Source organism: Sceloporus occidentalis, unplaced genomic scaffold (genome assembly GCF_023333645.1).
Source record: "Sceloporus occidentalis isolate IW3139 unplaced genomic scaffold, rSceOcc1.0.p SCAF_29, whole genome shotgun sequence".
In the NCBI taxonomy this organism is placed as follows: Eukaryota; Metazoa; Chordata; class Lepidosauria; order Squamata; family Phrynosomatidae; genus Sceloporus; species Sceloporus occidentalis.
Window position 1 is genome coordinate 8,220,018 of NW_028317009.1, and position 72,089 is coordinate 8,292,106.

The following is a 72,089-nucleotide window of genomic DNA, read 5'->3' on the forward strand; positions in this document are numbered from 1 at the left end:
TGTTCCCCATTTCCACTCCTCCACCAGATAACAATGGAAACTCTGGCTTCATAGCTCACTGATTAAAGTGTCTGGCTTTCTTGATAATACACAGATAAATTATGTTTTTGAAAGAGAGGTAGGGGAAAGGGAGTGAAATAAAATAAAGGGATTTTTTTTTTATCATTCTGTAATTTCCATATATACCCTCCTCACACGGCTGGCTTGTGAAACCGGCGCTGGAACAATTGCATCGTATCAAATGCGTGGGTTTTTTTTGCGCTGCAATTTTTTTAATTATAAGACCCATAGGCGTAATAAATACAGATCTTTCCAATAACGATTTTCATTAACATATCCACTGGATCCCCAAATGGCGTGAACTTGGTGGGAAACCCATGTCCCGCGCGAACTTCATCGGCTCTACAATTCTATTAATTTGTTAAATGCACACAGAAGGAGAGGGCTGTGAAACACGGTGCAATCATTTTTACTAATGTTCTTTTGGTAAAATGCATGCAAACAGCCCGATTTCCTTGTGGGTTTCCGTGGGATAAAAAGAAAGTCCATGCATTAGTAGCAATGTCGCCGGTCAGAGCTGTTAGGGTCTTCCGGGCTTCCATGCCATGTATTTGTATCGTGGGCTCCAGCGGCTCCCTGGGAGCGAATGTTCTGTCCCAAACGTGTGTCTTTTGCCATCATTCTGGGCAGCCTCGGCCGGCTAACACGTCTGCCTTTGACGTTGGTCGCAGCTCGTACTTTTCGCGCATGCTGTTCGGGTAGAGGCTTCTCTCCCGGTAGATGTGAGTCTCGTCACCTGTGAACGCTGTCTTTGTCTCGGTCACACCTCATTTGGCCTCCATGTATTTCCAGCAGAGAATGAAGTTATTTAGGGACTTGCTGTAATGTAGTGCTTGCAGGTCACAGATTGCTTTACGGGGTGGAAGGTGAGGAGGGGGGATTTTTGGTCAGCAGGAGCGGTGAGCGAGGCTTTGGTTCATGCGCAGAGGGTTAGTGCTCGGTGTATAAAGGCTCTTGTTGTGTTTGTGGTGGCTGCGGGTCATGGTAACCTCTGCCTGGCATCACAATGCATCTCCTGTTGTCGGTATCAGACATTGCGGTGGTCAGTGCTTTCCTGTTGAATCACTGAGGGTTGCAACATCTCCAGGCAGTGATTTCAAAACCTCGGCAGAAGATGCATGAAGTTCCATCAAAGCGCTTGGCTCCTGCAGCTTTGTCCCAGTGTTCTCAGGCTCGCCGGTCTCCGGGGCCATTACTGCTGTTGTGTAACGTGGAACTTGCTTGTTTCCTCTCTTTGCACGGGGCTGATTTGCTACCTTTGGGGTTGTTCAGACTAATCATGGCTTTACAGAGTAGTAGGAACCGTGCCTGACTGCTGAGCAGTAATGTCTACACAAGAACACAGTGTCTGCTGAGACTGGTATTTGTCGCTGGCCTATATAGAAATTCTTGCCGTCTGTGCAGACAGATTAAATACATTTTACCTTTGTTTTCTCTGAATTTGGTCACCTTAACTCAGTATCGGACTACTACTCCCATCTGAAACCACAGCATGCGTAAGGATGATGGAAGCTAAAACCCTCCCAGCTTGGTTAGGTTACCCGACTAATTTGTAGATCCAGTGACATGCGAAATATGAATATTAGATACAATTGAATGTTTTGTGTAAGCGTACGAATTGCTTTAGATTTTTCTAGGATGATAGGTCCATTATACGAAAACGTTTGGGTTTGATCCCCCCTGTAAAATGCGAACGGTTAATATAGTCAGTCGCTCCCATTGACATAAGCAGAATGCATGGAGGTAAATTCATCATCTGTCGCCTGCGTGATAAGAGTATTATTTAATACTGTGTTATTCCATCAGTGTCTCCATTATCTTCCAGTTTAATGAATCGGCGCCATGAGATAAAATGGCGTGACACCATATTGTCTCGCGTTCAGCTTCTTCGTTGCGTGACATCACACATTAGCGCTTCGTTCTTAACAACCCATGTGTCGTCTTCTTGTTGGTAAAGTAAATCGGGAGATTTCTGAAACTTGGTTCACGCTAAGTGGTTTATTCACCGGTTTACTCTCCAGTCCGTTCTGTTCTTTAAAAAACAATAACTGTTGAGGCCAAACAGCCTGACGTGTCCTGAGTTCAGTCGCCGCTAATTTCACCGATGACTCGTATTAAGTCGACACCACAGTCACGGGACTGAAATGACAGATGCCTTCAGCACCAACAGCCCCCTTTGGCCTTATTATTTATGTCCTTGCTTGTGCATAGTTGTTGGCTAGTGGCCCCTGTCATGATTAACTCATATGATGCACTGTTCTGGCTGGAGGTGTCATCTTCTCAGAGGACCCCTGTGGAGATTCATGGCCCAACTGATAAGGACCCTGAGTTATAGGAATTCCATTCCTAGCTTAAGTGGAGGGGTTTCCATCACCTTTACCCCACCATAACTTATTGGCACATCAAAGATGGGACCCGATTCTTGGAAAAGGTGTCATATAATCAGTCATGTGATCAGAGAGGCGTTTTCTTGCAGAAGTCAGATTTAGGGGCAATGCAGCGACCTCAAAGCAGAACTCCACGATATACTCTGATCGGAACAACATCGTAAGAAACCATCTGGACTTAAGGAGTTCCCACAGGCCTACTTATTGGAGAAACTCGTGAGTGAGGGTCCTGTGTTTAAGTCCCATTGCTTTTAAGAACTGTTTGCCATTTTGTTTTTCTTTTGTACGTCTTGTTTTTTGTAATTCTGGCACTGTGATCTTTGTGTTTTTGTTATTAAAATATTCGTAATCCAAATCTGTCTTTGGGCTCTAGTATTGATATCCACAAACCCTAAGAGAGGATAACACGTTACCAAATTGTTATTTACTAATTTCTAGAGTATATATATATATCTGTTGTTTGCCCGGGGTGGGTTGATATATATATATAGAGAGAGAGATATTTTATTTCGGATATCTCACGAATCTGGTATCAAAATCGTGAGTGGTGGCAGACTACCTGGGGGGATACAGGCAGGATTTGGGGGTTAATTTGGTGTAATTTATGCTTCGTTAAGGGGTGAAATTAGTAAATCCAGAGGCCTGGTGCTATTACCCCCTTTATGTGCACGCCCTCCACATAGTCACGGCTTGGCAAGTAGTCCTGACCGTGACAGCCCCAGACCCTAAGACAATGTACAGGACTTAGTGTCACCTATCGGTCACTGTCAGGGGTTTGGTGTCACCTGGTGGTCCCTGTCAGGGGTTTGGTGTCACCTGGTGGTCCCTGTCAGGGGTTTGGTTTCACCTATGGGTCACTGTCAGGGGTTTGGTGTCACCTATGGGTCACTGTCATCTGGCGGCCCCTGTGCAGGCTTGTTTAGGGTCGGAATTTGTCCCCACGGCAGGAATGGGCCTAATTTGTTGCTCCAGTACGTTTCCAGTATCATCTCCCATGAAACTTATGAGATCAACCACACTGGCCAATGTTGAATAGGTTCCAGAATGTGGTGTTTCTCAGGCTACGGCCCATGTCGGGTTAGTCCTCTACAGTGATATCTGTCCGTTCCCAACATGAATGCGTTTGTAATCTATGATTTTTAACACTATCCATGCCGGTTGGAGTGCACGCTTCTGTCTTGGCCAACAGACCAAAGCACATTACAGAGAAGTCCTTCTCGGGTTATCTTGGCCCATTACAATTAATCTCGCACTTATCACAGGGCAATCGGGGCTTGTTATTTACACCTCGGTTCTACAAACAGAGTAAAGTTCAGTTTCTAAGCGCTGGTCCATTCCTGGTGGGGCGTTGAGGGGGGAAAGGAGAGGAGGAAAAGGGAAGGGAGCGATAAAAAGCCCTGATAAGCATTGGGGCTGTTTGGAGTAGGACTTCTATCAATGTTATCTATCTGCCGGCTCTCACTCTCCCAGTACACGCTGTTGTTTTTACCCTTATCTCGCTTCACCAAAATGCCAGGAACAGAGAATAGCGCTACTTTGATAATTCATGGACCCAGCGATAAAATGTTAACAATAAATTAAGAAAAGCACTGCTGTTTTTGCAGTATTTTCTTCTTTGTTCGCAAACAAATTCACATTCAGAAGACTGAGGCTTTTAAAGTTATATAAACACAAACGCCCATACATTGTAACTATGGCAGGGTTCTGTATGCCGTTACTGTGTATATGACGCTTGTGTGTGATACGTATACAATTCATATGTCATATACGTTCGGACAGACAGACTGCCCTCTGTGTTATATGTGACTGACTTCGTTACATGATGTTCCGCAGAGCTGTTTGTTTTGGTTTTCAGTCCATGTCTCTCTGTCTCAGCGGGGGTAAATACCCACCTTGTGTGTCCACAGGCATAGCGTGCCCTCCCATTATGGGGCTCCGCTTGCGCCTCTCCCCGCCACGCATGTCTCTTGATCTGTAAGATGTAGACGTGACCTCCTGTGATTAAGTAGCCACTGGTTATATGCAAGACCGTTTGTAGGACACTGAAGTACTGCCACCTGATTGTAACCCATCGAGGACACGGCCGAGGGTCGGAGGGTTAGACATTGTTGCTGTGCAGTTATGTTCGATGTATGAATGAGCTGGTAGATACACAGAGCAGCTTCCCTGCAGAAGTGGCTGGGCATCATACGGTAAATGACGGCCTTCAGGATTCAGAACGTGTTGTAATAGGTCTGTTTAGTAACTGGCTTTTTAAAAATGGAATCATTACGATTATCTCCGATCCCACGTATCTCTAAGGCATACCAGGAAGGTAGATCATCCTGACTAAGCACAGGTGGTTGGGTCAAAGTGACTCAGGCTGAGCGATCCACCCCGAAGCAGCTCACCCCGAAAGAACATCTACTTAACACATTTAGGGCAATCTTATATAAAAGAAAGCCCTCTTTCCCAAAATTCGGACTATACCCCTAACTTTTTTTGGTCCCCTCCACTTCTTTTGCTTTCCACGGCGGCTCACATTCACTCATTCCTATCTCTTCCTTCCGCCCCCGCCTCCTCCTGCTCCCTATTAGTATTAGTAATTGTGTCCCGTGAAGTGTAGCAATCTGCTGTAATCTATCAGAGCTTTATCTGCTTTATCAGAGAGCCGAGAATGGTCAGGCCTAGTGATGGCGCCATGCTCCAGAGCTGATAAAGTTACAGAGTTCAGCCAGTGATGAATGTTAAGTGACTACACCAGTTACATGGAGATAGACTTGGCAGAAGGAGCGTTTTCGTCTGTAACCAATCTCCCAGATATCATTGGAGCTGTTTTTTCTCAGGCTCCCTCTCTGTCGTCCTACCTCTGTCTCTCTATCTTGCCTTTCTGCGTCTCCCTTCTTTTCAGTAGCGTTTTTTTTCCTGTTATCTCTTCCTTGCCCTATCTCCCTGCTCCGTCAGTGCGTCTCTTTCCCCATTGTTTAGTGTCGTCTCCTCTGTCTTCGCTCGCAGTCTCTTTCTGCGCTCGGTTTTCGTCTGTCTGTACACTCTTTCTCCTTCGGCTTTCTCTGTATGTTTAGCGTGAACGTTCCTTTCAGGGAACGGAACATTCTTTTTGGAATTAAAGTGATTCTGAATACATGCGCAGAATTTCAGGCAGAGTCTGGCTTTTAAAGCTGTTTGAAAGTTATTCACGGTGGAGAAACTGGCTCTGGATCATAGTGGTTCAAGTTCAAGGTGGGAAGGTAATGATGTAGGGCCAGCAAAGAAGGATTAGTTTCAATAGGATCCAGGTCAAGGGGGTCGATCTACTGCCGTCCACAATAGACAAAGGGTGCGCAGTCCTTGTAAATTTGGATACTCACAAATGAGATGGATGGATAGGGCCAAGTCAACTCCTGATAGGTAATATTTTACCAGTAACACCATTAGACTGTCTACTTGGGTTACAAAAATAAACCGGTTCCAGTGTGGCCTGAGGGCAACGCAGACTTAAATCAGCAAGTTCTAAAGCAAATAGGGCCCCACGAGGCGGCAGAATTCAATGGAAAGCCATCGTGTGGTGAGATGATGAGTCTGGAATAACGTCTGACTCGGTCGTATTGAGTTTTGGAGGGTTCAGCTGGATATTTGTCACCTTAACTTGGTATCCGGGGCCCTAACACTAGAACATGAGAGATGAAACATTCTAAAGAGCACGACCCATACCTTTTAGTGACCGGTGATGTGTAGAGATCTAGAACATAGTTCGTCCATGTGCGTCCGCATCTTGGTGACTTTTGGGACCCCAGAAAGTCTCACCCCCACCGAGCCTTCATGTTTCTTTGCACCCACATTTAGTAGCATCATCACGTGTGAAAGACAGCACCTGCCTGGTGTCTTACGTGTTCCCCAATCACGTGTTCTTTCTAGGGTACAGAGAAGGGAAGTGCGCGGTTCTCCCCCCTCACCTTCTCCGCCGTCCCTCCTTCCCCTTTCCCCTCCACCGCTTACTGTTTTAATCTCTAAAATTATTAATGACAAGAGGGTAATGGTGTCCCTATGGCAACCAAAAGGAAAGGTCAGCTGGAGTTTATCTTATCTGGATAGAAAAGGGTTACTAATTAGAGATAGGTACTGTTCCCAGTTAGGCAGCTCGGCCAGTCCTCCATTATCAGCCTGCCACAGCAGATGCGTAATGCGGGGGGAGGGGAGGCATCACGAGTGGAGAGCCCCCGACCAATTAATATTTGGCACCCGGATAATCATTTCATGATTATTACATCTGATAAAGGAATATATGTTTTTAATGACATGTTTTGGATAATATTTAGGTTTGTTTTGAAATGTTTTAGGGTTTTTAAAATGTTGTTTAAAACATTATTTGTTCTGCAAATATTTCATTTCTCAGAATGTAAACATCATCTACCACTCGCTCTGGAAGACAATCCTAAACCCTAGTTATAGACTGAGAAGCGATTGGTCGATATGTGAAAAAAGTAATTGTGGGAATAAGGCAACATGATGTCATAAGGCAACATGATGATGTGACGTCACATGACAAAAAGACTCCAACTGACTTTTTTAAATTATTATGATTATTTTGGGAGCTTCCGTGGGCAGAAAGCATTGATGACATTTTGATGACCTCCCCCCAACGCAACTAATACCCCTCCTAATACCGCCTGGCAGCCTTGATGCGCATGTATCTCACCCTCGCGCAGTACGTAACTCCAGACCGTCTCCGGCGAATGGGAATTCTACCGTTTAAAAGAAAGCGTAAGAAATAGCATTTTTCCCCTTCTTTTCCATTCCTAGATGCGTTGATTTGGCGTCATGTTAACAGCCTCTCTCGGGTGAATATGGGCTGCCCTTATCCCTTGCGCTATATTGTCAGCGCTCCCTCCGAGGCGCCAGGCGTGCAAACAGTTACACGATGCATGTTGAGTGCCGGTGCGCTCGCCTCAGAGGGAGCACTGAGCGGTATTCGGCATTGACCCGCGCACTCTGCTAAGCATTCTGCTACAGCGTGTCCCGACACATGTACGGCTAATTGTTATGGATCTGTAGACGGTGCCGCAGGGTAAGGCCGGGATTAGCTCGGTCGTTCTGCTTGTAATACCATTAATTGTCCTCTCGGAGAGGCAGCTCCTGTAGGAACGTGAAGTAAAGTGTGTTTGTTTTAAGCTGTTTAGGTGGAAGTGATCGTTTATAGCCTTAGTAATGGAGTGTTTATTCTGCTGGTGAGGAAAGCCTTGTAACTCTCGCACTTGTGCCAGGCGCTCTGTGTCTGGGAGAGATTAGGTCTGAGCTGTGGTCTTTCTTAGATAACTAAACCGGCTCTCTGCTTTATGAGGCCGTAACCAGATCTCTTGGCAGATAACTCTAGGCAGCAGAAGGGACACGGTTATTACCCAGTTAGTGTCCCGGCAATCATGGGATCTCAGAATATCTAAATAAATTGTCTGCCGCCACACGCTGCTGGAAAACGCGTTAACTCTTTGTGCTTCTGAAACACTAAATCCAACATTGTAGACGCTGCAACATAAAGCCACAGGAGCAAAAACGAAATGCTCAATCAGGAGATGACTTATGAAGGTAAAAGTGGGGCCATTGGATGCGAAGCGCTCGCCGTGAAGCCTGCGTATCTGTCACCTTCCTCGTTAACAAATCTCAAAGAATACCTAGACCATAAGGATAGAAAATATTGGGAGAAAATGTGCCTAAACATAATGACACCTGCCCACCTTTCTCCACCGGCCAACGGTCTGCAACGACCACTCAATAAACTTTATGGAGCCTTTAATACAGAGTTAAAGCTCTCGAGGCTGTCCGGGTCTCTTTTTCATGTGTATAATATGCCTGAAGAAAAGACCTAGATAGTCTTAAAAGCTTGTTATACTTCAGTTAGCCAACAAAGGTATCATCTTCAACACATGTGCTCTTTTTCTTCGTACAGTTCAAGTCTATCACAGAAAGATACAATGCCTGGTCCCCCTTTAACGTCGGACCATGATCACTATAACCTCTCCAAACCTTCAGGTTTTTGGTGGAATAAGTCTCGGGCCGGCCGGCCGGAGGAGGTGCCCTTTAATCATCTTTTTGTTAAGAAGACTCCTGAGCTTTTCAAAAGCTTTCCTTAGTACTTGGATTGGGAAGAGTGGTTTGAGAAGGCAGATAATACGCTCTCCCCCAGCGTTTAATTGCAAAGTGATTGATAAACATCAGACCCTTGTTTTACAAGCAGCAAACTCCTATTTAAGCTCCCAAGGGTTTGATGGGAAGCATCTGCCCGCTGAATCTCCGCACTCCCTGACTTAATACACTGAAGATGAATTCAGGGTCTTGGCCCAAAGAAAGAACTGAAGGTTTCCTAAGAGAAAGGGCCGTTATCTGTTTTCTATCAAGTGACAGGGGATGTGAGGAAGCATGAAGGGGGAGGAGGTATTTTCATTTTTTTAGACATCATTTTAAGAAGGTCTGTCCTCCTGCTGCTTCAGGGTCAACCTCCGAGAACTAATATGGGATTTTTTGGATTTCTTTACTGATGAGTGAAAGTTCTACGGAATGTTCCGTTCCGTCCTTATTAATAGAGCAGAAGTGAAGAGGCAGCGTACGGAGAACCATTTGATCTACGTATTCTTCCAGCCAAACTACATCCATAGCTCAAAATGTCCTCATAGAGGGGCGTTTATAACCTGCATCCCAGGGGTAGATGGCAACATTCTTTGTAAAGGACATTTGCCTTAATGCCCCATAAACAATAAAGACTTTCACAAGCCTTGTCACAGGCACCGGTGTGCGGGTAAGGGCACTCTGCCCATCTCTATAGCATTGCCGTGGTAGTCTGTACTATACTGTTACCTGTAAAAAGTCTAACGTACACGCATGACGCAGCGCGTGTTCTCCGGGCATTGCGGGGTACCTTCATGCTTACACGCCAGACTTGTCAGGCAGTATACATAATGTAAACCTATATATTGTTTCATTTTATACAGTTCCTGGATATTTGTCGTTCAGTTTTGTGTTTGGCTCACGTTTTCTTCCTCTGTTCCGTCTGACTCTTCATTTATTCTGAATTATTCGTATGCAACATTGTTTCGTATTTTGATATTTCCTTTAAATTGCTCGGGTTGCTTATCACAAGAGAGATGGACTGAATATGGTTAAAAACTGACTTTTCGTGGCTTAAAAATAATTGAAAGCCGTAATTACTTATTTATTTCAATAAAAGATGTGCTCATCTTCATTGAAATCAGTAAACCAATCTCTACGTCGTGTTCCTGTCTGCGCCTTAAAAAAATAAAATAGAAAATCACAGCGATGGCATTTTGGTGATATTAGAGATGATTTTAGTTATCTTTCTTAAGTAAAGCTTTTTTTTATCAGTTCCCAAATGTTTTTACACGCAAATATAAATAAATTACAATTAGATTCTAAACCATTTTCAAAGTGTATTTCCTTAGTGGGTAATAAAGGCTCTTATACCCACCCAGAGGGGCAGAGGGGTAAGACATCAAAGTCCCTTCCAGGAGAGCCATTTGGCAGCCTCCTTTGCCCGACATGTTTTCTTGGTGATGCTGATCGCCTGTTGGAATCTCGGGGTTATATGGGGTCGTCAAACCAAAAAGCCATTAAGCTGTAATTGTTTTCATCCTCTTAGAATGGTTTTGGGGAAGCTGACTGCCATATTGTTTATGGCCATTGATTATTCTCTGTGCTGGAAATTCATGACTTTATAATTTGATCTGAAAGCCCAGACGTGTTGCTGTTGCGCTGGACTTAGAGAAAGCACTTCTTGGAAACTGGGGTGGCTCCTGACTGTTTGTGTCTGGCTTCTAAGACTTCTATCAACTTCAGTTTTCGTTTCATCTCTTCCCTTTACTTTGAGCACAAAGGGACACTGCTGCTGAATATAAGTGTCTTTGAAAGCGTGTAAACAATTAACAATTGCACATCTTGATTGAGTTCAAGATGTCTGATATTCCATTGCTTAACTTCAGGAGAGGTAAGGTCACCTTGGACCTACCCACTCGACCCAAAAGCTGCTGTTAGACACAGCAAAGAGCTCTAAGGAAAAACATAGGTATGGTAATTTCTGTAGAGGGATTGAAACTGACCACGGCCACGTGAAGCATGCGCGGGAGGTAAAGGTGCAGGGGAGCCGCAGGGATGAACTTGAGAAGATAGACGTGGACACAAGGTGGTGGGAGCGGGTGGAGGTTATTGCTATCGGTCCCTCTGTTCCATCCTCCCATGATCTGAAAGCTGGTGGGAAAGTTTTCATGTGTTACTATTTTCTATCTGTTATCGGCCTCCCTTATCGGCCTGCTCTTGTCTGCATGCCTGGGCTCTGATACTCCAGGGTCTTTCACTTGGCAGCCTGGAATTCTTTCTTTCTCTCCTTTAACCAACAACTTTTTTTTTTTTTTTTTTAATTTAGTGGATAAACGAGGAGCATTTCAGAAACGGTTTATTATTTCAGTGTTGAAAGAAGTTAATGTGACTTTAATTTGAGTGAAGCGCTCAGACAATCGCTTGGAATCCCTTTGTCCTCTGAACCGTGGCTGCCCCCATTTTCTTCTTGCTATCTTTCCTGTCCCCTTAACTCGCTGTACACCAGGAGCAAACAGGCCTGGGCTTTTAAAGTGACCGCTGCAGCAAATACAATGTAGAAACCCTATGCGCTGATCCACGGCCTGGGACCCATCTCCTATTGGAGTTTTAATAGAACGGTTAGCAGCTATATCCGTCTGTTAGCACCGACTTCCGTATAATTATGTGGCTGAGCCAGTAAACCCTCCGTGCCTCTTCTGTGTATCAGACGCACAGCCTAAGCCCATCGATCCACTTTAAGACCCACAGGCCATTTAACCTCCCTACATAATCCTCTTTGCCTGGAACTGAGTGCACGTTCCGGTATATCGGTGGGCACTCGCTCAGTATATAGTATGTATTGTAACATATGACAACATACAAAGCCACTTAAGGACTATGAGTCAGGAAGGCATGTTAGTGGGAAAGACGTCTTCTGTGCCACAGAGCTTGCGCTTTAATTTTCCCGGATGCTGTTCTAGGGATTAATGACGCTTCATCTCCTTTTATTAAATCCCTGGGTGCTGTCACTATGCACAGGGGAGGATGGGAAGATTTTGCTATTATAAAATAATAATGGTTTGAATATACCCAGTTTAATGGTTTGAGCTCTGCTGTAAAGCCCCCCCCCCACCCCCACATTTCAGTGACCAGCCGAGTCATTTAGATTTTTAAAGCATGAAAAAACGGAGCTGATGAAATTCCGCTATCAGCGACAAACCAATATGCAAAATATCTCCCTGCAAATCAAATAGCTATTATGTTTTCATTTCCATTTCAGCGTATTTGCTTAATGAAGAATAGACAGATCAGTGTGTCTGAGGATGCCTGGGCGAGGTGATAAGTGTGCCTGTCTCCCAGCTACCCGGCAGACTCACAGCCCTCTCCTCGTCACCCCGCCAACAGCCCCGGCTTCTTATTCGCCCCAAACACCCGCAGATGGGCTGCTTTAAACATCACAGCTGCCCTTGGCATGGGGTAGGTTTCCATGCCTGTGGTGTGAGGGCGACCATCAGTACTGTGACTACTCCACTTAGCACAAGACTAGATTTTTGCAGCACAGCCATACAGGCATAAAGGGGCCTAGAGGGCCACACATAGAAAAAGCAGGGTCTGGGAGCTAATGCCAAGTGTTGTCTATCTTGTATTAATTTAGTTGGTAGGGCATTGCCCTCAACTCTCTATCACGGGCCATCAGTAAATGGGGCCGATTATTTTCCCATTGGTCCAGTGATGGCCCACGGTCACCTCTGTATCTGTAAATCTGACTGCAGCCAAGACTCAGACAAGCCTCCTGTGTTTAGTAAATGTGGAGCGATTGTCACTCAGTGTCCTCTGACTGTGGTCATCACAATCCCCAGACATCGAGTGACAGAAGTTATCATCCACGAGGTGCGAGGGTAAAGCTAGCGACTTTGTAGGATGGTCTTTGAATCCAGAAATATATATATATATATACTATATTTTATAGGGACACCTTCACGGTGCGTAATGATAACCTCCAGGGACCCAAAACCTTGCGAAGGGCTCTTGGAGCTGGCATAGTTCTTTGTTTTTGATATTGGGAAGGGAATCCTATAGCTTCAGCAAGTTAAGAAAGCCAGGGAAGCAAAAGTGGATGAAATTTGGGTCAGATATCACAATTTTCTCTTTTTTTTAATCTTTTTTTTTTGCGTCTGCCAGAAGACTAAATTCATTGCATTGATCTGGGGCCTGAACGCCAGCCGTTTGATCTCAGATCTTAATCAGGAGTGAATTTAAAGTCCACTGAAAAGGTCCTTTGTTCCCCTAGTCGGGATCCCACATTAAATCTCCCCAGCGGTTTTCTTACAGCCTGCTTACTGAGCAAGAATTCCAAAGGGGCGACAAAATATTGCTTTTTTAAAATGGTACTTAACCTCCTCCGCGGCTAGAGTTCTACCAGGCAGTACAAAGGGTTAATATTGCTTTTGTCTTTGATTTCTGCATTTTTTGATTATTAGAACAATCTTTTTTTTTTTAATCTGATGCATTTTGTTATCTTGTATATCCTGTAAAACGGTGAAACAAAAGGGGTTTATTCCCTAAGGTGTGAGTTTTGGGTGAGGTGAAACACGTGTTGATTCTGTATAATGCATGATTAAAAGGTATTGTCTTTTGTGAATAATCCCCAATGCGCCCATATAGCTAGAAAAATGAATTCATTGGGAAGCGGATGTCTAGAAAAAACAAAAAAATTCACTTCCTTTGACATCACGGTGTCGCCACTTGACATCATCAAGTCATTATCTGTTGATGGCATCATTGTGATGTCAAAAAGTGATGTTAAAATCAGTTTTCTTTGGCTTGCCTTATTATTATCATTATTACTAGTAGTAGTATTATTACTAGTAGTAGTATTGGTAGTAATAGTATTATAGCTGATGCTTTTAGTATGAGGTGATGCTATAGGCAGTGACACATGCGGCCAGTGTTTTAGCATACAGTACGGTTCTCGCCCTAGGAGAAGAAGTCTTGAGATCATGTGATCAGGAAGCCAAGGGTTAATTTTATCAGACACCCAGGAGCCGTGCAGCCGTGAACATAGAAATTAGCTTAACGACATTACATTTACAAGAAGAGAGAAGTGATTTGTTGGCTGCTGATTGTTTCGGAGTATTATCAGCGATGGCTTTAATTGTGCTGGAACTGAAATTAGCAGAATTAGAGAAATTGCCTGCGCCGGGTCTGGCGGTGCCTTTCTCCACGCTTATTGTTGTGTGCTATGTATAGATTAAGCAGCCTTTGTTCTGTGCCAGTAAATATATATGCCTGCAGTGTTACAATCTCTGAGGTCTGACTGCTGCCTCCGCAGAGAGCCGTAATTCCCCAAAACGTCCCCATAAAACAGGGTAGCGGAGGGGCAGCCAGGCGCCCGATAACCCCGAGCCCCTTATACGTTGGATGCTGCCCCGACAGCGTCTTCTGTTGGATAGACTGTCCGCTTCTTGTTCGGGTTGGACTCCGGGTGAGGATATTGGGACCTGCAGTCGCGCCACAAAGAGAAGGGAGTGCAGCTCGATGACCACTTTGAAAAACTGCCCCCTCTCTTTAAATCAAGAGCTTAAAATGCCCCTCCACGAGCCGTATGCTCGGAACGCGTGAGATTCCTTTCTTTGGAGAGATGACTCCGTCGTATTTCTTCTCGCCCTTATGTCAGGGCCGTGTTTGTTAAAGAATCAAATGTTCATTTTGCGTAAAGAAATATTACCGGTTGCGGGGTAAATGCCGGCCCGTCCCTCGGCACAAACGGCACAACCACCACCACCTGGTCCTCTCCATAGACGCGCGTCTCGGCTCCCTTAGCGCGGGTGAAGACGTGGCGGGACATGCATTGTGATGGCAGAGCCCCCGTGATTCTGCCAAATGAACCGATTCGATAGCGTCGTGATGATGAGATTAGGAGCTTCTAGATTCTCACAGACGTCAGGGAGGGTTTTGTTTACAAAATAAAAATAAAGACGAGTGAAACAGCATGATAATAATATTTCTTTCCTTGTTTATTAACCTGTTTGCATACGAATGCGCAGCACCGATGAGTGAGAACTCCCGCTGAGCCTTTCCTTTCACCGGGTGCTAATTGGCTTTCCGCGGCTGAAAGCTCCTTTGTCTCCCGTTGGGACCGACCACCTCTGCTTTTCCGATGTGCCGGGTCAGACTTCCAGTAAGCAGCTCTGTATTTCCAGGTTCCCTCGGCGACATGGAAGACACAGAAGGTAACTTCACAGAGGAGACCAGCCTTTCCGAAAAAGACGGGGCCACCTCTGACCAGGAGATGTCAGCTGATGGCGGATCGTCCAGCCCATCCTACAGCGACAGTCATGAAGGTAATCCGATAACCTCCTTATAACAATGAAATATTCATTTAGAGACACAGAACCTGCCGGCACATCGGCCCCAGCTAGACTTCAACGAGTCGTTAACCTCGTCTTCAGGAGCCGTACGCCTATCCCATGCATGTTTAAATCCCCTCACTGTATTACCCTTTACCACTTCTGCCAGGAGGCTGTTCCACTTATCTGCTGCCCTCTCGGTAAAGTAAAGTTTAAACGATTCTGTTGGTATTATTGAGCCACGATCCGTGCGCTGGCGGCTGATATACATTCACAACGTGTTAACGTGTATCATGCATTACATTTGTATTTGCATGCAATAATTTTTAATATCTTTCACATTGCCATGACGATTCATTGTGCAAAAATCATTTAAAACACCCATCCCCATTCATTACGGAGTCCGGCACCGGTTATGGAACATAGTTACATAGTCATATAGTCACATAGTCTAAAAAAGTACAAAGCGGTTCGGGAGAACTTAACGCTCTGGATGCAGCGCAAGAGAAAGGCGCTGCAAGCGCAGAACGGTGGGCGATACCCTCGCCCCGCGTAAAGAAAACACAATAAATCGTCAACGTGTTAACTCGTCTGTTTAGAGGCTAGTGATTTATGAGTGGATACAGTCCCAGAACCTGCGTATAATAAGAATAATAATATCGTAAAATTACCCGTTGTTCCTGCCTTTTAGACCCTGGGTTTTCCGGGCGCCTGGGAATTTTTTGTGCGGATCACATACTCATCGTGTGTTTATTTCACTGATTTGACGGCACGATATCATCGCATCGACACCGCGTCAGCTTTATTGCTCATGACTTTTTTTATTGCTTTAAGGAGACAGAAGCAGCTCAGTGACACAACTTGTGGACGAAGAGTCCGGAGATGCTGCCCCAGGACCATCGGGATGTGAACTTGTTGAAGCCTCTTCATCCCCTCGTATTTCAGGTACCTACACTAGATTGCAAGCTCTGGGGGTTGGGGGGAGTCTGAAAGTAATCTCATGTTTTTACTGTAAACGCTGTAAAATTATAATATTTTCCATTCTGCCTAAGTAGTTGGTATATAACTGGTGCAGGAATCAGGTTAGGTTAAGAAGTGCCAGGGAGGATGAAATGTCTTATTAAAATATATTTCCTCCCCAGCCATCCCCCGGTAGTTGTCCCAGTGTGTTCTTCACGTGCTGGTTGCCCACCCCGCTGACGTAGATTGATTGCCTGATCTCATGTGATACGGAGCCGGCCTTTGCCGGGGCTCCTAACAATCAGGCAGTGGCCTGGCAGGTGTCTGATAACTCACCGGAGGGGCTGGAGAGCCCCGTCCCCCCCCCCGTATCCTCGAAATCCATAGAATAACCGCATCTCGCCAGCTCATCCCCACAACTCTCCAAGTGTATGACCGGTGCGAATACATCCCCTAATGCGTGGCTGCTCTATTCTCTGTGAATACCTCCTTGTTCTTGAGTCCTGCACTAGTTATAAAACAACTAGCGAGCAACCAATCACGAATGAGGTCGGAAAGTGTATTGTAATACAGTTTCCACTCACCGGCCATGAAGAATTATTATAATACGGGGGTCACATGGGGTCTTTATGCTGGGAAACTCAGTATCAGATCAATGCAAACGGCCGTAACGGTCAGGATTTCAGGAGAAACTCTGGAAACGGCCTTTTCTGATCCCGATGCCGCGAGTGAAATTCTTTGCCGCTGTTTTCGTCGTCGGAAACGTTTTTGGGTGGGGAGTTTTAATTCGTATCGATCCGATGTTAATCACGCTGCCGCGGCTGCTATTAATAATTCTGACGTCGGCCTTTATGGGCCGTATCGATCTGGGCTGGTTTGGTTATCGTTGCCGGCTGGTATGCAAACATGCCCTTTGTGCACTAATCAGCAGTGCTGTCATATGCAGATAACTTAATCGCTCCATCTTTAAACGCAGCTAATGGGGAAAATTATCATCAGCCCGTTGCTAGGAATGGGCCCAGGAGGGAATCGGAGGCAAAAACACCTTGTTAACCCGTGGGCTGCCGTCCCGCTAATAGTCATTTGGCCTCCGGATGCCGGAGATACAGAGAGACTGAAGACCTCCTGTCTGGAAATGTGGGGCAAAACATCGATACGTGCGGAGCAGACGTTGCGCTGATCATTCATTCAATGGCTACTTTGGGCAGGAAACCTTCATTCTTTCCGTCTGCTTTCTGTAGAAAAATGGTGATTCTGGCTGATATTTGAAAGAAAGCGGTAGGTAGGAACCGATGTCCCAAAGAGTCGCCCAGGGGTCCCAGTAGGTCCCAGTAACACGCGAAGCTGAGATGAGGAACACAAACTGGGTGCGCTAAGCGTATGATTTCAGTTTATTTGTTGTTATTTATCGTTCTGTGTGTGAGGAGGAAGGGCTGATGATGATCGCTCGGTTTAATGTTCTCTCCGCTCCTGTAGAGGCCGAGTCTCTGGTGGAAGAGGAGGATCTGAAAGCTCCTGGGAGCCCATTCAGTAACGAGGATGCCGGGGAGCCGCAGAGATGGAATGGACCAGGTAGGGTCATATTCTGTTAAACCGTTCTCTGTTACTGGTTCCCAGTACATGAAAGGGGGGGGGGGGGATTCACAGCCGAACACTATGGGTGAGGCATGGCCAGGTAGGGATCTATTCTTGCACACAATGTCAACTACAGGGAGTGATCTAAAAACACACGTGATGTTAAATTATAATTGTAACATGGAATGTCATCAACGCACAACAACAAGGTGCTGTTTGGGGCAACACCGCTTCCCCAGGTCCCCGTGCATGGACATTTATTAGCGTATTTATGTGTTGAAGAGAAAAACAAGGTTCCTCACCCGAGGGCTTCGTACACATGACAGACGTCCGCACAGCGTACACAACGGGAAACAGAATCATGTCATGCGATGTAATTGGAAATTATTCTAGCCTTGGTGCACGAATAATTATAATAAAGACAGGAGGCGAGTATTTTGCATATCTTCCTTTACTCTCACAGTAGCAGCAAAGAAAGTTAACAACATATGTGTAAACAACCAATAGAAAAACACTACATAGGAGGTATATAAACTCCTAAGCCATCCTCCTCTTCCCTCGCTGTGAACCGGACTTAAGAAACGTCCTCCAAATCGGTTGATAGCCCATAAACTGACGCGAACACCGAACTGAACTGGAAACCGGAACCAGAATCCTCCGGGAACAGGTGGCGTCACACCGAATGTAGCCAACAGAGCTCAAACCCGGGTAGCCGAATCGCTAACACACAGCGGCGAGTTCACGCTGAAATAAAGAGAAAAAACATAACAGGACCAGATTCCTCTAATACACAGGAGAATGTCACATAAATATCGATAAGAATAAACATATCCGCAAAAGAGCAACAAAATGAGCATACAAAATCATAGAAAACATGCAAAAGAAACCCAATCAACGTACCCAAATACCGGAGGGATGGGAGGGAAAATACTCGCCTCCTGTCTTTATTAAAATTATAATTATTCGTGCACCAAGGCTAGAATAATTTCCAATTTTAAGGCAAGACAGGAGGCTTCCTATTTTGCATTTTTAACACTAGCACTGGGGTCGAGGACCGGGAGGTCGGTAGATGTGGAAGCTGAATGGGATTCTTGGGATCAGCAAGGTGGGGCTCATCCACCAAATACTCACGGACGAACCCGGAGTCAATATCTCTGGTCGAGGCCAGATTAACTGAAATTTCAGATCCGTTGGAGGAATCTGCCCGCCATTCATCCACTATGGATAGTGGATCATTAGTAGGAGTGCCGGAGGTTTTAGGGCGTTTAGCGGGTGCCTTGCTTTTGCCAGCAGAGATACCGCTGCCCTTCCAGGGGCATTTAGAGCCGGAAGCCTCCCCTTCCGATTTATCAGATTCTGATGGAACATTAGTAGGGCTGGACGGGACAGGAGGTTGCCCTTGGTTAGGTAGATTCGTGGACATTTTAGAGAAGAAGGACTCCACCGAAGTAGAGAACTTTGCTGCCAACCAGGCCATAAAGGCATCTTGGGAGGGCATGTTTTCCTGAGATATTGTCTGTAGAGAGAGAGAGAGGGGGGGGGGGGGGAGTGTAAAGGGCAGGTATATGGAATCAATAAGGCACACACATATATACATATATATTATCCACAGGGGCTCAGCCTGGGATCTGTATAGCCAATAAAATCCCCAAACAGCAGTGAGAAATACAAAGCAGGGGCTTAATCTGCTAATATGTAAACAGGGGTTAAAAGGAATGAAAAAACCTGAAAATAAAGGAATAAAATTAGTGCACCTGATGTGGAGAGCAAGCAACTCTGAAAAGCCAGCCGTGAAGGATAAAAATCCGCGTGGTAGAGAGAGAATCCGAACGAAGATGGCGACCGGAACTCAAACGTTGTGAGCCCTGGCCGCAATACCTAAAACGGCCAAAAGCTAAGTTGCGCTATGGGAGCAGCAACATGGCTGCCGCAAGCGAGAGAAGGGAAGAGCAATATGGTGGCGAAATCCCGCAACACGAGATCTCGCCGCTAAACCAAGATGGCGGCTGAACCGCACCGGAGAAAACGAAAAGAAGAAACAACAAGGAAGGAGATCGGAGATAGCAGGGGAACCGAGGAGGTGAGAACAGAAAAAGGGAGAAAAGCCGAAAGCTGTTAGAGGGGAATAGGAAAGGGAAAGGAAAGCAAAGGAACTGAGAGGGGGTTATGGGGAGGGGGGTACCGGGGAAACCCGAATACCGGGGAGACCCTGAAGGGAGGAATGAAAAACCTCCCAGAACGGACCAGAGAGTCCAGGTAAACCTAAGCAAAAAAAAACGAGAAACAGCCAAAATTGACATAAATATCACACAGTATGCTATCAGTAGTGTAAATATATATATCTGAAATAATTCTGACAAAAGGAAGAGGACTGACCTGCAGCTACGGTGAGCATCAAAGGAAGAGGAGGGTGGCTTAGGGGTTTATATACCTCCTATGTAGTGGTTTTCTATTGGTTGTTTCCACTTATGTTGTTAACTCTTTCTTTGCTGCTACTGTGAGAGTAAAGGAAGATATGCAAAATAGGAAGCTTCCTGTCTTGCCTTAAAATTGTCTACAGTCCTGCGAATTCTGGACAGATGGGATCTGACCACCTCTGCTGGGCGGCACACACCGGGTGCACTAAACTAGCAGAGATTTCATGTTATGAGACGTTCATTTCATTCGTAATAATCCCTGTCGCTGATGAGCTTTGCGCCCCCTGAGATGCTTTTGTGTGCGTTTGTTTGTTGAAACGTATGTTTCCGTCGGCATTATGCTCACGTATCGCAGTTAGTCGGAGCGAGGTCGCAGACCCTGGTGTTAGGAAATGGCCGTGCATTTTCTGCCAGTGAGCGTGAAGGGGATGCCGTTAATACTGGAATGTTCTGGAATTCTGCGAGATGACATAAACAGGAAGTCAAGTGTTTGATAGGAAATAGTGGCCGGCTGCGAGGCGATGGACCGGCTATTTGTATTGTGTTTGTGTGTTTTGGGGGTGATAGTGGCTTTTGTCATCTTCTCCGATCACATGGTGGCGACTAGAATCTGCACCCCCTTATTGGCGCCCTAGCGAGGATGAGGGCAACTCCATGACACTCTATGATGAGTGAGAGATATATTTTTATCCTGGATATCAGGCTGCAGCATTAGAGGCTGCTGTTTCTGATGCAACCATAACCACCAACACCATTTGTAGCGCAATTTATTAATCGCTCGCTGTTTATTCTGGGAATGGGGAGCATCAGACACAATGACTTCTGCCAATCGCCGACCCAGTGGAACTGCAGCGCCTCTTCTGTCTTATAAGCAGTGCTGGAAATGGAGATGTTTTCTAACCATTTATTTGGGATTTATGACGCAAATTACTTCGGGTACATTCAGCTAAACTTCAGGTCATTAACTGTTGGTGGAACTTCCATGATGGCATTCAGAGTTCTTCTGTCAAGGCATGACGTCCTTAAGATATGTATGTAAGTTTATACAGCATGTATTGCTTGAACATAGTACATGGTCCAGGAGCAAGTAACGTTTGACAGCAGGAAGAAGTATGGACAGACTTGGTGGCATTTATTAACACAGCCCCGGCTATGACTGAACATTCAGAGATTTACACATCAATCAAATACTAACTCCCACATATTATCACCATACTGTGTACATACATACATACATACATACATGCCGTCACTTTAACATGATGACATCAAATACCCACGGCGGTGCATATAAGTATGTGTTTGGAGCAATCGGGTATTAGGACACACCTCTTACTTATTGAATTCAGGTGTTCCAATCAGGCCCATTTCCACAGGTGTACAAGATCAAGCACCTCGCTGTTCAGCTGGCATTCACAAACACGGGGGAGACGCTGTGTTGGTGGGGTCGCAGGGGAATCACTGCGGTTGTAGGGACGCGGGGGAGGCGCTGCATTGATAGGTTTGTGAGGGAGTTACTGCATTCGTGGGGTCGCGTGGTAGGGACGTGGGGGAGTCACTGCGTTGGTGGGGTCGTGCAGCAGGCACTGCGGTTGTCTGGACGCGGGGGAGTCACTGCGGTTGTAGGGACTGGGGAGACACTGCAGTGGTGGGGTCGCGTGGCAGGCACTGCGGTAGTAGGGATGGGGGGGGTAGTCACTGCGGTGGTGGGATCGTGTGGCAGGCACTGTGGTGGTAGGGACGTGGGGGAGTCACTGCGGTGGTGGGGTTGCGTGGTAGGGACGTGGGGGAGTCACTGCGGTGGTGGGGTTGCGTGGTAGGGACGCTGGGGGGTCACTGCGGTGGTAGGGACGCGGGGGAGTCACTGCGGTGGTGGGGTCGCGTGGTAGGGACGCGGGGGAGTCACTGCGGTGGTGGGGTCGCGTGGTAGGGACGCGGGGGAGTCACTGTGACAGGATAAGTTTTCAATATTTGTGCCCCGCGGAATGCAGGATTTTTCTAGACTAAAGGAAGGTAACCAGTTAGTTATACACTCTCCATACTGCAGGGCAGCACTTTATCTGGGCTCGTCAGCAATGTGTAAAAATTATGTGTCCTGGAAAACATGGCCGATGTGGTCCCCCTACTCTGGGGGTCTGATGGGCGAGTCTGGGTTTGGTGGATCTCCAGAGAACGTTACCTTCACAAAAGAAAAAATGGTTCAGCACCCAACTCCCAGGAAGCTGCTCGCAGGAAAAAGGGCAGCATAAACCCTCCTGAAATAAACGAACACAGAGAGGAATCCCAGCGCTCCGATCCGCTTCCAATCCTTACTTTATTCAGAGAAAACAAAACAAAAAAAAAGCTATGTTGCTTTCTTTTGTTTTTTCTCTGAATGAAGTAACATAAGGATTGGAAGCGGATCGGAGCGCTGGGATTCCTCTCTGTGTTTGGAGGACGTTACCTGTCTGACTGCATTGTGCCAACGGTGAAGTTTGGTGGGGAGGGATAATGGTCTGGGGCTGTTTTTCAGGGTTTGGGCCTCTTACTTCCAGTGAAGGGGGATCTTAATGCTGCAGAATACCAAGACATTTTGGACAATTCTCCGCTTCCAAGTCTGTGGGGACTGTTTGGGGAAAACCCTTTCCATTCCAGCGTGACTGCGCCCGGCACACAAAGCGAGCTCCATAAAGACACGGTGGAATGAGTCTGGGGTGGAAGAACTTGACCTGCCTGTTGGTGTAATGGTCCGCTGTCCCAATACTCTTTACCATATAGTGTTTACTCATATGCACCTAAGGGGGTGTGTATGAGTATGTGAGTAAAGCATCATATATCCATAGGGGGGGCTGAGAGTCTAGCTGTCAGGAGGTGTAAAGGACACATGCATTACTTATAATCACTGGTTCATGCCCAATCAGATCCTGTATAGTGTTTAGAGGGTGGGGTGAATATATGTGTGTTAGGAGCATGCAGGCCTCATATATCCACCGGAAGCATCACTTTCTAACTATCGCGTTGGCCTAGCGGTTAGGTGCGGTGCCTGGTGGATGGAGTGTTGTGGGTTCGAGTCCTGCTTACTGAATGAGATGTGTTATGCAGGCACTCGCTCTAACCGCATGCCCTGGTGTTTAATTACAAGTCTTTAAAAATATATGTGATAACTTTATACTTTACATAAAAATATTTTTTTTTATTAACGCGTAAAAACGCAAAAGGCCACTGCCCGGTTCTTTCCCCTTGATTACTGACTCAATCGCACGCCACACACCACACACACGCACCGAGCACACCACACCGAACATACCACACTGCATATGCCACACCAAACGTAAGTCAGTAATCATGACAAGCGTCAGTAATCACGGGGATAGAACCAGGAACCTTCTGCATCGTAGGAACGTCGCCTACCGCATGCACCATGGTTGTGGCTCCCAGAATGAGCTCGTCCGTAATAGATAAACTCAAATTCACCTACCCTGAAAACATAATAGTCACGCACGGCCGCGCCATGCGCCCAAACACCGGCTCCGGGTAGATTAGAACCAGCAACCGCTCGCACGGCAGGTAACGCACCTAACGTCTACACCACCGGCGCAACTGGAGATCTGGAGCCTGCCTGCCCCACATATACTCACATGCACCCGCTATATAATAATACATATACGCACCGCCGCAGGGAATCGAGCCAGCGATGCGTTATACCGCGGGTAACACACCTAACCATTACACCACAGCATTACATGACATGTAGTGCCCTCCTGCCCCACATATACTCACATGCACCCGCTATATAATAATACATATACGCACCACCGCAGGGAATCGAGCCAGCGATGCGTTATACCGCGGGTAACACACCTAACCGTTACACCACAGCATTACATGACATGCAGTGCCCTCCTGCCCCACATATACTCACATGCAGCCGCTATATAATAAGACATATACGCACCGCCGCAGGGAATCGAGCCAGCGATGCGTTATACCGCGGGTAACACACCTAACCATTACACCATAGCATTACATGACACGTGGTGCCCTCCTGCCCCACATATACTCACATGCAGCCGCTATATAATAATACATATACGCACCGCCGCAGGGAATCGAGCCAGCGATGCGTTATACCGCGGGTAACACACCTAACCGTTACACCACAGCATTACATGACACGTGGTGCCCTCCTGCCCCACATATACTTACATGCACCCGCTATATAATAATACATATACGCACCGTCGCAAAGAATCGAGCCAGCGATGCGTTATACCACGGGTAACACACCTAACCGTTACACCACAGCATTACATGACATGTGGAGCACTCCTGCCCCACATATACTCATATGCACCCGCTATATAATAATACATATACGCACCGTCGCAAAGAATCAAGCCAGCGATGCGTTATACCGCGGGTAACACACCTAACCGTTACACCACAGCATGACACTGTGCTGTCCACCAATAGTCCTCAGGTGTGAGCTCATAAGCCATAAAGACACACAGTAGGCTGTACTGAAACCTTTATTAAAAGAAAACAGCAGTAAAGGCTTCCTGCGTGTAGGAAACGTTCACTTACACCGCAGCCTCACCTTTGGGTGCACCCTGGGTGATGTCATATCAATGTACACAATGCAGGATTTCTGCGACTGTGTCTCGATAGATGATGATGGTGATGATGATGGTGATGATGATAAAGTGTTCGGGTCCTTTTGATAAAAACAAACAATAGTACATGGTCCAGGAGCAAGTAACAGCAGGAAGAAGTATGGACAGACTTGGTGGCCAAATGACTCTTATCTGCCAGCAGGGTTTGTGCTTCTGTTAGAAACTTGTCATTTAACTAGTATTTTGCTGTCTAAGTAGATTTGGACCTCCTAGTGGGCCAGCGTTTATGCCAACGGCTTCAGGGTCTCGACAGTGATCCCGCTTAACATTATGTGAACTCTGGTCTACAAACCTTCTTGGACTGGAAAGAATAAACTAATAGCCATCCTTGTGTTAAAGTTCTCACCTTTGCCTCGAGTAGACTTCACACGTCCTTTGCTGGCTCGTTAGGATCACCCCGTGGACTCTCATGAAGATCAAAATTGACACATGCAAAGTTCACTCCTTGGGGCCACGCTGCTGCTGATTAGATAAGCTAATCACATCACTCCATTATTGTTGATGAGGGATGGAGCCAGAAAGTTCTGGCACTTAGTGTGTTAATAACTCAACCACTAAGAGATTGCCATGGATCACATAATTGCTGTTAAAAGGGTCCCACTTATTGGCATGGAGCGGAATAGAGCTCCTTAACATCCTTGGGTTCGTTGTGAATAGTCTTATCACCGCAGCAACCACCGGAATGTTTGCCCCATTCTGTCGGTTGCTATGGCGGAGACGTGTTCTCCACCGTGGCCATAGGACTGTGAGGATCTGGTTAAATGCATGTAACATACGTGATGTATAGAAGCTTGCGTTTGGTGGCTGTTCTAGTTGTGATACAAAGTAGCATCTGATCCCAGTGGGTCTCCGGAGTGACCTAACATATAATTTATCGCGTTGTGAGCCGTCTCTGCCCCCGTTTTATTTTTTGCCGTCTCCACATCCTCTCGGTAAGAAGATATTTCCCTATCGGCTGTATCCAGCCCGGCTGCATTCTGGTAATTGGAGCGATATTAATTTCTATGTGGCAGGGAGTACGTCGCGGGCCTTGTGATAGAGCAGCGATAGGCTTCTCCTCTCACACAGCGCCTTCTGATAGCCCTTCTATCAGCTCCTCTGCAGACTCTCACTTATCAGGGACGGCCCCGGAGAAAAGGGGAGAGAGTTAAAAAAAAAACACAACTCAAGCGACAAAATATTATTCACTATTTTATTCTTCTATTTGTTATCAGCGGCATGCGCTGGCAGGGGCAGCTTCTGATGGATTTGCCCATTTATGGACAGTTTGCACACAGACAATGAGAGATGATTGATTGTCTTTATGTTGTGATGCAGCATGGGGGGGGGTCTTTGAGTGCTATGTTCTTAGTAAATGGAGTGTAATTAGTGAAAGTGTTGAGTCTGTCTGAACGTATCCATTTATTCTGAATCTGGGCTTTATTTGGGGTCATCACGTAGTCATTTCCAGACTCACTTTTACTCCATTTATTAACACAGCCCCGGCTATGACTGAACATTCAGAGATTTACACATCAATCAAATACTAACTCCCACATATTATCACCATACTGTGTACATACATACATACATACATACATACATACATACATGCCGTCACTTTAACATGATGACATCAAATACCCACAGCGGTGCATATAAGTATGTGTGAGTTTGGAGCAATCAGGTATTAGGACACACCTCTTACTTATTGAATTCAGGTGTTCCAATCAGACCCATTTCCACAGGTGTACAAGATCAAGCACCTCGCTGTTCACCCGGCATTCACAAACACGGGGACACGCTGCTTTGGTGGGAACGCATGGCAGGCACTGTGGTGGTAGGGATGCAGGGGAGTCACTGCGGTTGTAGGGGCATGGGGATGCGTTGATGGGTTCGCGAGGGAGTTACTGTGTTGGTGGGGTCGCGGGTGAGTCACTGCGTTGGTGGGGTTGTGCAGCAAGCACTGCGGTGGTAGGGACGTGGAGGAGTCACTGTGTTGGTGGGGTTGTGTGGCAGGCACTGCGGTGGTAGGGACGGGGTGAAACACTGCGGTGGTGGAGTCGCGTGGCAGGCACTGCGGTTGTAGGGATTCGGTGGTGGGGTCGTGTGGTAGGGACGCGGGGGAGACACTACGGTGGTGGGGTTGCGTGGCAGGCACTGCAGTGGTGGGGTCACGTGGTAGGGACCCCGGGGAATCACTGCGGTTGGTGGGGTCGCGTGGTAGGGATGTGGGGGAGTCACTGCGGTTGGTGGGGTCGCGTGGCAGGCACTGCGGTTGTAGGGATTCGGTGGTGGGGTTGTGTGGTAGGGACGCGGGGGAGACACTACGGTGGTGGGGTTGCGTGGCAGGCACTGCAGTGGTGGGGTCGCGTGGTAGGGACCCCGGGGAATCACTGCGGTTGGTGGGGTCGCGTGGTAGGGATGTGGGGGAGTCACTGCGGTGGTAGGGACGCGGGGGAGTCACTGCGGTGGTGGGGTCGCGTGGTAGGGACGCGGGGGAGGCACTGTGACAGAATAAGTTTTCAATATTTCTGCCCTGCGGAATGCAGGATTTTTCTAGACTAAAGGAAGGTAACCAGTTAGTTATACACTCTCCATACTGCAGGGCAGCACTTTATCTGGGCTCGTCAGCAATGTGTAAAAATGATGTGTCCTGGAAAACATGGCCGATGTGGTCCCCCTACTCTGGGGGTCTGATGGGCGAGTCTGGGTTTGGTGGATCTCCAGAGAACGTTACCTTCACAAAAGAAAAAATGGTTCAGCACCCAACTCCCAGGAAGCTGCTCGCAGGAAAAAGGGCAGCATAAACCCTCCTGAAATAAACGAACACAGAGAGGAATCCCAGCGCTCCGATCCGCTTCCAATCCTTACTTTATTCAGAGAAAACAAAACAAAAAAAAGCTATGTTGCTTTCTTTTGTTTTGTTTTCTCTGAATGAAGTAACATAAGGATTGGAAGCGGATCGGAGCGCTGGGATTCCTCTCTGTGTTTGGAGGACGTTACCTGTCTGACTGCATTGTGCCAACGGTGAAGTTTGGTGGGGAGGGATAATGGTCTGGGGCAGTTTTTCAGGGTTTGGGCCTCTTACTTCCAGTGAAGGGAAATCTTAATGCTGCAGAATACCAAGACATTTTGGACAATTCTCCGCTTCCAAGTCTGTGGGGACTGTTTGGGGAAAACCCTTTCCATTCCAGCGTGACTGCGCCCGGCACACAAAGCGAGCTCAATGAAGACACGGTGGAATGAGTCTGGGGTGGAAGAACTTGACCTGTCTGTTGGTGTAATGGTCCGCTGTCCCAATACTCTTTACCATATAGTGTTTACTCATATGCACCTAAGGGGGTGTGTATGAGTATGTGAGTAAAGCATCATATATCCATAGGGGGGGCTGAGAGTCTAGCTGTCAGGAGGCGTAAAGGACACATGCATTACTTATAATCGCTGGTTCATGCCCAATCAGATCCTGTATAGTGTTTAGAGGGTGGGGTGAATATATGTGTGTTAGGAGCATGCAGGCCTCATATATCCACCGGAAGCATCGCTTTCTAACTATTTCGTTGGTGCGGTGGTAAGGTGCGGGTCCTGGCGGTTAGGTGCGGTGCCTGGCGAATGGAGCGTTGTGGGTTTGAGTCCCGCTGACTCCGCTTACTGAATGAGATGCGTTATGCAGGCACTCGCTCTACCTGCATGCTCTGGTGTTTACTTACAGATCTTCAAAAATATATGTGGTAACTTTATATAATTTTTTTTATTATTATTAACGCGTTAAAACATAAAAGGCCACTGCCCGGTTCTTTCCCCTTGATTACTGACTCAATTGCACACCACACACATACACACGCACCGAGCACACCACACCGAACATACCACACTGCATATGCCACACCACACATAAGTCAGTAATCATGACAAGCGTCAGTAATCACGGGGATAGAACCAGGAACCTTCTGCATCGTAGGAACGTCGCCTACTGCATGCACCATGGTTGTGGCTCCCAGAATGAGCTCGTCCGTAATAGATAAACTCAAATTCACCTACCCGGAAAACATAATAGTCACGCACGGCCACGCCATGCGCCCAAACACCGGCTCCGGGGAGATTAGAACCAGCAACCGCTCGCACGGCAAGTAACGCACCTAACGTCTACACCACCGGTGCAATTAGTGATCTGGAGCCTGCCTGCCCCACATATACTCACATGCACCCGCTATATAATAATACATATACGCACCGCCGGAGGGAATCGAGCCAGCGATGCGTTATACCGCGGGTAACACACCTAACCATTACACCACAGCATTACATGACATGTAGTGCCCTCCTGCCCCACATATACTCACATGTACCCGCTATATAATAATACATATACGCACCGCCGCAGGGAATCAAGCCAGCGATGCGTCATACCGCAGGTAACACACCTAACCATTACACCACAGCATTACATGACACGTGGTGCCCTCCTGCCCCACATATACTCACATGCACCCGCTATATAATAATATATATACGCACCGCCACAGGGAATCGAGCCAGCAATGCGTTATACCGCGGGTAACACACCTAACCATTACACCACAGCATTACATGACACGCGGTGCCCTCCTGCCCCACATATACTCACATGCACCCGCTATATAATAATACATATACGCAACGCCGCAGGGAATCGAGCCGGCGATGCGTTATACCGCGGGTAATACACCTAACCATTACACCACAGCATTACATGACACGTGGTGCCCTCCTGCCCCACATATACTCACATGCAGCCGCTATATAATAATACATATACGCACCGCCGCAGGGAATCGAGCCAGCGATGCGTTATACCGCGGGTAACACACCTAACCATTACACCACAGCATTACATGACACGCGGTGCCCTCCTGCCCCACATATACTCACATGCACCCGCTATATAATAATACATACACGCAGCGCCGCAGGGAATCGAGCCAGCAACGCGTTATACTGCGGGTAAAACACCTAACCATTACACCACAGCATTACATGACACGCGGTGCCCTCCTGCCCCACATATACTCACATGCAGCCGCTATATAATAATACATATACGCACCGCCACAGGGAATCGAGCCAGCGATGCGTTATACTGCGGTTAACACACCTAACCGTAACACCACAGCATGACACTATGCACCTGCCACCAGCTGTCCACCAATAGTCCTCAGGTGTGAGCTCATAAGCCATAAAGACACACAGTAGGCTGTACTGAAACCTTTATTAAAAGAAAACAGCAGTAAAGGCTTCCTGCTTGTAGGAAACGTTCACTTACACCGCAGCCTCGCCTTTGGGTGCACCCTGGGTGATGTCATATCAATGTACACAATGCAGGATTTCTGCGATGTGTCTCGATAGATGATGATGGTGATGATGATGGTGATGATGATAAAGTGTTCGGGTCCTTTTGATAAAAACAAACATGTTAATTAGGTATCATTGGGGTCTCGCTGCTCCATTCTAGTGTTGTTTTGGCACAGTCCTCTATAGTGTAAATGGGCTAGGTGGGGGCATCAGATATCTTTCTCGGAAAGCAGAAGCCCACCGGGGAGTCTGATCATCTATTAAGGTGATCTGCCCTTTGTTTTTGTGGATGCCTTGTTCCCCATCCTAAGGCTCTGCTGACTTGGCCAAAATATGCCACTCCATGCAAGCAAAACGCACCATAACAAAGTATAGGCTGCTTCCCGCAGACTCTCAGCCGAGCCGATGTTATGTGTTTAGCGGGACTTTAAGCATCTGTCTGTCCTCCAGCGGATGCCGCTGTCCCCTCGGATGTCTTTCTTCATCAGCGGTCGGTAAGGGTAGCCTTGGCTTTGCGGCTGCTTGGCATGTCGGACTTGCGCGCAGTTTCTCTCCGTCAGCTCTGGGTATAAATTTGATTTCACAACCTTTGAAGAAAAAAACAAGATATTGTAGATTAGATGAAATATCCTGATAACTAGACAGAGAGCCAATAAACGTGGACGAGGTTAAACTTACCTCTCCTCGAAAACTGTGATCTGGAACAATTACATAATGTGATAAACCCCCTTTCTTCGTATGTATAGGGGGGCCGGCTGATTTACCCTTTGGCAGGAAACATATATATTTTCAATGTATACTGCAGGGATATGTCTAAATCATCTTTTATAAACATCACCAGTTAACGGCGTGCGTAAAACATTTGAGATGTCATGGTTGCCGTATACGGCTCTGAAGTGTCGCCGTCTGGCGTAGTTCAGCAGATTTGTACTCTATATTTTGCTCCAGATCAGTGTGAAGACGACGGAGTTCCCGAGAGCCCAATTTGCTTACACAGATTGCGTTGGGTTTGCGATTTCATTAGAGGGGCATCTAGGCAAAGACAAAAAAACATAAAAAACATGATTTTCTGTAACGGGAGCAGAAATGCCGCATTGAGCCGAGGGATCGTTGGGTGTTTCTGCCGGGAGTTATTGTCACCATATAGTGGGTTCCCTTTCACAGGCGGCAGAAATGTTACAAGCTGCCCTCTCCTTTGTCTCCTCACATGGAGCCCGCGCTGAATCATTTAGGCTCTGATTGCTATCTCGGTTCCATAGTGTTCTCTGCTCACGAAAAGGCACTGGATCCCCTGTGTTTTCACTGAGCGGCTTGTAAAACAAGCCCATGGGCTCAAAGGACGGCCACTTGGGTGACACCGGTGGGTAATGGGGTATTATGTGCCAGGAGGCTTTTAACTCTTTCAGTGGCATCTGTTTCAGTTCCTGAGCGGAGTAGATGATGCTCCTAGGCTGTAGAGTATTGGTTAAACTCGGGCCAGAATCACTGTAAATCCCAGCTTTAAAAGGCATCAGTTCGTCTTTACGGATTCACATTCTCTGATTGTTTGGAATTGTTGTGGAAAGAACCGAAAAGTTCCGCAAGGAAACGTGGGACCGAATTCTTGGCCGATGCTCTGTGACAAACCGATCGAGGACTACGGGGAGCGATTGATCGTAATGATTGCTGCTAATAGCCACGTTTTGTATCTAAAGGGGGCAGTTTTTTCACACATTTCACTCATAAACAGTTAATAAAGCAAATGTATGTGAGGTTTCTTCACTCCGTTTCCCTCCATCTAATAATATTTGGCTGAATTGACTTTGAAACCATTAACAATCCGTTTTCCACACAATTCTGGCTGAGTTGGATAAAAGAAGATCCAGCGGGATCATTAATAGGACATTCTTTTCTTGTCATCTCCTGGATCAGGAAAGATCTGTGGATGAATGACGCTGCCCTGACGTATGAAATTCACTCTTAACATGTGACATATAAACGGCTATCTGTAAAGTCCAGTACAGGGAGAGTTAGATTTCTTGTCTTTGACGGACCCCCGCGGTGTGTACTTACTGACCCCCCAGGAGAGAAGGCTACCCAGGGGCCCAAAGAGGCCGTTTATCACAAGTGTGCCCGAGAAGGGAGGGCCAGTGCCAACCTGTCGCCCCACTCCAAGAATCAAGACCTAAAGGGGGGCAAAGAGGATGCTGCCAGCCAAGACCAACGGGTCACATAAGCCGACGGTGCTCTATTACAGGCTCCAATAAGACTTAGTCCCAAAGGAACTCCTGCTGGATTTGGTTGCAGTGTTTAGACTACGAGCTCCTTCTCCGATGGAAGCTGCCTGCAGGGTTAGCTCGGGCTGTATTCATGGATCGCTGTTACAAACATCTGCAGGCGTCCTGCATTCATTCCCAGCCCACGGGCCGCCGGTGTACAGACTCACGATGAGTTACAACACACTTTCTGCCGACGCTGCACAAACTCTTCAACGCAGACAGCTGTCCCGATCAAGGCCACTTTAATCTCCCGATCCATTTCATTATGCATTGACAGTAATGCTCTGATCAGGCATTGTCTGATTAACGCTATTCTAAACCATGTGTTACAAGCGTAACCTTGTGTATCAACCGACACATAAAACGCTTTATATGCTGCGAATAGCCCATTCCTGCTGCCTGTGGATTCATTTGCTGAGGTTCTTCGTGTCCCCCGCGTGTCCCCGGTTACTTGCTGTGGCTGCACTTAGTAGTGTGTGCCCTGCCTGTCCCTTTCTATGGGCTCTCTGCTGTTCTGCCTGGAAACGCAGACATTAGGAGTCCATTATTGTGTAAGGGGCAGTCTGAACGTGTTTCCATTGGCAGCGAAGCCGCGAACGGCTGCAGATAAGTTGGCAGGGGCCGTGCCGTTGGCATGTATGTTGTTCTGCCAGATTTATTCGCTAGGCTACCAGGTTTCCATAATATTTATTATACAACACGCGCTATTCACAGCCTTACAAATACATAAATCTTTCTGGACATTCTTAGTAGGACAGCAGTGGTTTAAGCAGCTTCACAATAGCCATTCCCACCGGATACTTAAACAAGTCAAATAGTTATTGGGCATCGGGGCAAAGCTGGTTAATCACTGGATATGAGAGACTGAGGGGTTCTGGCACTGGGTTCTAGGTGCAGTCTACAAACTGGTATTTGGAGCATGGCGTTGGTCTCAGCCCATCTAAGAGATATTTAAACAGTGACCAACTTTCCTGAGATTTCAGTCCCCCAAAATGTTTCGGCAAGGGGCACTATCTGAGGAGCCAGGAGTCTCATTTGGCCCAACGTGCTTTTGCTAGATGCACTTGGGTCAGGTCCCCGTCTCTCTCTCTCTCTCTAGACATCTTGTGTATTGCAGTTTGTGTCCTTGATTGGGTCATAGTGTCCCACCAACATGGATACGTTTTTATCTTACCACGCTGAGCCTTTTTGATAGGCTTTCAGACTTTGTACGGCTACAATGAATCCCGACACGCAGGTGTACGTTGCCCAAGGCCCCTCCGGACAGACGATAAAATGTCCTCAGTGTCAGAATTTTATTTAAAAAGTATCTCATTAAAGATGATGAAAACCCGTTTCAGTTATTTTTATCTCCCTCTCGACTCCTGCCTCCTTAATCTCCAAATGCCTGGAGTTTTGGTGAAAACCTCAAGGTTTCATTATCAGGGGAGCAGTAGTGTGGACCGCAGCACAGGCTGTTCTGATGGACAGGGGAGGGAGAGATTGCCTTGATAAAGGGCCTTTTTTTGGTATGTGTGGGTGGGTGAAATAATTTAAGTTATTTTCCCCTTATCATACAGAACTTACTTTGACGGCAGATAGAACTATTTGTTTTAGATTAACACTCCGTATCCAAAAAATGAGGGAGGATTTCTGCCGTTGGAAAAAACTTTGAAGGGACAAAGACCGTTTTAAGAAGTGCGTTGTGTGCAAAAACACAATCAAATTCATGCTTTTTATTGGAGGGGGACTAATGCAGAAAAATGACACTTTGGGTAGATTTGCTCTGGTCCAATGTGGCCGATACCTTGTTACTTGGTTGTTGATAGTGTTGGTTACCCACTTGACCAAAGTCATTTTGGGTCACGCTCTCCCCTAATGCCCCTAAACTGCCTTCTCCCATTCCAATGGCCAGCCTGCCTTTTGCACCCCCCCCCCCCGACGTCTCTGGGCAGCTGCTGACAGCCGGCCCCGACAGGCTGAAGCACCATTTTTCACAGGCTTCCTCTGGCTATCAGCGACTGGGGTGACATCAGAGATGTGGTTCCCCCTTTTCCGGCACAGGATATCAGGCCGGCTCATCATATCTCGCAGGGAGCTAATCACTCGGCACTCAGCTTCCTTCTCCTGCCCCGGTTTCCTGGGAATGGAGGTTTCGCTATCCTTGGAAGGCCAGCCCACAGCTGAATGCTACGCTTCTCCTTCACCAAGGGCCATGAGATGTCTGCGTTATTACGAAGACACACAGCCCGGTCAGCCAGCACCACTAGTGTCTGCGTTACACGGGCAGCAATGTTTAACCCTTGAAAGGGAGGCAGACCCGTTCAGAAGTAGACGCCTTTAAAAGTTATTTGAAGACATTGCTTAGCATAACTAAGTGGGCCTTCTGCAGAGGTGGGATTCCATTGACGGAGACCCCATATAGTTTAATTACACTTACAGTTCTAAAATGTATCACTTGGTGGGCTGTACAAAGAGAGTAGTAGACTCCTGTAACAGAATGCCAGTGGAAGTACTACAACCTTACGGATGTACATGATCCTATCCTAAAGAACGTATATGGAAAATGCCATTCATCGGGATGAAGTTGGTTGTGTGTCCCTCTGTGGGCAATACAGGAATGGTCGCCGTCCTGCTGGCCACTTACAAGGCTACCTGAGCATGGCCATCATTTAGCTCCATTGTGGCAGGATTGTGTGTGTTGGGGTTGCTGATGTTTTGTGCGGCGCGTTGCGGTGTGAAGGTGGGGTGCGCTTATGTTCGCTGGAACCCGCTGCTAATATCTGTTCGCTCGATTCCCAGGGAGGTGAGATCTGTGAGCTATTAGTGCGGGTCACAGTTCGTTGGTGATAAAGGTTTGAGTTTGTACTGTGTCAAAAAAAATCAATAAATGTGAAGTGAGATTGTGCGGCATTATTGTCACAGGTGGGGTGTACTCATCCACCCCGCGGCCCTGCCAGGGGAGCGCCGATCATTGTCACAGCTTAATGAGAGCAAGTATTAACTCTTTAACCGCAGCTCCATGGAGGTGTGATTGGGCTGTTGGTCCTCTAGCGGCCTCTACTAGTTAATTACATGATGGGGAGTACCGAACTCTTTAAACAGGACACATAAACATCCCCAGGGAGACGACAGTGCTCAGAGAGCATCCAAAAACAAGGCACTTGGGAATTTTTGTCGCATTTATTAACAGGGATGTGTTACAAAGCCATCGCAGACTGTCTCTCAACACAATCCTACAGACATTCAAGCTTCTACTGCCCATCTTCAGGCCCGACATCCATCAAGCCAAAAGCAACTGGAAATCATCAAACGCCAGTACCAGTCTAACACAACCATATACCAGATCAAATATGGCTTCCCATCGGGCCCAGGCCGTCACTGAGAGATGACATGTCAGCTTTCTATTGGCTATGGGATGTTATTGTCTGTGCGGAGTATGAGGAAACATTAGCTCATGATAGCGCTTGTGATGACCTAATGTTTTCGCCTCCCTCTCCCGGATCCCTCTAATAGTTGTAGCCTGTTATTTATCATTTTATTTCTCGGAGGTTTTATCAGGAGCAAACAGGCCCAGTTACCTGCAACATTTACTTAATGATCCCAGTGATAGGAAATATTCTGATAATACGCAGACCAGCTGGCTGGCGTCAGCCAATCAGATGCTGGCCTGCGATGGAAGATTAGATAACGGGGGAAACTGTATTAGTTGCAGTGTGGTGACACGGAGAACCAACACTATTGATACAGAGATAGGATTCAGAGTGGACTTTGCCTTCTGTGATAATCGGGGGAAAAAAGGAAAGATTAGTTTTAACTATTAGCACACTGAGTGCACTTAATATTAATGACGGCAAGGTCAGTCCTTATCATTGTTTGTTTGGGATCAGCGTGAGAATAACATGCTGGCGAGGAGGACTGCTAGTGATCAACAAGCCCTGCGTCTGTTCCCTCCATGCTCTTCCGGGTTCTCGACCCCTGTGCCAATTCATTGTCACGAGCTAAGGTGAGAATGGGATTAGCCAGTGTTTGGACCTGGTAGCAGGTGTGGCGCCCGACGCAAAACCAAAGTGATCTCTCCCCGGCACGATGTTTATTGGGTCCTTGTGTTACCACACTGGGCATGTAACGTAACATACACGAAAGTGGTTAAAATGCAGAACAATTGGGGGCTTTAAGTAGTTACTGCATCAAAATAGGAGACTGGTGCAGGCTATGACTTCTATAATTGCACCCCGTTTTAGCTGACACTACGCTTCATGTGCCATGGGGTATTTACAGAGCCCCGCTAGCCACACATATCCCCCCAGAGCCACCAGGGATGTGAATGCAGTGGTCCCCGCCAGGGATCCAGCACGGTCTCCTGTTAAAGTCAGTTCATTCTCCTGGGAACGTAACTGCTGGGGTTATTGCTACTGTGCCGTGTTTGTTAGTTTGTCCTTCCAACCTGCCCTGCCGTCCTTATCAGCGGCTCTGTGTGTTTTCCTTGGTGGGGTTTGATAGAAGGAAGATAGATGGATGTTATGACATGGAAAGTATCAACCCAAGAGGTTTTATCTGTTCGACATGGTTGCCCTGACCCCTCCGCTCTTACAAGTTATCCTGCTGAACACAAACAACCCTTTCATATTCCTTAAAAAATCAACAAGCCACTCAAGTAAAAGGTGCTGCCCTTAAGTCGCCGTGGACCAAGAGTGCCCCTAGTGCCTTAACTCTTAGCACATGAATCTGCCCCAGAGGCTGTATGTATCCCAGACTTCATGCCCCTTGGGGTCTACCGCATTAGTCAGGGAGGGCCGCGCAGAAGCGTTCTCTGTTAACACGTAACTCAAACGGGCGCACAAAATGACCTTCCGCCTGATACTCGGTATTACTTCTCTGCTCTCACACGTTATTTCAGCGTTAATGCTGCTACTGCCAGGCGTTCCAATTAAGAGTCTTTTCGGTCTTTCCGCAGACGAGCTGGTTTTAGAAATCCCATCCCCAGACGGGGTCGGACAAGTTCGCGCCCAAACTCAGCTGCCCAACGGCTTTTCCTGGGGACCCTACAGAGGAAACTTTAGCGGATCCTCGTCTTCCCCAGAACCCACAGAAACGGTAAGTCCGTGAAGCGTTTTACGACTCTCTGGCGGGCAAATTCATGACCGGCTAACAAAGTATTTTCCTACTTGATTTACTGTGTTAAAGTGGAGAGATCCTGAAATCCTGGCCTGGCGGGTGGTGGTGAGGCTTCATTTTAGCCCCAGTTGACATTTTAGTAAAGTAAATACAATGTCGCTGGTTTTCTAGCCACGCTACACACTATCACCAGTTACACTTTACAGAAAAAAGAGGAGGAAGGAATGAGGAGGGCAAAATAACCCAAAATCTCAGCTTCTCTATCTTTGCGAAGGGGGGGGGGGGCAGGGTTGTTATCTCCTCCGCTTTAAGGTTAAAGCTGGATATATAAGACGAGAGTAAGCTGGGTTTGTGATAGCGATAGAGCCCGTTATCTCTGCAGAATGAAATCCTTGATTAACCCCTTATCTCCACCGTTTGGGGTGCTATGATCTCGTGGCGCCAATAGCCCAGACATAGGACAGCTAAATGATTGATTCCACGCAGATAGTGGCCTGCCTTCCCGATACTTCATTTATTGTCTAAATATTTTCGCTAACGTTTCAGCGCTCGCCCTGCCCTTATCGGCTGTCTTGATGTTTTGCAGCCCTGCTCTTCTCTGCCTCCCTCTCCCCTGCTATCAGTAAAGCCCTAGGAGGGGCAGGATGGAAATGGGTCATCCTTTGACACATTAAGCATCCTTTTCATTCCTCCTCCTTCTGTCTCTCACTTGGCTGAGGAAAAAAAATCTATCCTGCTGTTTTTCCGCCCCTCATTTCCCCAAATGTCATACGTCTTCCCCCCTTGGACCGTCCAGTTTTGTAAAAGAACGTAATACTTTTACAGAGGGAAGATGTCCCGAGTTAACCCTTTCACTTGACTGGTAATAATATATCACGTGCATTTATTTTAGAACCCGCATAATCCGGGCGTCTGCCGGCCCCTGGGAGCTCTCCTGCCTTCCCTGTCTTCTGTTTTCATGGCCGCTTGGGGAGATCGTATTCATAGAAGAAAAAAACTTTCTATCATAGCCCAAAAAAACATCATTACAGGGGTGCTGGGTATTCAGGGAAACCATACTCAAGGTTACGATTCAGTTTAAACACACAGAGCACACGGGATTCCTCCAACACGTCTCATACAAAACAAAACTCGCTGACGAATCCATGAAACTTGTAAATGGCCGTCTGAGGAGCCCAATGCTCGTCCATGTGAAGCGCTACAGACACAACCAAGGGGCTTGTTCTGAGATGTCGGCTCAGGGGCCCCGCTCCTCTCCTCCATTTTGTCCTCGGCTCATTCCAGTGGAAGTTCAGCCAGATTTTGGAGCCGTCTCTCCCCAGGATAAGCCTAGCAGCGGATGCAGTCTAGATAGAGTTTCTGATGGTTATCAAGCAAAGTTCAGAACAGAGACACTGACCTCTTTGTTGAAGGAGAAAACAACATATCTCCTCACAGACACAGAATGGAGGGAGCGTTTAACCTCTTAGCTGCCAGAAGGGTGTGAAACGAAGGGCACTGCTTATTCCAGGTGCGAAGACATCTACATTAGACCTTGGAGCCACCAAAGGGTGCTCTCGTAGGGAAGAGTTTCATAGTCTGCAGGAAAGGAGTTTTCTCAGGGAGTGAGCTAGAATCCTTGGGTTACGGAGCCAAGTAACTATTCCGCGGGTCTCTCTAGAACACTGGAGAATCACTTGTAACAACAAGGGTTATGAATACAGAGCATTCAGACTCTATCGGTCGCTATGGGGACTGCTCCACTTCTACTGCTTCCACCAGAGTTGCTCTTTATGCATAACCCCAAATGCAGTTATTATGCCAGTTTAAGATGAGAGAGGAAAAAAGTCACAATTATGTTTTAGTCTTTTGCATTATATATATATATATATATACATATATATATATATATATATATATATATATATACGGTATATATTGGCTGCAATAAAATGATCGGATTTATTTTTCTTCTGTTTGATGGATTTTTTTAACTATGCTATGGTAATGATTGGCCGCTGTTCCACTTTTATATTGTCTTGAATCAATCTGTAACATTTTGCACAGCCCCACTGCCTTTATAAATGCCGTCGGCGAGCACTTGACAATGCGAACACTTTCTGCACCATCAGCAGCGTCCGGCTCTTTATCGCGCAGCGAACACGCGGCCCATTGTGGTGATAAGCCAGCGCAGACTAGCGCCATCGCTCCCGGTTCGAAGGTCTTAGAAATATTGGAAGGAATAATTAGATTTCATATCGTCACCAACGCAGCCATCAGAGGATCAGCCAGATTAATTTCTCTTTTCTGTGCGCCCATTAATATTCATTAGAGACGGGGAAAGACACAATCCTTCCAGGGCCCTGGGCTGAGGGGCTTTTCTACGCGCACACGCAGCATCCAGCCTGAAAGGGAAGGGATCTCGGAAATGCCTTAATATACATATTTGCATTTCCTATGTTACTTATCTGACCGGTAGAGAATGCTACAATGTAACAAACACTGCCTCTCTGTCCGGTGCGGGAAGGGCTGCGATAATGGCTAGTGGCACTCTTTCAGGAGCGACATTAATGCCATATTACTATTACCATAATGACTGCCATTTAAAAAGCTTCCATTTAAATCTCTAGCTCTCGGGGTGTTTGCGTCTGGCTCTAGAGGCAGGTTCTTTGGGAAACGTGGCAGCAGTTCCGCTGCAGAAAAGGTTTAGTGCATCGCACATACCCACGCAGAGGTCTCATATCCCACTGTTTAGTGAATACGCTGCTGGCATTGCTAGGGCATTGTATCCCTGTCCTCAAGAGCCATAAACCTGCTTTTTTAAGAAAACTTTGTGGCTCACGCAATGCTGGAAGCAGCAAGAAAGCATCGACGGCCGGCAGGCGCATAGCTGCCCCTAACTGAACTCTTAGGTGTGTGGTGGGCAGTTTGCAAACCTAACAAAGTACAACATTGTGACATTTTACACAACAACACCTGATCCTGCTGATAAGCGCCACGCAGTCTGGATCCAATGGGAGGCTGGCGCTACCTTGTGGCGGTCGGCAGGCATGTCAGTCTTTTCACCCCTCCTCACGATAGTTACTTAGTGTGGACAGAGCCTCATAGAAAAGCACTTTAGGCTGAGAGATCTGTTAATATCCTAAGCAGGGTGTGATTACATTTATATCTGTGCTTTTTAACGGTTTAGCTGTTTTTAAGCCGACATTGACGCCATGATTTTTTTTCCCGCTGGAGAACATGTAACACGATAGATGAACATACGTGTCCTCTCTATCCACAGAGTACCGCTCTATCACTGGATGTTGATGATGACTGTTGGCTGAAACATGTTACACAGGTTACCTGCGAAGCGGACGCTAACTGTGTACTGTACAGGAAAGGTGAGCAGCTCTCCTCATTATCGCCATACTAATTAGCAGAGGATTTAACAGCTTCAGGCTTCGTTAGAACATATCCTGATTACTCATCTAGAATGTGTCAGATGATTTTCATCTCTATTTTGCCCATGATACAGGTGACCATATCTGGTGCAGAACCCTGCAGGATATAGAGCAAGGAGAAGTGATCCGGGCTTTCCTGATGGCCGAACCTCAAGCCATTCCCAATTACCCTGTGAAAGAAGAGCCAGGAGAGACATCTCAGAGCTCCTCCACCATTCCAGAGTTCCAGCTGCTACCCCAGCAGGCAGGCATGGCAGCCATACTCGCTACAGCCATCGTGAACAGTAAGCGGAGAATGCCCCACCTGCAAAACATGATCAAAATCCCCATTTTCTAATTCTTCTCAGCTCCCTTCTATCTCGTATTGTTGAGACCTAAAGGGCTTCGCTCATGAGATGTTTGTCTGTTACAGAGGATGTCTTTCCGTGCAAGGACTGCGGCATCTGGTACCGCAGTGAACGAAACCTGCAGGCTCATCTTATGTATTACTGCGCCAGTAGGCAAAGCTCTAGCTCCCCAGCCATAGAGGATAAACCGAAGGACACCTACCCCAATGAGCGAATTTGCCCCTTTCCACAATGCAAGAAGAGCTGCCCTAGCGCCAGCTCTCTGGAGATCCATATGCGGAGCCATAGTGGTGAGTGCACTGTGTAACACAAGGGCTTGCAGTAGCCGGCATCGACATGGACTTCCCAGCAGCTGCATAGTTTGGCTACAGGGATGGGAGGGATGACCTCGTGTCACCTTATGACCCAATTTTGGTCATGCAAGTTTATTTGTCTGGGTTCACAGAAATAACTTGTACATAATAATTGAAGTGCCTTAACGTGGAAATTTCTCTTATTACTGTATAACTTTGACGCCAGTCTTTAACTACAACACTATTAGCCTTAGCTATCCATCGGATAGAAGGAATAATGCCTTATCAAAGCTCAATTCTCCCAGCCACCTACCACATTGTATCACGCCTCGCTTCAGTAAAGTTAACACTGATATGCCATGCACACACGTGATTGTCCAACACAGATTTCCAAGAAAAACACCACAGCCTACACACCACACCAAGAGCATTAAACCAAGACAGATTATCAGCCTCTTGAGATGCAGAGTATGCAGAGTATTTGCCTTCTTAAGATGTACTTTTCATCTGCAAACATCCATTTTTACTGAATACAGCAATCCCTACCTACAAAGTGTCCTCTTCAGATTAATAGCATTACGGGACATTATCTTACAATCTTAATCATAGCGCAGCACACTCCTCCATTACTAGATGTGGCGAGTATTGCTTTGGTGATAAGAGGGGTGCCCAGGGTGTTACTGTTGAGATGTTTTGGGAGGAACTTAATAACGAAGCCTCTTATCTTCTGCAGGCGAAAGACCGTTTGTGTGCCTGATCTGTCTGTCTGCCTTCACCACCAAAGCCAACTGTGAGCGCCATCTTAAAGTCCACACGGACACCCTGAACGGTAACATCATCCTTGTGTCCAACCTTTACAGCCCATATACTAAGATACCCTGACTCCTGCTATGTCAAGTTACCCAGAGCCCTACCACCAAGATAATACAGCACGTCCAAAGTTCATTATAGTTACCAACATCATTATACGTTTTGTTTTGTAAATTACTTTCCAGTAAAAGCAGATAATTAAAACCTCAGTATATTTAAAATTGATGTACGATACACTGTTACTCAAACGGCACTCCTAGGATTACAAAGCCACCAGGAAGTAAGCTTAATGCTGTTCATACACGTACGGGTTTGTATACCCACATATGCATTGATTCCCTTATGGCTGCTTTGTGTCCGATGCAGTTCTGCTGAACTGCTTTGCGTAGACTGAAAAGAAAATGTATTAATTGTACCAAATTGCCGACATATGCAGAGACCAAAAGATATTTTGCAGTACTGTGATTGGCAACAATCCCGCATGGTTCCTTACTAGTGAATGCGCCAAGCCCATGCATGCTAATAGAGCCCAGCTACCTACTGTAGAGTCTGTAGAAGAGGTAATTGAGGATAGTTACAACTCTGATGGAGTAAATAAACAGACTGCTTAGTGTCCTCTTGTTTTCTCTGTCGCAGGCGTTTGCCACGGCTGTGGGTTCATTTCTACCACTCGAGACATCCTGTACAGCCATCTAGTCACTAACCACATGGTTTGCCAACCAGGATCCAAGTTAGACGTATTCCCAGCAATAAAAGCACTTCCCGTCGTGAAGCCAGCAAACCCAGGTATGTCGCGAGTTGACCTGAGAACTGTAACTGTAACTATAACTCCACAACTGGACTAGATACGAATCCTTGATCAATGTGTATCAGACAAGTAACACCTTACAAAGTGCAGTGATCTCTGACCAAGTAGTTCATCATGATCTGGATATGGTGAGGCTCTTCAAGTCTTCTAAGCAGACTCGGCCTGAGGCTGAAAGAACGAAACACACTCAGCCACCTAAAGACCAACGGTCGGTGGACAGAAATTTAGCTACTGGTTTGGTCCCCATACCACCATTAGGAGTGTACTTAAAGGGGAGAGCAAGAGGCATTATTGATGCAGTAATACTATGGTATCAATAGGAGTCAAAACCTGACAAACAAAAGTAGACAGGCTACTAAATGCCACTAAAGAACAGAAGTTCCAGGTGGAAAGTTAAAACACAACATGTAATTGATGAGAAAAATCTAAAGGGTTAAATATGTCCTCAGATAGTTTTGGGAGAATCACATTGCATCACATTGGAAGGAGGGGCATCACATTGTATTACTCATTACTCATCACATTGTATTACTTATTATTCAGGCTGTACACAAGCGGGACCCCCTGATTCACAGCTTTCTCTCTCGTTTCTTTAGTTATAGGCCAGATTACATCATCGAATCTCCTGAAATGTGCTCTGTGTGGGTTCCTGGCCGAAAGCCTTCCCGGTCTCCAGCAGCACACACTCCTGCACGCAGCTCCTTCAGCGCCGTTGACTCCGCTCTCTGCAAATTCACCATCTGGTTCTCACATTGAACAAAAGAACGATCACTTTGAGAACGGTGATGCCAAGTCACCCGTTTCTTCATCATCTTCCCCCACGTCCAGCAGGGAGGAACCACCTCTGAAAATTCACATCAAAGAGGAACCAGAGGGGCAAAGAAGCATCTGTGAGTCCAAAGTTGCCAATAGCGAGGCAGGAGATGGAGCTGTGTTGGTGCCATCTCCAGCTGTAAAAGTGAAGACTGAAAACTCCAGTCCTACACCCGGGTCCAGCCCAGTCCCATCTGAAGTTGGAATAGCACCAGGTGGGGGGACAGTTCTCATACCACACTACGTCTTTGGACATGAGGCTGCTCCAGCCATAGTTCCTCAGGCTTCGGAGATCCTCGCCAAGATGTCGGAACTGGTACACAGCCGCTTGAAACAGGGCCAGGCTATAACATCAGCTGGGTTTTCAGGGACACATTCACCAAAGGGTGCTACTTGCTTTGAGTGCGAGATCACCTTTAATAACATCAATAACTATTACGTACACAAAAGGCTGTACTGCTCCGGAAGACATGCGACAGACGAGAGTCCAGCCAGCAGCCGCAAAGTGAAAGTAGTAGCAGCAAGGGCATCAGGCACTTCTGGAGCTTCTGCTGCACCCCCAGTTGAGGAGCAGAGGTCATCGCCACCCCAGGAAGCAGAGGCAGAAGCAGAGAGTACCAGCACTACAGTTGCCATCAAACTAGAAGAGGGTACTGGTGCGGAAGGTGAAGGAGCAGGAAGTGGACATGTGAGTGAAGGTAGCCAAAGCCCCAGCTCTTTGGAGGATCCAGACGAAGACCCAACCCGAACAGTGTGCGGAGCTTGCAACATTCGCTTTAGCCGTCATGATACTTACGTGGTGCATAAACGATACTACTGTGCTTCTCGGCATGATCCCCCTTTACGCCGTAGTGCAGCTGCCAAGCCTGGACCACCATATGCTCCTCAGCCAACTCCTCGAACCCGAAAACGCCGCAAGTTATATGAAATCCATGGGGTAACACCAGCAGAGGTAGCGCCCCCTTCATTACACCAGCTCACCAGGATAGAAGCACTGCCTCTCATGCCAGGCCTGATACCAGCTTCTGCTGTGCCGTCTCCAAGTTCCAGCCCAGATGTCACCGATGGCCCCATTGACCTAAGTAAGAAACCACGCCTGGTTGTTGAAACACCGATACCACCTGCAGCAGCTGCAGTTGTTCCATTGACTGATTACCATGAATGCACTGCATGTCGGATTAGCTTCAACACGTTAGAAACCTACCTGGCACATAAGAAGTACTCCTGTCCTGCTGCCCCTTTACAACAAAAGGCACTGCAGCAGCTCCAGAAGATAAAATCCCCTTTAACTGCTGTTGGGAAGTCAGGGGAGGAAAGTGTGAGAGTTAAAGTTGAGAGAAGAGCAAGTCTAAGTCCTGCATCCGCAAGCGATACCATCCAGCCACTGGTGTTTGCTGCCACTCCCGACTCTAAGTCACTTCAGCAGCACTCCTCTGTGTCAGAGGTATCCCCCTCTGGTACAGCTTCGTGTCCCTATTGTCCTCTTAATGCTGTTATCAGGGGAGACCTCCTTGAACATTTTAGAAGTATCCATGGACTGCTGTTGGCGAAACCTACCCCAGGCCATCGACTTCAGGGTACAATCATGGAGGTTTTACTGCCTGCACGTGTGCAACCTAGCAGTGCTTCAGAGAGTAGCTTGCCAAGTCCACCTTTATCGTCAGCTTCTCCTCTTCAGCTGCCCAGCCTTAGAAAGGATAATCTCGGCAGTAAAGATCCTACATCGTCATCATCCTCATCAGCCAATGGTAGCCCAGTCTTAACGAGTACACCCAGGCCACTCTTACCAAGTTCACCAGCCCTCCCTGTGAACTCATTGCCTTTGGCTGAGCCCAGGAGGGACGATGGACTCAGAGTTGCCACACACGCCTTGCTTCCTGGGGATAAAGCCATGCAGCCACCCAAGGCAGGTCTGACTTCTACTCTCCCCAACGGGAACCACCGATACTGCCGTCTCTGCAACATAAAGTTCAGCAGCCTCTCAACATTTATCGCTCACAAAAAATATTACTGTTCATCTCACGCAGCCGAGCACGTGAAATAACACACAGCGGCCGCCCAGCCTGGAAACCAGCCGTGAAATAACCAACTAGAATGATGTTGCATGGCCTAAATGCCTTTTCAGGTGTGTTCTGCACCATGCCAGTGTAGTCTCTGGAAGACAGAATAGGCCTGAGGAAGGACATGTCCGCTGGCGACTGGCCAACTCTTCTTACAAAAGAAACTGTTGGTTCAGAGACTGTTTGGAGGTACATCAGATCTCACCTGCCTACAGTGTAAGGACTGTTCACATGAACACAATATGGACAACATTTCTCTGTTAAACCCACTCCACCCCTAACAATAAGAAATAAATACGTTCCAGATGCTTCATGATTTGCACTGCTTGCTGCAAAACAAGAGGACAATATACTCAAAAACTCTTAACTGTTTTCATAATTGCCTCCCAATTGTTAAGCACAAAAAAAACTGTTACAGAGGAAAGCAAATCGAGGCGTGCGTATCTTTGTTACAGGGCAGGGGAAGGGAATCACTTTTTTTCTAGTAAGTTATTTTTGAGATGTATTTAAAACAAAGCTGAAAAAAAAAACTTTTTATAATGTAAAGCTGTTCGCGGATATAAGCGGGATATGAGGCAGCCCATAGTATTTCTTTGGGAAAGTCTTCTAAATTTTCCAGTGCCCCAAAATCACGCAATCAAACAGCCCTATCGGACAGAGACATGCATTCAACTCAGGGCTGAAGACCATGACCCGCTAGGCAGGAGAAGGCATGCGTGGCTTACCCAGAGTGTCCAATAGTAAAAGGATCTTCCCTGGTAGGGATGAAACATCGCCCCACAAGAGGTGAAACAGTGGAACCTCAGTTGCCGTCTAACTCGTTAACCATCCATGCTAATTTTAATGAACAGCATTGATCTTTTCTATACCTTGCTTGTTTTTTCTATTGTGGATGGATGTTGCCAGTTGAAGGGTACAGCCATGAACTAAGGAGTTATGAGGGGCAGGTTTTAGCAAGTCCAACTCCAATCCTTTACACTGACAGTGGCCTAGTGTAAAGCAACTGCATCTGTTAGTTCCTTTTTATACAATTTGAAGAAGAGTTAAGTCTTCTTTGACATAATGCTTTGCTGAAATTGTGCATTACTCTAATTTGCACTAAGCCGAAAAAAAGGTTTCGGAAGAAAAGCAAAACAAAAAAGTTTGCTTTCCCACCCCCTACATACTGTGTTCAAGTAGAAACTGACTGGTCCGGTGCTACGTGACAAGTCAGCTCGCTGCAGCCAATAGGAGTTCTGCTTTTCAGAGCAATGTAATGGTCCTACGAGTAGCAGGGCACAGACATGTCTGGGACATGGGGTTGGGATAGTCTCTATAGCACTATACAAAAGCAACAAGTTGCAAACTTATCTTTATCTACTGATCCCTTGACAGAATTTTTTAAGGTTGTATTTTTACATGTTATTAAATATAACCGAAACTGGAAAACAAAAAAGTTGTGTTATGATAGTCCAAAAGTATATTTATATATTATTATAGATACCAAGAGCACTGATTCACAAATAAAACACACATTTCTGGCGACTAACAGTGTGTAAAATTCTGTACATAAATAAAAGCCTGTGTATATTAACCGTCCTTGTCTATTGGAGTCATTTCTTTCTCTGCGTCTTTTCTGATGCTTACATTAATGAAAACGTAAGTGGATGCTTATGAGATAGAAATCGCATAATTATCGAAGACACCAGAGTATGAGCAGCTGCTTGCACACAGAGTATGAGCAGAAGTATATCCCGGCTTCGTGAGGGGAGGGAGAGAGGTCTGCATGGATGATGGGACGGTGAGAGTGTGTGTATACATAAGTGTGCGGTGCTGGGGTGAGGGAGTATGTGTGTACGCATATGGTGTAAGACTGAGTTTGTGTTGTTATATAGCAGTAGTATAACAAGTATTTGTTAGTGTATTGTGTTACTGTATAGAAGTACGGTGTGCATGTGTTAGTGTATTGTGTCAGCATGTGTGTGAGCATGTGGCATTTGAGCCTTTGGGTGTTGGTGTATGGTGTTAGTGTGAGTGTTTATGTGAGCTTAAGATTGTAGAATGTCAGGGGTCGGCCTATGGTTAGTGGTGGGAGGGTGCGTGTGTGTATGGTGTCTGGGTGGGTGTTAGAGCGAGTTTGTGTGTTAGTTTGAGCAGAATATGGATCACAGAGTCCGCTGAGGCTTTCAGCCCTCATCTCTGCCAGATTTACTGAAATATGCTGGTAGCCAACGGCATGTGGAATAGCATCACCATCCACCAACACCATACATCAATAAATAAATACTATTGTTAATGGAAACCCAGTACCTACAAAGCATCCACTGATTTGTTGACCTCTGCAGACAGATGATCTTTAAAAAGTGTACCCCACAGTGTACCAAACTCATGACTCTTGCAGCTTCAAGGTGCAATGTGGATAAAAAATAGGCTTAGTGTATTTGCCTAGCAGGACCAGATGGGGTCAGCACAGCGCTACACATGAGAAGTCATTCTGGTTTCACACTGCAGACAACAATGCATGTTCTAAACTACAAATAGAACACATTCCGTGTCCCGTATTCCAAATAACACATCAGGCCCGTAGAATTCCCCTTGGAAACAAACTTGCTAATTAAGTTACTGCACACATTTCAATTTACCAGCAGGTGATAACGTACATGTGCATGAATTATGATAAAAATGCAATTATACTGTATTAACATCCAATAATGTAGTAATTATTGAAGTTACAACTGTAGCCATCTCACACTGGATTCATTAAGAGCCACGCGCTGCCTGAGTCACCTTTCTGGAAATTAATAGGTGACGAGATTCTCTCTGAAGGCATGTAGGAAATAATTCTCCAGAGATGCAGTGACACTTTGGTAATTCAGACTGTGTGTGCCAACCACAATGGATTTGAAATTAAAGGATGAGATTAAAGTGCAGACTTTCATCTTAAATTTGATGGATTTTACATCCACACCGGGTGAACAGTTAAGGAATTACAGCACTTGTTATATGTAGTCCCCTCCTTTCCAGGGACCCAAAGTAAGCGGACAATTGACTGAGAAGCTTTTTCATGGCCAGGTGTGGGCTGCTCCCTCATCACTTCATGAATTAATACCGAGCTGTGGTATCCCCCTCCTATCACATGTAGAAAGGAGAAACAATTGCACACACATGTCCCCCTCCTCTTAAAGCAGCTCCCCACTCTCTGCACTCCTTCTCTCTGGATTCTGGCCCCTTGGACATGTGGCACCATATTACGTGACCCTGTGGCCAGTCATAGATCCTTGTGGCAGCCAATCATCTGGTGTTGGCTTCCAGATAATCCCAGGGCAGGCAGTTTGCCTCACCAGCACTATAGCAACAAGAACAGGGGTCTCCCGACATGCACCCCTGAGTAGCAGTGGCTCTAGGGTTTGGGGGGATCTAAGCAAAAAAACCTAAGGGAGTCTAACGTGTACACAATATGCTCAATTGTTTGGAAAACACAACACGCATATGCCATGTAACAACTAAAATGTAACATATTATGGTACTCAGACATCTAGACAAATGTCCCCAAAAATCTCCAAACTATATTCACAGCATCCTTATGGATATTCTCTAAGCAAGCCAAAAAAACTCAAGTGTATAGATATATGATATTACTTTTACGATGTCATTTGTGATGTCACTAGTTAATTTGCATGTGGTGACAGTGACCCTCTGTCCTAATCATAATAAGGAAACTTGGTATTATATAAATTCTATTAAGCTGTTCAGTTGGCCCAAATAATACTGATTTGTATTTTTTTTACTTGCACAATAAACTGTATTATCTACAATTTTCTGTAACACCGGCTTGTTTAAACATAAAAAGTGTAGCCTTAGAAACATTAATCATCAGGTTCTGTGCTCCAAAATCCAGTAAAAACAGCCGCTGCGGGGAAGGGAGGTCAAAGGCCATGTGACAAGAGCCATCTACCACATTTAATCTTTTCAAACCAATTAAGACGATAAACAGAACACCCGGGCAAAATAATTGTTACCATTTTGTGTACTGAGAGGAGAATTATATGGAAGAAACGTGGTAATGACTACTTCAGCAAAAGTGAATTACCTTGATCAGGATAATGAAACAAGATTGTCCTCAAATTGCTAATTAAAAAGTACTCAACTGGCGGGCACCAGACATTCAAAGCTCTGACTGGCATCACTGGCACATCAGCCACCGTGTCAGCCCGGGGCATTGGGACCCGCGAGACTGGGTTTGCTTACTGGTCGATGTATCTACGACCAGCAGCTGGGACCCCCCTGGGGCACGTTCAAGGTACTACCGAAAGCGAGATGAGAAATGGCCACAGTCTCCATTTAATCTGCATCTTCGCCCATCGCTTACGTCCCCTCTCCTCAATCCCTTTCTCTCAGCAGCCGCATCCCCCCTTACTCTGAAGTTTGCTCTTAATTGGAATCTCTGGTAGCTCTGAAACACCTAGAAATGTAATGACATTTTGTTAATGATTTGCAAAGACATTTTGCAGGCTAATTAATAAGAAATATTGCACATAAATGGACAAAAGGGCAGGTCTGGATCATTTAGTGAAACAGGACTTTCAAATGTCCCTTTTTGATACAAGTTCATCTTCAACGAGTGAAAAGAGGGACAGAGCAAATATTATAATATGTATTTACTTTAGAAAGAGCCAATTTGTTACTTAAAATCCCCCTGCAGGGATTTTTTCCCTAGCGCTGCTTTTTCTTATCAGCTTCTTGTCCGAGAGATGAGAGGATCTGAGAGATGAGAGGCAAGCGGTGGAATTCCACCATCAGCAGCGCCATCCTCTCCCTCAACGCATACATTTAAACTCACCGTAAAACCCTAGGACATCAGGGAAAACACTGAAGGATAGAAAATTATTCATCCTCATCCCTTTTTCACTGGAGTTCATCCAGATATGAATCTGACGGAGAAGCGAGGGGAAAATCAGAGGCGTAGGATGCCGCAGGGACAAATCATCCTGTATATCCCTTCTAAAGCGAAACACAGCCTACTTTTATCGGCTCTCCAGCTCACCCCAGCCGTCTCCGTCTACTTTCCGTCTCTCTGCTGTCAGGAGACGACATATAGTAGGCAGGCATAGATGTCGCATAACATCCACTGTGACTTCAGCACCCCGGACTGACCTTTGGCAAAAGCCTTGGCACCACAAGATGTTAACACCACTCTGAAAACTGCAAACACTCTAACTTGACATAATTATCAAATTAATATAACGTTTGAGGAGTATTTGGCTTTCGTTAAACCCTCTCCCTGCGTAATCCTGATGAATACTTGTGATATACAGACACTATTAGGAGGCCAACTCCTTCCATCATCTTGAAACAGTTTAACAAACCTTCTTCCACCTATAATCTTACCACCAGGTAAACTCTATCCTCAAGAGATTTTAGTGTCCTTACAATGGGACCAGTACCAGATTAAGACCCTTTGGAGCAGCTAGGCACGCACATGCATTTGAAATGCAAATTAACGTAAGGTGTCCCAAAGGTGGCATTGCTTTGGCACATTGTCAATTGGCGCACTGGGGGGCACAGAGATCAGGGCACCCAGGCATGCTCCTACTGGATAATCCAGCATTGAATGGGAGAATGGACTGCTGTCAGATAATCGGAACCATTGCCAATAATGTACTAGTGTACTAATAGCTGTAAGGAACGTTCGCTTCCTGCTGGTGTCCGCACTCTTATACTCGGTATTAACAAAAAGGTGAAACATGAGAACAAGAGGATTTCTGATTACTGTAAATTATTGCAACTTTTTCACAACGGAGCTGCTTTTATAACAAAAGAATCATTGTTCCTGAAAACAGGACATTGTGTGCATTGTGTTTGTAAATCAAGAACAAGCCAGCGTTTTAAAGAGACCGGGGAAGAAACATCACAGCAATGTGCAAAAGCGCGAAATCCCTAAAAGGCCGCGTAGAGCTGGACCTAAATGCCGCTTACATAGCGTTAGTGCACAAAGGGAACTTTAACTCCAGACCCACATTAGTCTGCAACAATAAAAAATATACATGCCCTTAGACTGAAATACTGCAAGATGGTGTATATTACATGGGTTGGTGGATGCATTGACGCCATCCTTTTGTGCGAAGACAGTGCCAGCCTGCTGAAGCAGCACGATGCCCACCTACAGCGTTATCTCATTGCAGGGATAGTGCCAGCCCACGGCGTTCATCCCGCACCGTGACACCATGCCAGTTACACTGCAGCAAATGTCCGCAGCATGTCCTCATATTATAGAGCCATTACTATACAGCTCAGGCAGCACTATTACCTTGCCATGGGGCAGACCTCCAAGCTGCACACGCAGCACCAAACCCTACCGTATGCTGTGTAATACAAGGGCAAGAGAGAGGCATGAGTTAATGGATAATGGAAAGCCACTAGCTGGCAATATAAGATATTTTAAACAATAATGATAAAGGCCAGTGGCCTCAGTGATCTGTGATCCTCAGTACCCCTGCTCTTTGTGGCACCCGTATTAATGAAATGTAGGCAGCATGCACAGTGCTTGTATCTTTTTGTGTTTGTCGGTGCCCGTCACCTCCATGTGAATGAACAAATACAGCTCTCATTAAAATCGACAGGTGCCATGGCAACCATAGCCGCATCATGTGACCAGCAGGGCATTAGTGGCTGTAACAAAGTGTGCCCACTGATAGCTGGGATCCTTTCAAATGGATAACACTATAACCCAGACAGCTGGAATCCATTCTCGGTATATACACTGTAACCCACCAACAGATGGGATCCATTCTCGGTATATACACTGTAACCCACCAACAGATGGGATCCATTCTCGGTATATACACTGTAACCCACCAACAGATGGGATCCATTCTCGGTATATACACTGTAACCCACCAACAGATGGGATCCATTCTCGGTATATACACTGTAACCCACCAACAGATGGGATCCATTCTCGGTATATACACTGTAACCCACCAACAGATGGGATCCATTCTCGGTATATACACTGTAACCCACCAACAGATGGGATCCATTCTCGGTATATACACTGTAACCCACCAACAGATGGGGATCCATTCTCGGTATATACACTGTAACCCACCAACAGATGGGATCCATTCTCGGTATATACACTGTAACCCACCAACAGATGGGATCCATTCTCGGTATATACACTGTAACCCACCAACAGATGGGATCCATTCTCAGTACCTAGCTTACCTCTGTCTAGGGTCTCTGGGTTGTCTCTTTCCTTAAGTAGCATAAACCCACACAGTGTCTGCTTCTAACAATGTGGAGATCCCTGGTGGGGCAGGTGATGGTGAGCCTCCTAGTTGTAACACTGATGTGTTTGTGTTATCGCAGCCCTTTAAATGGATTTCAGAGGGAAAGTTTGAGTAGCATGGCCATAACAACTGCTTTTACATACAGAGGCCAGATTGTCCTGTGCTTCGGTTTGGGTCGGTGTCCACAGTGGGTGAGCGAGACTGAAGATTCCACGTTAGAATCCTAGTAGATCAGTTCTGTCACCAACGCAGCGAGGCTCAGCTGCTGAACAGCGACACGATAATTGGGAATTAGAGGAGGGTCAACGGCTCGGGAAATATTTATCCTGGTGGCTGTGACTGGACTCTTCACCTCGGCCAAGGAGTTGATTAGCACATCTGGCACCATCTGCCCGTTTCCACCAATGTGTCAGGGACCTCGGCTCCTTGATAACTGACACTTGTTGCTAACCCTTTAAGTCCCACAGATACATTGGAAGGGGTTAAAGCTTTCAGGCAAACAATACCTCTAGAAGCTGTATATTAGAAGCCAGCTGTAACAAGGTGGCTGTGACAAGCTTAATCATGCATTCCGGCATATTTCAGGAGAACCTACAAATTTCTATCCACTTTTCCTGATCTGAAATCACAGATCTGAGTGCTATATTTTAGCAGAAATGTTTGGGATTCTTCGTGGCCGGCTGAGTCACACGAGTGCAATTTTAGCAGCTGCCAAAAGCCATCATTATGCATATTCCTGCATTAAATGCTCCGCTCACTGAATGTCTGAAAAATGTGACTAAATGAAAGGATAGACGTATACATTTGCCTTCAGTCCTTGAATTATAAACGGCAACACAGTGTTACGCTAGCAGAACAGTCTACCGTCTACAGACATCTTAAATGTGACTTGCTGTGAGAAAAGTGTAAGCTCATAGGAGCAGGATCCACTTCTCCCTCTGCACCAGTATAGTCTAATGTGTGTGAATGTTACTGTCTATTTTAATGTTATTGTTCATTTTCTCTCTACAGGAACGGCCGTCGCTCTATAAATAAAATGTAATGTAGAAGGAACGTATTCACTGTGCATCTGTAGGGCTATGTAGGGCTGTAACAAATAACAATATATTGAGTATACTAACAGTATGTAATCACTGAAGCGGGGATACATGTTAGGATAATGCACGCCCCCTGCTACGGGAAGGATGCAATACCCCAGGTGTGGAGGTTCTTATCACAACAACACAATTTATTTCAGAAGCTGTCAAACTTCATAAAACTGTCATTCCTTAACATGAGGCAATGACTGATAGAATGTTGTCAGCATCTGCCGCATTATATACGTTATAACATACGTTATAACATACGTTATAACATACGTTATAACATACGTTATATATTTACCATATCACCTACAATAAATAAATAAATATTTATTTGGGGTGATATGGTAAATGAAGTATAAAGGCAAGCAATGCGATTGCGCGGGAATGTTACGATGTAGCACTCACTTCTAGCCCTAAAACTGTGTTATTTCATTGTTAGATGAGATGCCAACAAAATCTTCCTAATCCTCATTCCCGCTGGGATCAACACTTCAAACTCCTTATTATTTTATCTTAACATGAGAACAAAGAAACACTAATCCTTCCATCAGGACTTTGTGTCCAGTTTGATAAAAAGATATTTTTTGTGGTAGGCACATTCAAGGCGCTGGGAATGTCTCATCATACTCTAATGTATGGATAGATATTTCATACAGCATGTGCCTCTAAATAATCAGGTCACATCACCCACATGATGATGGAAAATGAGAACAGCTATAACATGTTATTAAAAGTAATATTTACCATTGATTTTCTTTTCATGCAATCTGTAAGGGCCTACATAAATATAAATGACCTTTCACATTGTCACAATGCATCGTATATTATATGTCAGAGTACAAGTAACATTCCCGAGTGAAAGAATGGCTTTGTACAGCGTTGAAGATGTAGATTTCTTTTGATGTTCTGTCCTCCTGTGTCATAGAATACACATTTGAATGTCTTTCCAACGCATATACAAAAGGCTTACGCGTGACTACTAGCCTGTGTAAGCGTATTCATAGTTATTTCACACTCAACGGGCTTTTTGCATAATTCCTAGACTCCTGGGGAATGTAACCTGCACCCTAACACCACCCAGTCAATGTCTGTCTCGTTCTACACCTATGATCCTATTCCTCAACTCTCTCAAAATATTTCAACGGTAGCCGGGTTCCTATTGATAAATATCAGTTTGTTTTGTGCAACAACAGTTACAGAGGAATTCTTCACTCCAGCTTAATTACATTGTCTTGTTGCCGTGGCTACAGAATTTTAGTTGTAGTTTGGTCTTGGAGGGAATTGCTTTCTTGACATGTTGTATCCCATTGTCCCTCCACAAAAATGATACATGCGTATTTTTTTGTAAAGGGAAATTCTGAGAACACGCTGCTGCTTTATTCAATAGTCTAAATGACAGCCTTATTAAATAAATGGAAGAATAAACGCTCTCTAATGGTAATGACTGAGTGCCGGCAACACATTACTGTCCGCTTGGTTGATGATACCTTTCACTGGACCAACGTCATTCAAGGCTCTGTTTTTAAATCTCACTTGTCTAGATGAGTGGGGTCATTGCGGAGAACAATGATTTCTTTGTTTGCAATTGTAAATAACAGTTTAATTGTTTTTCCAGGTCTTCTAGCCGAGAATACTAGCCTAATTACCTTTGTTACCCCAAACTGCTTTGGCACAGGATGGGGGGAAATCAGTTCTAACTTGCCTAACAGTGCAGAGGGGACTTTGCTTTAATGCAAAAACTATTGTCCAAAGACCCCCCCTCCATGAAAAAGTTTTCCTTTGGGAGCTAGAAAACCTGTTTTAAAATGTTTGACAATAAACAATTCTTATTACATTTCACATTTCATATACATTAAATATCATGACATGGTCAGATTTCTATGCGCATCTGGTGTATTAGAGGTTATATTTTAGGCGGCACCACGGACAGCACCAGCTGCTAGCAACACTATGGAAAGCGCTGTGGTCCTAAGAGGCGGCAGACAGAGAAAGCAGAGATCTAGCAGAGGATCCACCTGGAATACTGGGGCTGGATGGAGAGGATCACTTTAGGAGCTGGCACGGCAGAGAGAGCGAGGATTGGAGGGCTAAAGAACAGATGGGGACTGTGTTTTTCAAAGCTAAGCGATAAAACAAAGGAAGAAAATCCCTTCCTAAACAATTAGAACAAAGTGTGTTCTTTTTCCTTATTATGACGGCAGAAGTAACAATATCAGATATATCAGAGGTATATTGGTGTTAATATTAAGCCCCCCTTGTTTTGCATTTAGCAGCTCCCAAAATATATATATTGCATGTCTATTCTGCTCACTATGGAACTGGTTGTGGGTCCATATAGGACTTCTTATGCTTTAGTAGGGTGTGGGTATATCCATATAATTGCATATACCATATTTGCTTGATTATAAGACAAGGTTTATTTCAGAGCAAATGCTCTGAAAAATACCCCTTGTCTTCTATTCTAGGTCGTCTTCTAATCAGACCTCAAATAGAGGTCTGACTACAAGACTAAGATCTGGATCCCCCTGTCTGGCAGCCGGTGGAGGTCTGCACGATGCACGCAGGCAACCTCCGCTGCTGGCGTCACTTCTGCTGGGGCTTCTATAATGGAGCGCTGGCGTCACATGACCTTCCGTGCTCATTTATAGACCCGGCGAAGTTGCGGGCAGCAGCAACGGAGGTTGTCTGCCCAAATCTCGCCGACGTTCACCAGCTCCCAGAGAGGAGGATCCCCCCACAGCGCAGGAGACCTGGATCATTCTCTCTGGCAGCTGGTGAACCTCTGCAGGATGAGCACAGACAACCTCCACTACTACCCGACACTCCTTCAAAGAAGCCCCGGCTCATAGAAGAGCAAGCGGAAGACCTGGGTAGCAGCGGAGGTTGTCTGCGGGCATCACACAGACATCCACCGGCGGCCCCCACTTGACACCAGGGAGTCTGGAGCACGAGGGACATGTCTAGGGATGCATCAGTAAGTGGGGGGGCATATAGGGGGTATAAGACATATCAGGGGGGGCAGATAGGCAAATAGCGGCAATAAGGCACATCTGGGGGAAGAGTGGTAAATAGGGGAATAAGGCATATCTGGGGGTCAGAGTGGCATATAGGGGGGTATAAGGCATATCTGGGGGGAAGAGTAGCAAGCCGTGGGGCAGATGTGCATAACTGGAGGGCAGGTTGGCAAATAAAAGGAAATAAAAAACAAAAATCTTCTTTCTAAATGAATATTCAAATTTCGTGGGGTTGAGCAAATGCGGTAATCCTTGCTAGTACTGGCTAATAAAAACACAGCACTTTGAGAGCAATCTTAACAATGCCGCTATTCCCTTCAGTGTTGTGTGAAATGTAATAGATGCAGAGATGCTCAATGGCGCTCTGAGTTTAGCGAGCTGAAGACAGCACTAGAGCTATTCAAGGCCAGAGATCTTTAATAATAACCGATTCCCTGCTCACGGTCCTCGCTTTTAAACAACTGGCGACCAAGCAGCTGGTTGTATAATTAATACGATATACCATATTGCTGGCTTCATACCTAACATTATTCCTTAATAGCTACTACACTGCAGGAGCCACAGGGGCCCTGGATACCCATAAATCCCAACACATTCCAGTTACTGGATGCTATTTAAGGGCTCCCACATGATGCTGGCTGGTATATTGCATCATATACCGGAGGGATCTCTCAGCATGAGTTAAATGTCAGCGGTGGTCATGGTTAAAGTGATGGGAGAAGCTGGAGTCCCAACGGGAGTGGAACTTCGGAGAGAGAGAGAGAAGGGAAGAGAGAGAGAGGGGGTATTTCTAATTCCACAGAGCAGTTTATGCGACAAGCCTTTAGTTACTGTAAACTGCACGTTACATTTGTCAAAGCAACACAGCCTGTATTGGTTTCTGCTTAGAGCCCCTATGATGGACGTACATTAGAATAACTGATATCAAAAGCTTAACCACACACTACAAAACAAAAAAATCTAGCACACTATGGCTGTGAATTAGCACGCCTCACAAAATATCATTTGTTTTTGCCTTGGGGCATGGATACATCACCTGCTGCATTTAAATACCATTAACCACAATTTATCCTACCTATGAGACCTATTAAAGTACTAGAGATAAAAAGACAGATGGCGGATAAAGACAAGGTGTTGCGCCACAGACCATTTTAAAACTGCTTTCTACTCTCTTGTTCCTGACGGCTTTACGAACATTCTTTAGCGTATTCTGTGCATTCTAGTTCTCCTGGACAGTTCCAGGTCTCAATTGCCTTTTTCTGTAAAGTTTTGTTTTCTCACATCATCATCAGACACTTGTCCCAATTATTATTTCCACAAACTATTTATTGTAAAACTATACCTTAAAGGAAGTTTGTTTGCATCTATTTATCAGACAACATGGCAGATTATACCCCGACGAGCGCCACTTCTTTGTTTGGAAGTCACCAGAGAATTTCCATGTGACCTCACACGCTAATTGACAACACAGTTTAATTACTGTATCTAATTATAGAATGTGGCCTTGAAGAGCTTCTGTCTCTCGTGCTAATCATAATTAACTTGCTTTAGATCTTCAGTTTAGCTCACGAAAACAGATATTTGAAACAAACAGGCTTTTTGTTTAACAATAGGTGCTACACCTTCACAAAACACTTACAAGAAAAAGATGTCAAGATGAAGAAAAGTGATTTTGTTTGATGATATCAAGCAGCTTCACTCAACTAAATATCTGTTGATCCCCTGTTGCTGATGTAGGGCATCATCGTGATCATTGATGGGAAGCGATCAGGTAATCACCACCCTTTCACAAGGCCTTTAATGGCACAGACATGTCATTTACCTGTAGACTGTTGGGACACTTCTATAGCTTCTGCCTGTGCTACCAGGTCCGAGGGTATTAATTGAATTAATAAAAGGGGGTTGAGCGAAGAATTCTTCTTAGAGTCAAAAGAATTTCCCCCATTTCTGGGAGAAACTGTTTGCTCTATTTGTTAGAGAGAATTATCAGCTGGGTAACACACAATATGACTGGGTAATTCTAATCCTGTAAAACATTCATCCGAATACAAGGGTTTTGCGTTGGCCAGTGACAGGGGGGAGAGAGAGTTGAAGCCCGAATTAATTTGCTTTGTCTCATCCAGATGCATTCCTTTAATTACTGCAATTCAAAGTATCTCGGAAAGGTAGAGAGAGTGCCCTTGTGTAACAAGCTTTTAATTCTCTTTGGTTGGAATGCTGAGAGCATCTGCTTCCTGCTTCATATTTCTTAGGACATTCAATTCATTATATAAATTAATTGCCTAAATTACTCCAATTAGCTGCTTAACTGGTAAAAGTGTTTGTCCTTGGGAGTTGTGGCAGAAGCTTTGCAGTTTAAAGCGTTTCCCGGTGATATGCAGCTGTTGTCTCTCCAACTCTCACATGGTAATGTTTGTATAGGGGACACGAGTAATAACGGGACCACGCATGCTTAGGGCTTCATGAGTATTATTTTAGGTCCCTATCATTCTGCAAACAACATCAGGATCATAATCATGGAAAGCTACCGTCTATTCTATTGCAGAGTTCCAACCCCTTATCACTGAGCTATCGGGCAGGATAGTTAGCGCCACACACCCATGGTATGATGATGATGATGATGATGAATAAAATTACAGAACTGTATACCCCAGGAGTTCCATTCTGATCACTGTGTTTGATTTTCGGGCTGCTTCGGAATGTCTCTGTAAGTAAGAATGCTAGGAGAAGATTTAGCAGATTTGCTACATGCCTCCGGCGTTAATCCGTCATCCACTTTTGAGCAGAAAATTAATTTTATGGAGGCTTTTTTAAAATTTGTAAACAGCTGAAGGGTTTTCGACTCATCGCTGACTCACGGAGCTGAGGACAATGCAGGGATGCTTGGCAAAGATAATTGCTATTGATACAAGGAGAGTCACCTCAATCATACCCAAGAATTGACGGGGAAACAAGGGTTTCTGAAAGGGTGAGTATATATACACAAAATGAAAATGACTGCACTTAACGCCTCCACTTTACCTCCTGGTCTACGGAATGAGCAGCTTTAAAAAGTCAGACGTGGTGGCAGCAGGGAATAATTATTTATCAATAGGACGGTAAGTAATCTAGATCATTCCCTCGGCACATCTCTCTCCCTGGTCCCTCCAATCTGCTTCTTTGTGAATGTTCTTCTGTGCATTATGTGACGCTCATGGTGAGATTACTCGCATTAGTCATTGATGACTTGTAAAAGATTCAAACGGCACAGAGACGTTTTAAACCTGCACACTTGGCTGACGGGCAAAGGAAATCATCATTAATTGGCCTAGACCTCGACTCATTAGCCTTGCAGTTACTATTAGCTTCGCAGACAGCTGCAAACACGGGCTCATATGCCCTCCATTTCTATTCTTTATCTCTCCACATTGTGTTACGATCTACCCCCTTCCATCAGGATCGCAGTCCTCTAGTCTGCTAAGGTTTCCGTCTCTTTGTATATCTATCTGCCCTTTTTATCCATTTTACACGTGCAATAATAATGTCAAATTAAGGGAAAGAATATGTTCATTTTCTGGGTGACTTTTACGGTAACATTTATATCACCGTTTTCTTAGTTCTCCTTTGAAATGCCAAAAATATCAAGACTGCAAAGGCCTTTTTTTATACATAAAATGCATGCACTATGGATCAGCTCCAGAGCTATGCAATGTGAATAATTTAGGGCACTATCAGGTTGGAGGCTGGCAATGACCGGTGGTCTCTCTGGAGGGAGCAGGGCATCCATGCAAAGAGGGCTGAAGGGATACCTGGGGGTCCTTTAGGACAAGAGGTCAGGAAGCCGGAGAACCCGCACCACTGGTGGCTCTCAAGGTGTCTGATCTGGCAGCTTAAAAATATAACTTTGCTTTGGGTCTACTGGAAAAATACATTTAAACATTCAGTCTACTGGAAAAATACTTAAGTAAAAATGAACATTCTTTTTAGAGATATACATGACATGTCCTTATTCCAGCTGTCTCAGAGAGAGTTCATTTTTTATAAACCTATAATGAATATTGTACTTTGTATGGTTTCAGGGTGACACATCCTCATTTACCTTCCACTTCTTCTCTACATAATCTATGGATCTGTGTGTTTTTGTAATCACCAGATTTCATCCCACAAAGCGCTAGAAGCATTTGATCGTTTCCTACTCAATGTCACAGAAACATACGACAATCCTTACTCTTCTATGCATTTTCAAACATTATTACAAATTAAATGGGAAGTATCATTTATTACAGTGCCGCCTACTTTCATGACCTGGACTCTATCTCTCAGGCAAACATCACGAGAACCAGCCCCGGGTTGGTTTACAACATAACATATTTGCCGTCTCACTTGTGTACTAAAAGTATCCAGCATATTGTGGACCACAGTTGGCTACAATAGCATGAAAATAAGACAATTAGATAAGATAATTAGATAAAAAAAAACAAAAAACAATAACCCCATCCGGGACCTTTCTACCATATCATCCGACAAGTCACTGCAATGAAATGGTGGGGGCAAAATTGCTTGTGGCCTCTCCTCGAGAAATTATGCTGTTTAATACGGGCCACCGACTTATTTAGTCGACAACAGTCGACTGTAACAGTATTCAATGGAATCGATTCCCCCGTGGACATAATCCAAGATTATCTAACACAATAAAAATCAAGAAAATGCCAAAATGATCTATTTTGTGAAAGACGTGCCTGGCAAAAAAAAAAAGCAGTGGAATTGAAGGCAGCTTCGAGAAATAATTAATGATTCACTCAAATAAGTTCTGAGAAGATGGGCCAGTGGGTTCTTTGTGTCATCATGAGCTCTGTATCAGCGACTACCTCATTACAGAGTTCATCCACAATAGAATAAAACATATTGGGTACAGTAAAAATGTCAGTAGTCTGAATCATCCTCTTGTTGGTATTTTGCCTTATTAATAGACAAAAAAAGAATTACAGGTTGCGCCAGGGGTACGTCAGAGATATACACAATCTCGCTGCCATTCTTTTGATGAACCGTTAAAAGGGCATGTTATTTGCCAATGGTATTTTACATTTCTATAAATACAAGAACGACTTTTTACCAAGAAAGTTCCTTTCATGTACAGCCAGAAGAGAATTCAACTTCTTTATGAATATACATATATTATATATCTACACACAAATATATATATTATTGTCATTATTATTATTATTAACTTTTATTCACGCAGAGCTTCTTACAGGCCATACATTCAAAGGGTCTGACAAAACTGGCAATACATACACGCCTGCCTTCTGTATTCTGACTTCCAAAACAAATTATCTAGTCTAATCATTCCTTATAATGGAGGAAATCATTCATTCGGATAATAACCATCAATTGCTTGTTTTTTCCAAGTTCAGTTTCGAGATGATCAGCTACCAACCTACGCTGTGCAGTTTAACTGACACTCAGATAAGCAACGCCAAGCCCTCGTTAAACTTAATGACTATAACATTAATTAGCAGCAATGCTGCCTGATTTTCATCCCTATATATAAATATGCTGCAGATAGTTTACTGGAGTAACAGAAAGTTGTGACTACCAGCAGGACACCTTCTACCTTCAAATCAACACAACTGGGGTATCATGGAATAAAAAACTGGACTTTATCGCATACATAGCTTTGATTCTCCCTTTATTTATAAAAAAAACCTTGTCATCTGTCCAGGACCGCTATCTGGGGGGTACGACCAGTACGAGTGCCCTGAAAGAGCAAGGAGGCCGAGGTCCCCCCCCGTGAGGTCTGACATAACGCGTGAGAAACCAGAGGGAGCAGAAGAGCTACCCCCTCCTAAGCCAACAAAGGTAGGTTGTGTGTAAGTATGCTGTTGTATGTGTGTATGTTAGTGGGTGTTTGTGTAAGTATGTTACTGTAGGTGTGTAAGTATGTTAGTATGTTACTGTGTGTGTGTGAAAATATGTTATTGTATGTGTGTTCGTAAGTGCGTTAGTATGTTATTTTGTGTGTAAGTACATTTGTTAGTTTGTGTGTGTAAGTATGTTGCCATGTGTATACATAAGTTACTGTGCGTGTTGGAGGGGCTTGGGGGTCCCAACCGTACATCTTGCGGGGGACCCCAGCATTTTTTTACTCCACTAAGTAGCGGTGTGTGTATATATGTGTACGTATGTGTACTGTACTGTTGGGTTAGAGTGAGTGTTTTTTTATATATACACACATACAATAACTATATATATAAATATATAATAAGCCCCGGCCGAAGTGGAGGACAGTAGCAGCAGGGGGATCTGGATCTTAGTGTTATTATCCGACCTCTGTTTGAGGTTGGATTATAAGAAGAGGGGTATTTTTCAGAGCATATTATAATCGATTCAACTAATCTTATCGATTAGTTGTTGCAGCACTAGTGACAACCTACACACACCTAAATTTACAACCTGTCGCTATAAGCCCTTTTACTTTAAAAGTATCTACCGCCTCCTATAGGTATTCCTCAACGTTATGCCCACTAAACAGTTCTTGTACACTGGTAGGCTCACAAATGTAAATGAAGAAGGTGTTAATGTTTTTGCACAAACCCTCCAGCACCGACTGAGCATAAACTAAGATACTTTAGTTAAATCCTCCACCAGGTCAATAACCGAGGGCTCGTTAGAAAGCAATTACTTTTAGCCACGATCAACAAGCAACTCGAGAGGTCCTTCCTCGCCAAGAAGTGAGTGTCACATCAACTGAGACAGGTTCAACAAAGAGGCAGCTATTTAAAGTGAAAGGGTCAGACAGCCAGATAATGCTCTCTGTACTAACAGTTACTAATAGCTACAGAATGTCCTCTGTGCATGCGCTATTACTTTTATAAATGTGATAATGCATATATAAAATCTAAATAAATAGGATATAAGCAGATTAAACCGTCCAGTCATTTTTGTCCAAAGTTTCTTGCAGGGTAGTTCTACATTGAGGGATGATCTCTAACCCTGGTTCAGTTATAGGTAATTTAGACTAATTAATGCAATGTACACATTTAATGGAGTAATGTTATGATGGGGGATCCAGTGGCCTCATTTTTATGGTGACACAATGAAAGCAGGGCTTCAACATATGAACCTAACCTGTAAATATGGCGGCCCAGTGGGCTGAGGTTCGATAACCCTGGCATCTACATTTTAAGACACGCAGCACCTGCTCTAACACTGAAATGCCTTTTTTTAACCTGGCTATCCACCGTGGGCTTTCCATGCCTCCTTCATTACATTGTAATTAAAAAGCATTTCTGAGCCCGATAACCCTCAGGAAATGTATATTCACAGAGTACAGAAATGAGATTCATTGGGGGGAGATAAGGCAGGAATTGTGCGGGATGGTGAAGTCTGACAGCCAAAGAGTTGGGCATTTGGACTAGGATTTTTCTTGTTGGTATTTCTCTGTATATCCACAGGCTTGAAGTAGAAGGGACAATTGGGTATAAACAATTCCAGAAGCTTATTTTCCTGTAGAGCTGATTTTCACTCCAATGGCTTTACATGTTGACAGCCTGGAGGTGCTGTATTATGGGGGGCGCTTGGGGCCCCCAAGCATTTCTCTACTGAGAACAACAGAGCTCTGCGATTGTTCTACAATCCTTCTGACAACAAATGCATTTCCTCACGCCAATTAACCACTCACACTGTGATAATGTTATCTCATATGGCTAGTCCCTTTAAACACATTTCCAGCTTTCTAATGCAGATTAACATCCTATACTAAAGGAGCAAAACAATAGTTAACAGGTGGCATTTGTTCACAAGACTGTTATCTCTACTCTTCCAATAGCTTCCGCTCTAAAACGTTTTTTTTATTCCGAGAATAAACATCAGAAACGCAAACCAGGGTCATTAGGTCTTATATATGCAGTGCAATTCCATGTAGACTGAAGTTCTAAATGTAAAGCAGTTGCCGTGGAAACCAATGAACTGTTCCTAATAATTGCTTCAAGTTTAGAACTTTGCTTGAGACCTGTTCTTTGGAAATATGGCACCAGAGACATGGAAGGCCAGTTTTTCCAAATGGTGACAGAAATAATGTTTTTGCCCCTGCATAAGGGGCAATGCGCATTAAGAGTGCTTGGTTGGAGGGATCAGATCATCCCAAAAACATCCTCCTCTTTGGGGGAGAGAGGACCAGATTCTCCTGTGTAGTTCTCTGTTACCTTTCAAAACCACGCACACAAAATTCTTACTGGAGAATTAAAACAAAGGAAACAAACATTGTAATCTCATACTGTAGCTTATTTATCTTTAACATTGTAACATTTTTTGATACTGACTATACCAGGTGGCAACGCTCACCCTAAAGTAGAAGGGCAAGCTGTAGCCAGCCTTCTTGGTATCCGTACAGCGACCGGAAGGAAGGGGTCATATTCCACTGGGTCTCACCAAAACAGAACTTTTACCCCCGGAAGGTGTCATCGCATTCCCACGTTTCAGAACTAAGTTCTTTCTGAAAAAGCCTGCACATTCGAAGCAGAATCAATTATACCTCAGCAATTTTATTTCTTTCACCTAGACTGTTTCTTAAGATCAGATGAAAACATTTTGGGGTAGTGTTCAATTATTTGAAGTGTTTAGAAGACATAACGATTCTTGGTTCTCGCCTTCTCTGTGGCTTCCACCAGACAAAAATATATTTGTAGCGCATATAAGTCACTTAAGACAAAGCTGGCCAGAAAGGAACCACACATTAAAGTCGGCCGGAATTACATGGTCCATTTCTAGAGGAAACTTTATCTATTACAACCTGAAACAAGTGCAAACTACATTTGTATTAACCCCCCCCCCTCTCTCTCTCTATATATAAATGTATATTTATATCTATTTATCCACATTACATTAAAAATGGAGAAAAAAAAGCAGTTCTGTCAACACCAGCATCAAAGGCTGAACACACTGTTTATTAAGGGGAAATCCCCACCGAGTGCAAATGTTGTTACCGTCTGGCAGTTACTAACATTAGAAATCCAGCTCTTGGCAGTACCAGTAGGTGGTATAAGATTATTTATGCTTCCAGTACAGAGGGGGAGTATTTAACTTTACCACCGCCAGGCCGAATGACGTGTCTGAGATGCATCATAAGCAAGGGTGTCAAACGTGGCCATAATGCGATTTAGAAATGTATATGAATTGTAATCCCCTTATTAAACTTGGTGCTGCACGGATCAAATGCACTCAATTTCTGGGATTTCTCGCCACCACTAAAACTGGAGATTAGCTTTCTGCATCCCACCATCTGGCCAACGACTTATAAAGTCTGAACCGTCGGATTCAGCGTGGGAGGAGGGAACTGGAAACTACAGTAGAAATGCCAATTCTACATTTGCATGGTTTTTTGGGAACTGATGATCCAGTGAGAACACTGTGCGCCCATATGCTGCTCCGCTCCCTCCGGCTTTGCCACACTCCCCTCCGTTGGGCTTCAGAACACCCCTCTTTATGACAGTACTGCTGCTCTCCAGAACTCTATTGAGAGACACACTGTGACTTTAACAATGACCCATCGCAAGGGTAGTCGCATTGACAGGCTGGCAGCCGGCTGACCTACTTGCTGGCTCAGTCAGTAATGACCTTGCTGAGGAAGCAGTCTCCGTGGGAGTCCAGGGGGAGATATGAGCAACTCTGGTGTAGAAACGGCTGTGGCCATCATGGAAATAAAAAATGCCAAGCTTTCCCAGTGCCAAAAGTCTGTCAAAGCTCCTGCACAGGATTGTACTGTTCGGCTTTTGCTGGCATCCAAAAAGTGTAAATAGCTGTAGAAGTGTCCATTTTTACTGAAGAAGCACAGTGTTCATGGAAGCCGCTTCATCAGCAGCGTTCCAAACACTGGCCTGACGTATAGGGAAGATTATTCTCCAAAGTCCACAAGGATCACCCGCCTACAAACGGCATTGGGGTGTTTTACAATAATGCCCTGCTTTGTGCAGATTGGCAAGGACTGTCTTGGGCCCTGTTGCCAGATCTCTAACCCTAGGCAGGGCACTAAAAGGAGAACAGCGCAAAATTAGTATCCAAGTACCCAAGAATTCCAAATCAATAAGTGTTTTAAGAAAACAAAGATAGAACTGTATGGATAATATTGTGTTATAACGCAGTTTGACAAAAAGAACCCTGTGTTGCTTTAGTGCTGAGTTCCTACTGGTTCTCTGTGTTTCTCTAGATACCTGTTTCAAGCTGTTGCCCCTTCTGTGATAACGCCTAAAAGTACTGATAAAAATGCCCAGTGTTCCAGACAATCATCTGCATATACTTCCCTGGGGTACTATTTGAGTTTTGAGTAAATAAAACCAGAGAAAACATGGTTTAGATGGTAGCTTCTGATAGCATATAAAAGTAATACCCCTATGAAAAGTAATACCAACATGTTTAAAGGGGCATACACTAAAACGGTTAGTTTCCATTTAACTACAAAGTCATGAGTTTTATCCGCTGCCCTTTAATAAGCAGCAGGTTAACACACTGACCCAGTTGGCTCTTTAATATATCATGAGATCGAGGATGTGTGAAGGGATCGAGGTCCCGCCACCTCACTAACTGCTTTTCTTCCTGTGCCTAATGAGCCATTTGCTACCTTTATCTAAGGGACATCTTTATTTAAAATGGCTTTTTCACAGAAACCCTGAGTCGGGATAACAATAAAAAAGAAAGAAAATGTTTACAATGAATTGTAATGTCGAGTGGAAAAAAAGAGAGACATCCCATGGAGCTTACCATCTACGCGGTAAAACTGCAGATATTCAGACATAGCAGGAGCAGTGGGGAAAAAGCAAGAGATCAAGCAGATTTGGAGTCACATGGTATGAATTATTTAAACACATACTTGTTCGCTGTAGTTCATTTTCCACTGGCTTTTAAAGAAATGGCAGACTCTGGGATACCTAATTGTAGTCTAACTACAGTATAGCATACGCATCTGTTCCTTTGAAAAACTCTACCCTCTCATGGCTTAACCTCTTGTTATATTCTCCTTTATAAATAAATGTAATGTCCTGTTTCCTGCGGGTAGTTCCAAAGGTAGGGGAACCATGCACATTGCTTAGAGCCATTTGGATTCCAACGTCTACATGGTATAGAAGAACCATGGGTGAAGATTCCCTTTTTCAGTTAAACCTTGAGTAATACTTAATTAAATACTTAATTCATCAAAAATACTTCATTTAAATTAGTTAAATAATTAATTAAATACTTAATTAACTAAACAACTGAAATGTGGCTCTACCATAATACTCTCTGATATAAATACTCTCAAAAAATAATGATACTGGGATAAGCGCACTTGTTGAGGAAGAGAGATCCTCACTGTTGTGATGAATTACTTGATCAGTTATACGGCTTAGACAAAGGTATTTACAATGTCTCACTAGCAACGGTATCACAAATGGAAAGATGTGGTTTTACGACAACAGCTCTACTGGTCAAAGATAGGACTTCTAGAGAGGCAAAATCAATGCTGTAACACAATTCAAATTGTATTTATTTCTTATTCCTATCTATTGGAAGTAGACAAATCAAATATCACTTTCTATTAAAGGTGGTTGATTTGTAAATTCTCTGGCTATTAAAGTAAAATAAATGTGAAAAAAGGTAATTTGGCGAGCCAGACCATTGTGGAATCGTGCACTATATGCCATGTTTACTACATGTTATTCTCTCGCTTTAATATATATGTATATTTTGAAATAAAGTCGGTGGTCAGGAGGAGGAAGCTCACTATCAGCAGTCAGGGTTATAAATCAACCCAGTATGCATCAGTCTCCGAGACTAACCTCCATCCAGCCTCCTCAACAGCATTTAGAATGCAGAATAATAAGTATCTAACTTCTATCTGCGATCAGTCATTTCCCGGCAGAATGCGGGAGCTGAACCTGCGGTTTGCCGCTGAATGAAACCTACTTCTGCCAGGCTTCGGCATGGATGAATGGTAACACTGAAGCCTGTGTTTGTCAGTAATCGGGAGAGAGAGAAGGAGTAATAACGAGCCAGTGTTTGGCCCTGTAAACAATCTATATTGAGAGTGCCCAGCATTTCCCCCGTGCTGATTGCGCACCTTTTCGTGGTGGGGTGTGGATGAGCTGTCAATGAATGTATTCTAACTTACTTACTGTGATCTGGCTTCACCCTGCATAGAGCTGATAAGAAAGACTGCAGGAATTAGGAGGAAGGCTTTCCCCGGTGATACCAGAGACGCCTTCTGCAGCCTCGCTCTCCGAAAGAGACATCACAAATACCTATATTTCAATATTGTAAGCTATTTTGTGCAATCGTTCTGCACCATTAATGGTAGAAGACTTAACAAACACCCACTATCTTATACGTAAAGTATTAAGCGCTAACATATACCCTTATTTTATGTACTCCCATCTAATATTTTACTACTCTGTTGTTAAAAATAAAATATTCTCTTATATTACTAAAATTGCCAAGTACCTGAAGCATAAAGTGTGTTCCTTGAAGAGCTTTTGTGCTGTTATCCAGGTAACAAAATGCAGTAAGTAACCTGGTTAAGCACAGCTTCTTTAAATTAATGCAAACTCTGGACAGATACCCAGAGGGGTCAATTCAATACCCATGAGATGGCTATGATTTGGTTAAATCACTGAAATGTAACTTAGTTTTGTCACCCGGTCCTACAGAGATATAACTCCCCAAACTCTGTTCTTGTTTTCCTGGCTATGATATTTCCAACCAAACCTAAAAGTTCATGTACATTATCGTGAACTTTCTCTCTTTCTATCCGTTGACGAAAGTCCTTAAAAAGCTTTTTTCAGAAAAGAAAGCAACCGGTGTCAGGGACATACAGGGACACACTAGCAGGTGGAAGCAACTGGTTATTGCAGACAGAGATTGACGGGAAATTGGTGTGCTATTGTTATATTAAAAAGTCTGACACCGAGAACAATTCCCTATTAAATCAATTCGGCAGAGCTTTAATGAGTACTTTTTTGCATGTCCCTGGGGACCATTCAGAAGGTCTATTGCCTCTTGGGATTGCATGGCGGGCGAGCGAAGGTGGAGAAAATGGTGACCAGCTCTTGAGGGTTGACACAATGGTGTCCCCTCTGTGTAACAGACTGTCGGATTAGTACAGTGCTGTTCTTTTGACAGTATGCATTCATTAGCAAGCAACGCAACCGCTCTCAGGTACGGCTTTCCAGCTGCCACAAGGGAGTTTTTATTTGGGAGAAGGTACATTTTCTGAGAAGCCCCCCTTTGTGAGATACAATAGCACCACAATCCTAAGCGTCAACACCATCCAAACTACCTCATAGCTGCTGCCATATTACATCACAACCCACCACCGGTCCTCAGAACGGGGAAAAAAAGGACTCGTTTTGGCATTTAATAACAAAATCTATCCTGTGATCTTTCTTACAGAAACACTGCTGGAAAAATTGAGCTCTGGATAAGTAGATAAGGGTTAAGTAGATCCTGAAAGACATTCAATTGTTGACGACAGATTCACAGAAGAATTTAAAATGCAAATTCCAGGATTGTATTTTCGCTGCAGATGTAGAAGCTTTCTAATCCCTTTTACAGCAGTTTTAGAATGGAACACAATGTAAACCACACACACAGGAATCACTAATTGGACGGGGAACGGCACATTCTAAATAAACAATATAAAGCGAGGCAAAAACAAAACACAACAACATTTTTACTTAATGCCAAACAAAAAAAGCTAAAGGGTATTACAGCTAACTGAAACATAAAGGGTGACTTCACAACAAAACAGAAGCCATTTGGTACGGCTGGGCAACTTAGAACTTCCCTAAGGAAACCCGGATATACATTTGTACGTTTAAAGATGTTAAATATTGAAGGACTGATCTTCTAACTTACGGGAAATATTCAATTGAGAGTCCCAGAAATGTAAGGTAAATCACATGCAAAAGACTACATTTTGAGGATCATAAACTTTATACTAGTTTGCAACCTAAAAAAGAATTTTAGCACATTATTGAGTGCCTTGTGGCATCAATAAATGGAACAGTTAGATGGCCTGGTGTCCTTTTACAAAGGCTTTCTGCTAATTCTCAACAGAAATCTTAAGAAAATAAAGCCAAGAAAATTAACGTATAATGGTCTGGCCTTGCGATCCTCCAGTAATCCCCATTTTCCTAGATTGTTAGCATGGGCGGTAATGGAATAAACCAGTGCTTCAGTCACTTTCAGATCCACCTCATCATGTGTGGAGAGCCACGTTGGAGATCAAGGAATTTGAAAGGATTTAAATTTTTCAAGTAGTGTTGACACTAATGACTTTAAGAGGGGACAGCGCGTAGTAACGTCTTATCTTTCTTAAAGCATATATATATATATATATACACATATATATATGTTCCATCTATGATGAGTTTGTGTTGCGCTACAGTTAAGTTGTGAAGAACATTGTTCCAAAGAACATCTCAAGTTGTAGTCAATCCATTGGCTTCTCTTTAAGAACACGACAATGATATGGCCAACATGCTGCCTTTTACCTCAACAACCAAAGTCATACTTTACTTAAAATACTGTACACTTTCGTCTATACCAGGTTAGAGTTTTCCTTTATAGAAGTTTATTTCTGCAAGATCAACTAATATCTGTGGACTGGAGACAATATCTTCCTGATATTGACAGACTGACTCAATTATGTCCTACTACAATAAGTGTCTATGCTAAAACCTTTAGGAGGCATCAAACATGTATTACTGCAGTGTATCTGCAGCAAACCTCCCCCTGCTGTGCTATATGCAATTATTATCGTAGACAATGTATCAACTCCACTAAGAAACTTCCCACCATTGAATTCTTCTCACGGCCCACCACGCGCGCTCAATGCACTCAGCCAGGCCCAATTCTTATCAGGTTCTCTCAGTAGTCTCCAAATCAACTGATTGCTGGCAGGTGGGTTAACAAGCGCCAATCAACAAGATGTTTCAATCCTTGGATAGCAGCAGTGTTAATGTTTCGGTATGTGTATAACATTTTCTTTATACGTGTGTGTATTTATATATATATATATTATTGTTTTATCGTC

The 72,089-nt window shown here is 44.9% G+C and overlaps 1 protein-coding gene across 1 annotated transcript; it reads left to right on the forward strand.

Annotated features, from left to right (window-relative positions):
* The first annotated feature begins 12,236 nt into the window (after window positions 1-12,236).
* LOC149299265 (zinc finger protein ZFPM1-like) lies at window positions 12,237-45,660 on the forward strand. The gene is made up of 12 exons (XM_089486686.1): window positions 12,237-12,403; window positions 14,199-14,332; window positions 14,708-14,848; window positions 15,689-15,799; window positions 17,291-17,386; window positions 36,963-37,102; window positions 40,386-40,485; window positions 40,620-40,829; window positions 40,958-41,182; window positions 41,919-42,014; window positions 42,632-42,781; window positions 43,400-45,660. Exons 1-12 carry the CDS (start codon window positions 12,237-12,239, stop codon window positions 45,658-45,660), a joined length of 3,831 nt encoding a protein of 1,276 aa, XP_089342812.1.
* The last annotated feature ends 26,429 nt before the right edge of the window (window positions 45,661-72,089 follow it).

Bases quoted from the DNA above. Each gene is read 5' to 3' on its own strand.
- LOC149299265 (XM_089486686.1), top strand. From the start codon at position 12,237: ATGGCCCACGGTCACCTCTGTATCTGTAAATCTGACTGCAGCCAAGAC. The intron at 15,800-17,290 runs GTACCTACACTA...CCGCTCCTGTAG, and splicing joins TTCATCCCCTCGTATTTCAG to AGGCCGAGTCTCTGGTGGAA. The intron at 41,183-41,918 runs GTGAGTGCACTG...TATCTTCTGCAG, and splicing joins CCATATGCGGAGCCATAGTG to GCGAAAGACCGTTTGTGTGC.